The following is a 72,089-nucleotide window of genomic DNA, read 5'->3' on the forward strand; positions in this document are numbered from 1 at the left end:
GAATCACCTTGTGAGTTTCTAGACAGAAGTCTGTTGGGATACTTGTACGGATTTCATCAAATCTGTAGTTCAAATTGTAAAGTACTACAATATTAAATCTTCCAATTCATGGGTGTAAGATGTTTGCTAATTATTTAGATCTTCTTTAAACAATAATTTTTAATTTTCAGAGTAAAATCTTGTATCATGTTTTCCAAATTAATTATTATTTCTTTTTTTGATGCTGTTGTAAATTGAAATGTTTTCTTAATTTCATTTTGGGGTTTTCATTGTAGATGTGTGCAATTGGTTTTTGTATATTTACCTTGTATGCTGTAATATTGCTGAAATAATTTATTTACTAGTTCTATTGTTCAGTGGATTCCCTAAAATTTTCTATATACAAGAATGTTATTTGCAAATAAAGTTTCATTTCTTCCTGTTCAATATATGTGACTCTTATTTCTTTACTTGCCGATTAGCCCTGCATAAAATCTTTAGTACAGTGTTGACTAGAAGAGGTCAAAGTATTTATCTTATTCTTATCTCCGACCATTGCGGAAAAGTATCCTTTCTTTCACCACTAAGTTGAATGTTTGTTGTTGGCTTTTCACAGGTGCCATGTATCTGGTGTAGAAAGTTCTCTATTACTGGTTCATTGAGTTTTTATTTTTATTTGTAATCATTAAAGCATTTGGATTTTCTTAAGTGTCTTTTCTGAATCTATCGAGATGATCACGCAATTCTTGTTTCTTATTCTATGGATAAGATGTATTATCTTAGTGGGTTTTAGGCTGTTAAACCAACCTGGGATGACTAGTATTAATTTCACTTTGTCATAGTGTATAATTCTTTTATATGTTGCTACATTTGATTTGTTAGTATTTTTTAAGGAATTTTGCATTTATACTTATAGTAGTTTTATTTTTCTATGCTATTTGGACTAAATTTCGTATCAAGGTAACACTGGCCCCAAAGAATAAATTGGGAAGTGAATATTTCTCTTTTTAAAAAAAGTTAGTCAAGAATTAATATCAATTAGTCAATACCAACGAATGTGATTAATATTATAATTTATTAATTTCTCTAATTTTTATTTTCTTCCTTCTGCTTGCTTTAGGTTTAGTTTGCTATTTTTTCTAGTGCCTTAATGTGGAAGGTCATCTTATCTCATCCTTTCCTTTGTCTTTTCATTTTCAAAATAGTGTCTTTTTAGCATCAGGTGAGCTCCCCAGGTTGGTAGTACTCCATGTTTATTGCTGTACAACAATGGCAGGTAATATGTCCTGAAGACAATGGAAACTTAACATTCAAAATCCTCCTAGATTCCACCTTATGTGATACGTCTATTCCTTTGATTGGTCCTAATTTCTACCCTTTCTCTATTATAAACTATGAGTACAATGGCATTCAATGAGTTCTGTGAGTCTTTCTAGTAAATTCTTGAAACTGAGGGTGTTCTGGGGAAACCCCTGAACTGGCAGTTGGTGTCAAAAGTGAGAATCGTCTTATATGGCCTCTTCCTTTGAACTTTGCAGCTGGACCCAAACTCTGCACAATTTGGGCCAGAAGTCTCATGTCGACTTTGCAGCTTAAATTATCTTGTAGTTTGTCTGACCGTCAACAAATTTGCTTTCATCAAATATTGTATTTGTTACCCCAAAATTACCATCATGTTTTTTTCTCCAAATAACTAACATTGGGAGAAATAGCCAGCTGAATCTGTAACTCAACAGAAACAAGTGATCCATATACCATATAAGTGGCCATTTCATGTTGCCTCCTTCCACCAAATCTTAGCAACGTCAACCATTACCATGAGCCACTGTAGGCCTACCGGCTACAAACAAACAAGTGTCTTTTAAAAACACTTCACACTCCCATTTGATAAATTTCCCAGCAAAGAGATGCCTACTTAAACTCTATGCAAGCGGGTCATATTCCCAAAGTCTGGAGATATCATTCATGTAGTGTGAGAAAATCATCCCAGCGATGCCAGCACATTCTCCTTCCCATGATCTGCTTAGTTTGCAAACATGTTCAGGCCATAGGCGAGAGATTTGCATTTCACAGTACAACAATTTTATGCAGGGCATTGAAACTTAGATTGAGCATTTTCGTACAGTCACACATCACTGACTGTTAGGGATACGTTCTAGCAGATGCATCCATAGGCAATTTCATCGTTTTGTAAACATCACAGAGAATATTACAAACACCTAGATTTTACAGTCTACCACGTCTAGGTTATATGGTAGAGCCTCTCTCTCCTAGGCTACAAACCTGTGTACTACATTACTGTACTGAATACCGCAGGCAATAAGAACACAGTGATAAGAGTTTATGTATCTAAACATACTTAAACATAGAAAAGTATGTAAAAATATGTATTATAATCTCATGGACCACTTTTGTATATGTAATCCATCTTTGACAGAAATGTTATTATGCATTACATGACTCTATGACAAAAATAAAATAACACATTGTAAAAAATGTACACATGTACCAAACATATTATTATAAAAATAAAAATATTCAGTGTAAGAATTTGTAGTGATCACAAAATATTCACAGCTTATACTTTAGTACATTTGCAAAAGCCTAGTGCAAATACTGTTTATTTCTGTGTGTATATTAAACATGTATATAATAAACATTTTTCAGGTTCAACAATATATATCAATCCTACTGACTCTTATAAATATTAAAATCAATTAGTAAATTAATGTATATATATACACACATGTGTATCAGTGAGTGTGTGTGCATGTATGGTTGTGAATGTAATTGTATGTGTGTGTAAATGTAATTGGATGCATCCTAATATTTATTCTTACCTACAAGATTTCCAAGATTCATTTATTATCTTTAGATGATGTGCATTTAAAGATTTACCAAATAAAACTCTAATCGTGGAAAATATCAAGATGTTATTAAATTCATCTTGTGCACATAATTGTTTCTTTAAATTTATGTTTCTTGCAAAACTTGCATTAACGCTCACGCATAATTTTTTAAATAAAAAATGAAAACATTTTCTCGGTCTTTAATTCTTAATAATGATTTCTCTCCAATAATTAATGTGAATTGATTCTTAATTCTTAACTATAGAATAATGTTGCCCTTCAGAGTTCTGAAACTTTTGCATGTTGTATACATTTCACTAACTAGAACAACTTCTGAAATATTGGCATTAATTAATGTCACTCAGCAATTATTGATTTCAAAGAAATTAAATACCATTCATATTCTGAATCACAAGGGTATTTTGGCATCTAATTTAATCAAGCTCTTTGTATCATCATCTACACGTTAATTACTTAACAAACATTTCTCTGTGTGAGAAAGATTGAGCAGGTTATTGTGCTTTGTTAATATGCAACTTTTGCTTAATCTAGAGATAGGCAATGCTCCCTGTAAGGGACAAAGAGAAAAATGAATGAGCAATAGAGATGTGACAGGCATGGAAAAAGACAATACATTTATAAAACAAATAGGGCCACAGATGATGATAATGGGGATAAATCTTGAGATACTGACTCAGTTTATAACCGCACTGTGTAATAGAGCAAATCATTTGTTAATTTTTTTACAAATGGAATTTAATTAAGATGAATACAGTATTTTAAACAAGGCTAGTCACCTTAAAATAAAATAGTGGAATAAAGTGATAAAACCGATGTAAGAATCGTATTTTATAAAGAATTTTTTCATGTAATTTAATATTAGTTTATTTAAAATCACCCTAATCAAAATAATAGTATCTTAATTAACAATCATCAGAAGCTTAACTAATTTTTACTTTATAATACTAGGTTTAAAAATTCTTAACTATATTTTTAATCATATATGCTTATATATAAAATAGACATAGGATATATATTTACATGTTCACAATATTATATTGTAATTGTTCCTATGGATGTGGCTTTTCCATAGAATTAATAAGTACTTTTAAAAGGTTTCAATTTCAATGATATATATGTTTGATTTTTCTTTGACAAAGCATACATATATTGATAGGTAATAATATGAAAATCTTCTAAAGACATTACAGGAACATGAAAATGTAATTAAATACTCAATAATTTCTAATGTTTTATGTAAGCAGAACACATTTAACTGAAAATTGCTTTTACATAATACTCAAAAGAGACTAAAAACATTTTAACTAGCGGAGTAAGTCTTCAAATTGATAATCTGAACTATATAAGAGTAGAAACTTCAGACACTCAAATATTTGAAATGCTACAAAATATTTATATAAACTAATATTTAAAAATTTCTGTTTGTAGAGTGCTACACAGTAATCAATATAAATGACATCTCAAGTCTTTCTATAGCTTTGACCATATTTACTTCCTAATTTTAATTATTAATATGTTGGAGCAGTACATACTAGATTCCGGTCTTCCTTTTTAATGAGTAAAAATATATCCTTTGAGACAGCATTAAAGAAACAGCACCTTGTATAAATTCAATGCAAAGAGACAAGATATTCTTGATTCTGAAGTCTTGTTCTTTGATACAGCAATGTAATTAATAAGAAGAAGAAAAGCAGGACATAGATGTGGAGTCTATTTTAATCAAAAATTGTCTATAGATTTTGATGATAAAATTTAAAAATCTACTATATTTAGTTAGTTAGAAAAAACTAGGTTGTGGGAACATATTTGGTCAATAAAACACCCTTACCAGATGCTGACAAGAAAAAAGTTAGGTACCACCTTTCTTCTCTGCAGATGGCCTGAGATGGGTTAATTTGAAAGAATGCTTCCAAACCTGAGGTGACCCCTGAGAACAGCATAATCCACTGCTGTCTCCTACATTCAGGTTCTCAGTTTTTGCTCTTTTAATTTTGAGGGGAGAGAAGCCAGTCCTTTAAACCGATCTTCAGCATGATGGCAGAGCCAAGGAGTGTGGACAGGTGGCACGATGTCTGACTTTGTTCCAGCAGCCATTTGGGCTTTCTCTGGGTCTTCTGTGCCCTAGGGATAGCACCACAATTGAAGACATGTCTTTGTGACATTCTCTATGCCAGGAAATCCCAACACATTTTCCTTGCAACTGATGAAAGGAATAAAAATAAACCAAGAGGTGTGCTGTTTGTTTCTGTTTCCTCCTTCCTGCAGCCCTTCTTGATCATCTAATATTTTTAAATACATTGTCGATCACCAAAAGGAGCATAAGGGCTTTATTGGTTTGTAGCAGATGTATTAATAGCCCAGCCCCTATTCCTTACCTGTAGCTGCTGGGAAGAAAACCATTCTTAACACTCTACAAGGTCTCATCTCCAGAATTTGCACCTGTTTCTAGCTGAGGACTTTCTCTAGCTGCACGGGAGCTTGATACTTGGCATGAAGTGGGAAGAAAAGGTGAGGGTAAATAAGAAGAATCTCCCTGGATTCAGTGATGTAATTCTGAGGCATGTTCCACATAGTTTCCCATAGAATTAAGCCCAGATATCTAACACAGGAACTTACCTCTTAACACATGTGGTATTGGCTTTTCTATCTTTCCTGTTTTAGTTTGTTCTCTCTTCCTTGTGTCACTTTTGCTGTGTCCTCACTCCTGCTTTAAGAGTACCCAAACAAATACATTCATTTATTTTTTTAGACTCTCAGAACCCAGTTGATAGTTGAACTTGTAATCTATGATAATCAGCTTGGATGCTATACTGACAGGAAGACGGTGAACTCACAATGTTTAATTAAGATAAAATTTAAAAATATATTGATTCATGTCCAAAGATTTAAAAAACCTAAGCGGCAGTGTCACAATTTTTTCTTTTTAGTTTACATGGTTTCTTAAACGCCTACAATTATTTTAAAGGAAGCCTTGAGTCTAGGAAAAATTGAGACATATGGAATAAATTACTAACCCATTTCTCCTTGAAATCCATTAGATGCTTGATGATTTTTCACATATATTTCTGAATTGAAAAGCTATTTGCGAATTATTTTTATAAGCATATCCTTATGTAATGTTTTGAACAGTGAATTGAAGGTTTAAAAATTAAATTATTCTATCCAGAGAATAAAAAGCAATTATTTCACAAGAACATGTGTATGTTGACACGACATTTTAAAATCTAGATTTTAAAGTAGGTCCCGTATACTTTTGAGTCAATTAGAATATGTGTGTATCAGTCTGTCTACAGTTTTACACCTGTCAAAATGTACTTGAACTACAACAATTTCCTTGAACAATTTTGAAATGTATTATTCCTCTGAAACTGATTAAAAGAATTATGGTCGAGTGAAATTCTGATTGGCATAATTTGGGAGAGAAATTATTCCTTGGACATCAACCTCTGCCAAGATAGTTTTTAATGATATTGAGACTTTTTGATTTACAAAACTTGTTATATAAAAAATACTAAGACGATGGCAGATAATACACAGACTTTAATTAAAATTGTACTAAAATTAAATGTCTAAATAAATTAGAAGGGTACATGGTACATCTAATTGTATGTTTATATATTTTATTTGTGCATTTTATTCTTAGGGTTGCTTTTGCTTTAGTTTGTAAAACGTTCTTATTTTTATGATAATGTAGCATATACCAAATAAAGAAAAATCATGAAATAGAAAATAAAGAAGAAAACATTAGCTATTGTCAACCAAATAAAAATTGTGCAATCTCTAAGCACATGAACTATGTATTATTTGTACAAAATGTACAATGTTTATGCCTCACAGGGTGAGGTAGAGACTGCAAAACATCGAACCTGGGACAAATAAGTAAGAAAATTTTCACAACATATTAATATTATAGAAAATGTTGAACTTAACAGTTAAGATACAAGTAGTGAAAAATGATAGTATTTAATGAGATCTAGAAAATTTAATCTATATCTGTAATGTGTGAGAAGTATTAGAATAATGCTTGTATTTCTGGTTTGGCATCGATTTCTATTGAGACTGGAAACATAGTAGAAGTGAGGGGAAAAGAATTTAAATTGTGGATACTTGAGTTTTATACCTAGGAGTTTGAGAAATACATTTTGTTACTATCAAAGCAGTTGGTACAAGAGTGTACAAAATTCCCTAATTGTCTCTACGTGGAGAAGACACAGACAAACAGAGAATAGCAAAACAGAAATAGCAAAAAAGCACAAAAAAACTTTACCTGTATTTTTAGGTAAAAGGCAATTAGAGTAGGAAAACATGAAATTTGTGTTTTATCAAAATTTTTCTCTTTCCCATAATATAGTTGATTATATTACTGGAAAAAAATTGAAGCACTGGTATGTTCACACAAAAAAGCAAAACATAAGGTCAAAACCATGGGAATGCAGGGAGCAGACAAAATATACCTAAACACCGAAACTGATTTTGCCCTGCGGACATGTACCAAAATGAATGAGTGCAGATTCCTACTGTCATACATCACATAGGACAGTAAAGAAATACATAGTTTTTCCCAAGATAGGGCATCACACAGGAGCTCCTCCCTAAAGCTAGGACCAAAATTTCTATCCTCAGTATAAAGAAGAATCAGAGATAAATTAGTCCCATTTCACATTCCCTGGAAATGGCAAATAAAAATGACTTGAGATTGGACAGATTTAAAGAAACTCAAACGTTAATGATTTACAGCAATTTATTTAAAAATTGTTTAAATGTGCAGTCCAAACATAAGTCCAAACACCTTTAGGCCAAGAATTAACATAATGTGGTCCCAGAATGGTGGTGCCTTTAGTAGACTCACAAAAAAATTCAAATTCTCTTTGGCAAATTTTCTTCTCACTAATCCTCAAAAGTCCACAAAAATAATTTTCAGAGAAAAATAAATATTTGTCATTCAAAGGCATCTAAGTACACAAGGAAATGATATTCCACCATTTGAAAGGAAAGCAGAAAAAGAGTATAAACGGATACACAAAGGTTCATTAGTAGAAATATCACTGTTAGATTATAAAGCACATTTGCTTTCAAAAAATTTTTTTAAAAATGAATATATTTTTAGGAGACTAAAAAATTGATGTAGCAAATTTGAAAAGCAGTTTGTATAAAAATATAGTATTTTAAATTAAAAACTCAAAAATGAACTCATCAGATTAGACGTGGCCATGGTGGGAGTTAATAAATATTTCAGAATGCATTACAGAAAATTTAACAAAATGCAAAATGTGGACAGAATCATGAAGAGACATGGAAGATACAGTGAGAAAGTGTAGCATGTGTTTAGTGAGTGTTCTCATAGACGAAGGAAACTGGAAAGGGACAATACGTGATGGTATTTTGGCTGAAAGTTCTCTAGACTTTTTTAAGACACTAATCCGCATATTCAAAAATTCCATGCATGCTAAGCAAGCTACAGTGGAGATAAACCTACACCTACGTATCTCCTAGAGAAATAGCAAAGAATCAGGAAGGGAAAAATATTTCAATTAACACTAGAAAAATCAAATTACCTTTAATCATATTGAAATCGGAAAGAATGAAAGGTAAAATAAACAATATTGTTTGTTAAGAATAATAATGCCATTCTGAAATTCTCAACCAAGAAAAATATTCATCAGCCTATGGCTAAATAACATATTTAGAGACAAAAAACAAAACGCCACCAGCAGAATTCCACTAAAGAAACTAAAGAGAAACTCTGAAAACATGCTTCAGAAAGGTTGAAGTTCTGAAATCAAAGAATGAACACAGAGCAAAAAATATATTGTAAACATAGATAGATCTAAATAAAAAATTAGGTGTTGAATCAAAAAGATGTTTAAAATTAGATAAGCAGTGCAATATGTATGTTAGCAGCAAATTATTAGGGCTGAAGTATTCAAAGACCCCTTAATTGTCTGACAAGAGCAGAAAGCTGAGTATGACTTTGCAACTCTTTTGTTTGTTTTTGAGGAGTCGTCTCACTCACTCTTTCGCCCAGGCTGGAGTGCAGTGGCGCCATCTCGGCTCACTGCAACCTCTGCCTCCCAGGTTCAAGCAATTCTCCTGCCTCAGCCTCCTGAGTAGCGGGGATTACAGCCGCGTGCCACCATGCCTGGCTAATTTTTGTATTTTTAGTAGAGATGGGGTTTCACCATGTTGATCAGGCTAGTCTCCAACTCCTGACCTCGTGATCCACATGCCTTGGCCTCCCGAAGTGTTGAGGTTACAGGTGTGAGCCACTGCACGCGACCGACTTTGGAACTGTAATAAATTCACTGGACATTATGCATTTCTCTGTTGTATCTATGAAAACAATAAAAATAAAAGTCATAATTTAAAAACAAGAAGACAGAAACTGATAGGAGAAAATGAGACATTATATATATATACAACATATTAATAAAACGAATTAGTATAAATGATCAAAGATTAACTTAAACCTAAGTAGACAATGTTTTTGTTAAAATACGAAGATTGGCAAAATTTAAAAATTCCGTCACTATCATAGTTACAAGAGAGGCAACTAATACATAAATTTTCAGAAACTTTGAAGTTCAAACAATACAGATAGTGTGTATATATGATATACATACAAACATACATGAATATAAATTTTTAAAAAGTTGCTATGTAGACAAAATAGAACGTAAGTTAGAAAAATTTATTAAAATAAGTTAGCCTAACAGTGTGATAAAAGTTTTGTTATTAAGATATGATGACTTAAATGTGCATTAGCCTGATACATATATACATATATACACACACCACACACTCTCTCACACACACACACACGTATTTAGAGAGTCAAATTATATAAAGCTAAAATATCAGAAAGTAAGTAGAAATGGATAAGCCCCCAAATCATTATAGACATTTCAAACACACATCTTTCAGTAACAGATAAAAGAAAAAATTAAGAGAGTAAGTTTTAAAAGATGCTAGTGGATTTTAAAAGGGCAAATGTTATATAAGGAACATGAATATTATAATTCATGTCATTTTCATGTTCATACAGAATACTTACAAAAATTAACATTTTCTAGAGCATACCACAAATTCAAACAATTTTCACGGAAATAACGTGGCACAGAATATATTTCCTAAACAAACAGCAATGAAGGTAGATATCAATACAGAAAAGAAAGCTAGAAACATAAGTCTAATATTATTGGTTGGAAGCTATTTCAATGAATATTGAAATGTTTTAAAGGTGAATAGTCAATACAAATGAACCAAACACTTTTGTAAGGCCACTAAGATGCATGTGTAATGTGTAATGCCTCCTTTTATAAGGAGTCCATCTGTAACATCACCTGGGCTATTTGACAACTGCAAAGTGAATGTGAGGAGGAGAGAAACAGTGAGAGAGAGATAAAACCAGTAAAATAAACATAAAGAATGAAGGAAATATCCAGCTGCCATGGTTCACGCCTGTAATCCCAGCACTTTGGGAGGCCGAGGCAGGTGGATCACCTGAGGTCAGGAGTTCGAGACCAGCCTGGTCCAACAGGGTGAAACCCACTCTCTACTAAATATACAAAAATTAGCCAGGCATGGTGGCATGCCCCTGTAATCTCAGCTACTCGGGAGGCTGAGGTGGGAGAATTGCTTGAACGTGGGGGCTGGAGGTTGCAGTGAGTAGAGATTACACCACTACACTCCAGCCTGTGCAACAGAGCAAGACTCCATCTCAAAAAAAAAAAAAAAAAAAAAAAAGAGGAAATAGTACATGAAAAAGCAGAAGTAAAGCAACTGAGTATATATTTAAAAATGCAAAAGCTCACTTTTTCAGAAAAATATTAAAATATTAAATCTAAGAAATATCTTGGTAGACAGAGAAAAATACAGAAAATGCACAAAAAAACAATTACCTGGAATGCAAAGGATACAAAACGTCAGCAGTTGTAGATTTTAAATAAGCAATGACTTTGAGTTCAACCATGATGGGGTATATTGAAAAGAATCTCTCAGAAAAAAAGGAAAAGAAAACTGTTATAAAGCTATGTATAGAATGTTAAGCACTATTGAAGTCTTCCAAATCTACCAGTTATGGAGTTATTGGTCTTGGACTAACTCTCCTGAAAAGAAAAAAACAAAACAAAACAAAACCTAAAAACCTGGATAAAATAGCCTACCGTGGGCACTGGCAATGCAACCAAGCAGGTAGGACCTGGGTGCTACATTCTGTTTGTCAGAACACGAAGCATTCATAGTCTTCTCACCCTCACTCTCACCTTTTAATCTTAGATCTGCTATTAAATGTATTCAACATCAATCCTTTGGTCAAAATTTCTTTACTCACATTGTGCTTGATGTACTTGGAGAGACTGTTCAAGAAAGTGTGAGTAGTGAATTCCTCAAACTCTTGCATATTTAAAATTATATTTTTGAGCTTTGATGCTTGAAGTGTAGCTTGGGTAACGGGTGGGCTTTAAGCCAATTTTGGCATGCAAGGGGTTGAGTTTATTAGGCATCAGCACCGCTGAAAATCGTGAGGATGCAGGCTTAATTTCAACACTATTCTAAATACTTGAAAGATATTATATAATTATTTAATAAACTCCTGTGTCTACAAATGGTTCGCATTAACTCAATATCCATGTGAAACATCTATAAAATCAAGGCACTGTTATTTAGTGGAGACTTGCTGGCTACTCTATGAGAGGAGGTATTGTTATTGTGATCTCATCCTCTCATAAATGTGTATCATATTACTCATAACCAGCCCTTCATATTCTATTCTTATTTTGGCATTTTAAAATAAGATATCTTTGAAACACTTGAATTCAAAGAGGGAATCTGAATAGTTTTCAGAATGTCAATGAAATGCTATTTATTCATGCTTCAACAAATAAAAATTGACTAAAGTGCTTCCGTCAAACTTTCTGGAACATTTTTTATCTAAATTCTAAGAACAATCGCAATAGGTTTTAACTACAAATGTGAGAATAGTCTAAATGTTACGGTGGAAAAATATTTTAAATAATTTTATAGTAATTTTTTTCATCATAGTGACAGTGTGCTAAATTTTTTAAGTCAAATATTACTGTGGACATTTAAGTCAAGATTCTAAGAAGCTGTTCTAAAGTCCAAAATTTAGATTCATATACAATGATATTATATATATTTGCATATAAAATTAATGTGAGCCATGTTTCAAATAGTTGAGAGCTTATTATATCAAAGATTCTTGATTATATAAAATGTCAATTACTTATAGGCACACATGCTTTAAATAATTACAAAGGCAGTTGTGGTTGATTCTACTCTTGCTACTGGCATTTCTATGGACATAATATTATGGTCTGAAGAATATTTAGTCAAATTTATCCCTCATATGATCAGAAGAACAATGCAAGATAGTTTATATTTGAAAGGAAAAAATCTTTATATGGTTCTGAAAGCCTAAATCATTAACAACTTGGATAATAATTAGCATAAAAATACACAAACATGCCCTCTTCTTAGCAGTAAGTACATAGTGACAACAGAATCGAAGCATGTGGCTCCTCTTCTCTGCCCTTTCTAGATGGCACAATTCCTCATGAATCTAAGTGCAGTCATAGGGTGGATTAGGGTGACCTGCCATTTGTATGCAACTGATCTCTATTTTGGAAGTAGTTAATGTAAAAATATGTTTTTAAAAGATAATTTCAAATTTCAGGACAAACTGGCATGGCTTCACCCCTTTTCTTTGTAACATTTTTTCTAAGGTTGGAAAAGTAAGGTAGGCTTTAGTACGATTTTTAATAATCAGTTTTCAAAGTGAGACGCAAAATGGTGGCGCCAACACATTTCAAGTCTGCTACATTTTGAATACACTTATTGGAGAAAAGACCTTCTCATCATTTTTCTCTTACAGGAAAGGAAAGAACATGTACAGTTGACCCTTAAGCAACACGGAGTTGGGGGTGCTGGCCGCCCTGCACAGTAGAAAATCCACTATTACTTTGACTCCCCCAAAACTTAACTACTAATAGCCTACTGTAAGCCTTACAAATAACACAGTCAATTAACACATATTTAATATATGTCTCATATACTGTATTCTTAACATGCCAGAGAAAAGAAAAAGACAATCATAAGGAAAATATATTTACTAGTTATTAAATGGAAGTAGATGATCCAACAGGTCTTCATCCTCATCCTTTTCATGGGCAGGGTGTGGAGAAGGATGTAGAATTGTTGGTTTTTCTAAGTGGACGTGCACAGTTCAAACCCCTGTGGTGCAAAGGCCAACTGTATAGCCATTGAATAGCAATTTATTTTTAGAAATTAATCCCACTAAAATACTCTTAGAAGGATGCCAAGAAAAAATATGAATATTTTTGGTTCATCTATTTCATCATTTCATTTCCTCATTTCACTTCCTTTCATTTCATTTCATCCTTTCATCATTTCATTATTTCATCTCAACATTTCATTTCATTATTTCACTTCATTTCATTATTTCATCTCAACATTTCATTTGATTTCATCATTTCAGTTCATCTCATCATTTCATCTCATGACTTCATTTCATCTCATGATTTCATCTCATGATTTCATCTTTTCATCTCATCATTTCATTTCAAATTTTCATCTCATTTCATCTCATCATTTCAATTCATTTCAATTATTTCATCATTTCATTTCATCATTTCAACATTTGACTTCATTTCATCATTTCATTTCATCATTACATATCATTTCATCATTTCATCTTTTCATTTCATCATTACATTTCATCATTTCATCATTTCATTTCCTCATTTCATCCTTTCATTTCATCCTTTCATTTCATCTCATCATTGCATTTCGTCATTTCATCATTTCACTTCATCTCATCATTTCATCATTTCATCTCATGATTTCATCTCATGATTTCATTTCATCTCATTTCATCTTTTCATCTCGTCATTTCATTTCATTTGATCATTTCATCATCATTTCATTATTTCAGCATTTCATCATTTCATTTCATCATTACATTTCCTCGTTTCATTTCACCATTTCATCAGTTCATCATCACATTTCATCATTTCATCTCACCATTTCATCCTTTCATCTCATTATTTCATCATTTCATCTCATTTCATCATTTCATTTCATCATTTCGTCTTATCATTTCATCTCATCATTTCATCATTTCATCTCAACATTTCATCGTTTCACTTCATCTCATGATTTCATCTCATTTCATCTTTTCATCTCATTTCATCATTTCATCTTTTCATCTCATTTCATTTCATATTTCAGCAATTCATCATTTCATTTCATTTATTTCATCATTTCATCATTTATTTCATAATTTCATCATTTGACTTCATTTCATTTCAATTCATATCATTTCATCATTTCATCTTTTCATTTTTTCATTTCACTTCATCATTTCATTTCATTTCATCTCATCGTTTGCATTTCATCATTTCATTTCATCTCATGATTTCATCTCATCATTTCATCTTTTCATCTTATTTCATCTCGTCATTTCATTTGATCATTTCATCTATTCACCATTTCATCATTTCATTATTTCATCATTTAATCATTTCACTTCATCATTTGATTTCATCATTTCATGTCATTTCTTCATCATTTTATCTTTTCATCATTTCATTTCATTTCATCATTACACTTCATTTCATTTCATCATTTCATTTCCTCATTTCATCATTCCATCTCATCATTTCATTTCATCTCATCATTTCATCATTTCCTTATTTCATTTCATCATTTCACTTCATCTCATCATTTCATCTCATGATTTCATTTCATCTCATCATTTCTTCTCATGATTTCATATTATCTCATCGATTCATTTCATCTTTTCATCTAATCATTTCATTACTTCATTTCATCTTTTCATCTCGTCATTCATTTAATCATTTCATCAATTCATCATTTCATTACATTTCCTCATTTCATCATTTCAATTCATTTCATTCCATCATTTCATATCATTTCTTCATTTCACCATTTCATTTCATCATTTCATCATTTCACTTCATTTCATTTCATCATTTCATTTTATTTCATTTCACCATTTCATCATTTCGTCGTTTCATTTTTTCATTTCATCATTTCGTTTCATCATTTCATCATTTCATTTCATTTCAGTGATACTTGTATTTAAGTGCTAATGCGATGCCCAGGAGACACTCTATTTCCCTTTGTAAAACACCTCCTTCAACAAAAGGCAACCTCTCATGGCTGGCTAAGTCTACAAGGATAACAGCCTCTCTTCAACCACCCAATCTGATTTAGAACCTCAAACAGCACCTCAGTTTCATAAAAACCTAAAACATAAACACAACACTTGGTTGTAAGTGAGACAACAGTTTCTTGTCTCTTTCTCTGCTCAAGGCTTAAGGCCGTGTCTCCCCAACTACGTTCAGTGGAAGAAAAGATCCCCTGGACAAATAAGTTTGAGAACTGTTGGTGCAGGACTTCTGAGAACCTTTAAAACACAAATCCTCATCCGCAGGGATCTTCAGGAGGGAGATGGCTGATGCAGCACAACTTTCTTTCACAGGAGCATCCTGCAGAATACAGTATGAGATACAGAAATGCTGCATTGTGTCTTTTTAAGGGCCCGGGCCTTGGTGGCAGTGGGGTAGGAGCTCTCCAGATAGCATCTAATGAGTAGAAACATTCAGGTGGCTTTTTTTTTTCCTTATTGGCAAAACTGTGTGTGCACCATGAATGAAGCTGGTCTCCCTTATCCATATCAAAACTAAACCCAAATTAATTGGCTAAATTGGGACTCAACCCCTCCAGGAGCCACGCGGAAGAAAGCCCCACCACACTTTAAAGTAGCTTACCTCATCATATTTGAGGAAAGAAAAACGCTTATGACCAGTATGCTGCTAATACAAGTCTACAGATAATGCTGTAGGAAAAACTAGTTTTCCCAATCAAAGCTGGCATAGTCCACATTTTGCATTACACTTTCCCCCCTTTTTTAAAATTTTAAACACAGGTCTTTTTCTCTTCTTCTTTTAAATTTTAATTTACTTATACAAGACGGAGTCTCAGTATGTCGCCCAGGCTGGTCTTCAACTCCTGAGCTCAAGCGATACATCCGTCTCCGCCTCCCAAAGTGCTGAGATTACAGGCCTGAGACACTGTGCCCGGCCTTAAACACAAATCTTAATTCATTCTTACAATTATCCTCAGGTTAGAAAAATAGAAGGGGAAGAAAAATGGCAAGCAGGTAGGCTGACTTTGGCTTCATTATTTGGAAGGACAGTTTGCTCAGTTAAAACACACTACTGCCTACAAAGGCCAAGACAACAGAAAAATACAGACATATAAATACATTTTATATGTGACAGCGTTTGAATGGAGACATTTTCAATGCAAATGACAAACAGCTGTGCTTGGGAATAAATGACAATGAATTTTTTTAATTCAACAGCTGTCCTGAGAGCACGTCTCTACATCTCTACCTGCATTCTGGAATCAGGGAGAAAGCCAAAACGGACGACAATACACTAGATCAGCCGTGTCCAACCCTTTGACTACAAGGACTTTTCCACCTATTTGTGGTGGTGGGTATCATGAAAATTATGCACAAATCATTTTTTTCTTTTTTAAGCTCATCAGCTGTTGTTAGCATTAGTGTATTTTATGAGTGGCCCAGGAGCATTCTTCTTCCAATGTGGCCCTGAGAAGCCAAAAGACTGGACACCGTGCACTAGATCGAAAGGCTACTCCTTCTGGAAGCAACTGTAAAAAATTTATGACATTATCTTGACATGAAAACCAATGGATAGTGGGACAGAATGCAAAATCTTCAATAATTTTTCTTATTGGTTTTTTTTTTTTTTTTTGAGTCAAGGTGTTGCTCTGTGGCCCAGGCTGGAGTACACTGGTGAGATCACAGCTCAGTGCAGGCTCAAGTGCTCCTCCCGCCTCAGCCACAGTAGTAGCTGGGACTACAGATGTGCACAACCACCCCCGGCTGATATTTTATTTTTTGTAGAGATGAGGTCTCACTACATTGTCCAGGTTGGTCTCAAACTCCTTGACTCAAGGGATCCAGAACAGGATAACAGATGTGAGCCACCACACCTGGCCATGTGCATGAACTTTTAAGACAAACACAAGGCCCCACAAAAGTTAAGGTTTTCCCACCTAATTTCCAGGGTATCTTTTGGTGCAAGGATGAGAAGCCCTTAAAAGTACAGAGACAACTCCAAAGATTCAAGAGAGTTCATTCGGGCTGAGCCAGCTTACTGGGCAGACTGATCTTCAAAAAAGGCCCACCCATGACATACGCCAGATGGCTCTACAAGAATCTCTTCAGTCCTCAGGGTCCCTAAGATACTGGACAGAGCTAGGAAAGCAAACCCATTTGCTTCTTCCTGCAGGAAACCCCTTGAGATCAAGACCCCACAATCAGAAGAGGATGGAGTGACTCACCCTCAGTCAACAGGCCAGACTCAAGATCGTACAATGTCTTAACCAAGGGTGTGGGCCTCCAGGTCTGACTCCCATCTCAGTTCTCCTTTAATAAGCACACTTTGTTACTTCTCCTTAACAGGGGTTCCTGGCAAGTCATTTCTTCCTCAGGCCTTTGGTTTCCTCACCTACAAGATGAGAGAGCCTTACCAAATGGAAATTCTGGGTGGAAGGGGATGTCTACACGCAGCCCACTCCCCACCCACAGGACCCTGGAGCCTCCATCCCAGTTCCCACCATGCACCCGCCCCACAAATTGTGCTCAAGGTGAGGGCTGGTCCCGGGTCCTCCTGCTGTCGCATCAGCGAATGCAGGAGGGAGGGGAAGACTCCAAGGGCGCGACGTGGGCTCAAGGATGCAACTCGGCCAGGAGCGAACTGGGGCCCCGAGGGAGGTGTCCAGGCCCCTCCTGGAACCCAACCCGGGTCCCCGAACCCCTTACCTCCAGGGTCGGTATCTTCTGCTGGGTGAGGTCGTTGGACACAGTGCACTTGGCGCCCAGCCCGCGAAGACTGCCAATGAAGATGCCGATGAGCTTCTGGAGCTGCCCGCGGCCCCTGCGCCACCTTCGGTGAACGCCGCATCACCCCCGCCACCGCCCTCCTTCTTCTCTCCCATCGCCTCCGCGCGCAGTGCCGCTCTATGCAGGCCACAGATGCCGAGGCAGGGAGCCCGGGGTGCCGACGCCTAGGCAAAGAACCCCCGAGCCGGGGGACTGGACCAGGAGCGCCCCTTGGCGCTGCCCTTGCCACGACGCCAGTGGAGCTAGCAGCCGAGTCTGCGGCTCCCGCCCTCAGAGCCACGGCAGCGGGTGGAAAAATCCTCCAAGGCGGGGGTAAAAATCCGCAGCGGTGGCAAAAAGCCGCGGCGCCGGGGGCAAAAAGCAGCGGGAGTGCGGGCAAAAGAACCACAAAAAGCCGCGATGGTGGGGGGAAAAAGCCACGGCAGCAAAAAGCCTCAGCGGCAGAGACAAAAAACCGCGGACGCGCGGGCAAAACGCCACGGCGCCACGGGGGAAAAAGCCACGGCGGCAGGGGCAAAAAGCTCCGGCGGCAAAAACCCGCGGCGGTGGGGGAAAAAGCCGCGGCGGCAGGGGCAAAAGGCCGCAAAAAGTAGTGGCGGCGGGGGCAAAAAGCCTCGGCGGCTGGGGCAGAAAACCGCGGCGGTGTGGGCGAAAACCCGCGACCAGGGGAAAAGGCAGCGGGGAGCAAAAAGCCGCGGCTGCAGGGACAAAAACGGGCGGCGGGGAGCAAAAAGCCGCGTCGGCAAAACCCGCGGCGGCGGGGGGCAAAAAACTGCGGCGGCGGGGGAAAAAGCTGCAAAAAGCAGTGGCGACAGGTGCAAAAAGCAGTGGCGACAGGTGCAAAAAGCCACGGCGGCGGGGGTAAAAAGCCGCGGCGGCGAGGGAAAAAAGCCGCGGCGAAGGAGTCAAAAAGCCTCGGCGGCCGGGAGCAAAAAGCAGCGGCAGCGGGGACAAAAAGGAGCGGCGGTGGGGAGCAAAAAGCCGCATCGGCAAAACCCGCGGCGGCGGGTAAAAAAGCTGCAAAAAGCAGCGGCGACGGGGGCAAAAAGCCTCGGCGGCAAAAAACCGCGGCGGCGGGGGCAAAAAGACGCGGTGGCCAAAACCCACGGAGGCGCGGGCAAAAAGCCGCGGCGGCGGGGGGTAAAAAGCCGTGTCGACAAAAGCCACCGCGATGGGGGTAAAAAGCCGCGTTGGCAAAAACCGCGGCGGCGCGGAGCAAAAAGCCGCCGCGGTGGGCGCAAAAAGTCATGGCGGCCAAAAGCCGCCGTGGCGGGGGCAAAAAGCCGTGACGGCGGCGGCGGCGGCGGCGGCGGCGGCGGCAAAAAGCCACAAAAGCCGCGGCGGCGGGGGCAAAAAGCCGCGGCGAAGGGAACAAAAAACCGCAGCAGTGGGGTAAAAAATCACGTCGGCAAAAGCCGTGATGGCGAGAGCAAAAAGCCGCGGCGGTGGGCGCAAAAAGCCGCCTCGGCAAAGGCCGTGGCGGCGGGGGCAAAAAGACGCGGCGGCCGGGGGCAAAAAGCCGCGGTGGCGGGGAGCAAAAAGCCGCGGCGGTGGGGGTAAAAAGCCGCGTTGGCAAAAACCGTGGCGGCGGGTCGCAAAAAGCCGCGTCAACTAAAGCCGCGGCGGCCAAAGCCGCGGAGGCGCGGGCAAAAAGCCGTGACGGCGGCGACGGCAAAAAGCCGCGAGACGGTGGGGGCAAAATACCGCGGCGGAGAAAAGCCGTGGCGGCGCGGGCCAAAAACAGCGGGGGCAAAAAAACATAAAAAGCCGCGGCGGCGGGGGAAAAAAGCCGCAAAAAGCCTCGTCGGCGTGGTGGGGGGGGGGGGCGCAAAAAGCCGTGGCAGCGGGAGTAAAAAGCCGCGTCAGCAAAAGCCGCGGCGGTGGGCGCAAAAAGCCGCGGCGGCAAAAGCCGCGGCGGCGGGGAGCAAAAAGCCACGGCGGTGGGGTAAAAAAGCCGCAAAAGCCGTGGCGGCAGGGGCAAAATACAGCGGCGGCAAAAAGCCGCGGCGGCGAGAGCAGAAAGCCCCGGTGGCGCGGGCAAAAAGCTGCGGTGGTGGGGGCAAATAAACAGCTGGACCGGGGGCAAAAAAAGCCGCGAGGGCGGCGGCGGCAAAAAGCCGCAAAAAGCAGCGGCGGCGGGGGGAAAAAGCCGCAAAAAGCAGCGGCGGCTGGGGTAAAAAGCCTCGGCGGCGGGGGCAAAAAACCGCGGTGGCGAGGGCAATAAGCCGCGGCGGCGGGGTAAAAAGCCGCGGCAGCGGGGGCAAAAAGACCCAGCGACAAAAAGCTGCGGCGGCGGGGAGCAGAAAGCCGCGGCGGTGGGGGTAAAAAACCGCGTCGTAAAAGCGTGGCGGCTGGGGCCGAAAGCCGCGGCGGCGGGGGCAAAATACCACGGCGGCAAAAAGCCGGGGCAGCGAGGGCAAAAAGCCGTGGCGGGTACAAAAAGCCGCAAAAAGAGCCTTTTTAGAGAGAAGTGCAATTACTAACATCTAAATAATATATTAAGGATGCTAATCTAAAATTTGCTAATAGCATCATATTTACAAAATAATAACTATTAACATGACAAGGAATGTAATATTTAATAATTAGCATTATATTACAATTACAATTCTGGGAATTCTGATCAATGCAATAAAATATCAAGAAGAAATAACTAATTCGAAAGAGGTGATAACATATTATTTACAAATATTACAAGTATAAGGAACCTTAAAATGATCATTTTCTATAATTATAGTAAACGGTTAAAGTCTACCTTAGGAAAGTAACACTAAGAGAAAATGTTGATAAAAATATCTTTGGAGTTATTTATGTTAACAAAATTTGGAAAAGCCTAAATATTTAGCTAGAAGGAAACGGTACATTGATATAGACTGGCATTAAACTTAGTTTCTTGATTTGATTAAACTTAGTTTCTATGAGACATTTGTATCATTCAAAGTTGTATGTATAGACACTGACTGAAACACAAAGTGGGTCATAATATTGAATATGTGATATAATGGCAACCATGAAGGAAATATCAGAGAACCAAATGGAAGGAAAAGAGCAGAACCTGAATAATGATTACCTTTGGACAGTGGGATCTTAGTTCCTTTTACTCTTCCTACAAATTTAAAATTTGCAAATTTATTATCTTGAGAATATGAGAATACGTTATATTTATAATTAGAAAACATAAAATGAGTGCTAAATAAACAAATATACCAAATTCTGTTTAGAATTCACTTCCCCAAGAAACTCTCTTTGATTAATCCCACTGGCATTGATCATTATTTTATATGGCACCCCCATACTTATGTATTCAGTTTCTACCAAATTAATTTGCATGTTTTAAAAAATCAATTTATAAGCATAATTATGGCATTTCTACATTTATATAGTGTAGTCTCCAAACTGAATTATAAGCTTGAGGATATGAGGAACCACAGTGTATTTCCAATTATATTTATACAATAAATCATGTGGTACTTTTCACAGAGTGAATGTTGTTAACTTACTGAAGACCTGACGAAACATGGGAAAGGTGGCAATGTCTGACAAGAGGAACAGACGTGAAATAAAATCCAACATGCTGTGTAATTCTTATTGTCTCTTAACCCTACTTGTTGAATTACAAAAACTTCATATACAAAAATTCGAGCATTATACTCTTTAGCTGTACATTATCATTTCAAAACAAACTTATACATGGCTCTCACTATTACAATAGTCTTCCCACTGTAAAAACTTTTAAGCTGTAACTTTCTGCCATTACTACATTACCTTCATATTAGTTTATGCCATACTTCTTTCTGAGTTTCTGTCAATATTCATCTGAGGTATTTTTGTGTAAAAATTAGATAGTAACAGGAAAATAGATAACTGCTTCCAATAGGTAGAAGTCATTACTACAGCTTTGCCTATTAACACATACACTCTATTTCTTCATGTCCTAGATGTTCAGGTATATGGGAATGAAACAATGAGTTGGAACCTCTTGATTCAGTTATTCTGTTGACAAACAATGTGTATAGCTCATTGACGATTGTTTAACCCTTGACAAAGTGGCTGCAATTGTTACTTGCAGATGTAGCCACACTTAATTTCTTTTCTCCACTCCCCACTGCATTGTATTTGTTATTCTTGATATCAGAAATGTGTTAAGAAATACGCCACTAACTGGGTGTGCTCCCTATACAATTAGCTACAGAAAGAGGTGATAACTCATATTATTTACAAAGATTACAAGTATAAAGAACCTTAAAATAATCATTTTCTATAATTTGTTATCAATTGTTAAGTTTATTTTAACAATTAACAATTAGCTACAGAACACGAGTAGTGTTTCTTACTTTAGCCTGATGTAAACGTGATGCGGTAATATAGTGAAGAATATTACTCACTTCAGGGGATAGGGCTTTGGTCAAGAATTTTGAGAAACTCTTGAAAAAGGAAAAGAAAACCCCCCGTGATAGTAATACAATTCCAAAAGCAAAAGGAGAAAAAATGTAAATGTATTAAATCAAAAAATATTTTAAGGTAAGGCAAAAGTAGGTATAGAATGGTGAGTCACATACAAATTGTGAAAGTGAGTAATGGCCCAGAAATCAAAGGAGAGGGAAAAATATGGCAGGTGAATATGGTTGCAATGCTAATTAAAAAAATGTTATTAGCAGCTAGCTCAATTCAAGCTTTGAATAAATAGAGTGTTTATAACGGTACGCTTAATCTACTGGTGATAATATTAAGATAATTGTTGAAATATACTTAAAAGAAGTTAGTGAAAGCAGAGAATGAAAGACTATTGAACTTTTCTGGTTTATTGTGTAAAAATTTGCCTGTATCCAACATACAGGCACAAAAATAAAATACTGGAAAAAGAGAGCAAATCTTGGCCATTCAAATGAGAGTCAGCTATTAATTCTTTGGCCATAGGCTCCTACAAGCAAACTACGGCTAAAATATGCGATTCAATACAGATACTCATTTTTCAAGTGTTTACAACCTGTTTGAGTCCATTTGGACTGCTATAACAAATTACCTTAGACTGGGTAATTTATAAACCAAATTTATTATTCTCAGTTCTGGGGGTTGGGAAGTCCAAGATCTAGGTGCCAGCAGAGTTGTTACCTGGTGAGGTTTGTTTCTCAAACTTAATGCTGCATCTTCACATGGCATAAGGGCAAAAGGGGCAAAGTAGCTCCCTATGGGTTCTTTTATAAGGGGACTAACCCATTCATGACGGCTCCCCAACTCCCTTAACCTACTCACATCCCAAAGACCGCCCTTATTTATTTATTTATTTATTTATTTATTGAGATGGAGTCTTGCTCTGTTGCCCAGGCTGGAGTGCAGTGGCACAATCTCAGCTCACTGCAACCTCTGGTTCCCAGGTTCAAGCAATTCTCCTGCCTCAGCCTCCCGAGTAGCTGGGATTACAGGCGTGTGCCACCACACCTGGCTAATTTTTGTATTTTTAGTAAAGATGGGGTTTTACCATGTTGGCCAGGCTGGTCTTGAACTCCTGACCTCGTGATCTGTCCACTTCGGCCTCCCAAAGTGCTGGGATTACAGGTGTGAGCCACTGTGTCCAGCCTGGCCTCACATCTTAACACCAACATATTGGGAATTAGATTTCAATATATGGATTTTGGAGAGATATAAACTTTAGGCCCACAGCACAAACCAAGGATGAATGTATGAGGCACCTGTCAAAATACACATTTGAAAAGATCAGAACGTCTGCAATGCCAAATGAATTACATTTGTAGAGGCAAATTCTAACAATGAAATGAGAAGAACTGCAAACAGAAGGAATCACAGAGAGAACCATTTAATTTTAACATTGAGGAAAAACTTTGAATGTGGGTTCCATTCAATTGTACAATTACTCAATGTATACAGCATCAACACTTTTAAAACATTGAGATAAAATATTTTTGGGTTTTCTCAAATTTGATGCAATGCTAGAAGAAGAATTCATACTTCGAAGGGACTGTGATAAATTAAAGGATTTATTTAGTTCTGTTTGCACTTGCTACATGCTGTTTCCAATATGAATATTTTCACAAGATTTACATGTCTAATACATGAGTTGGCTCCTGACCTTGAAGCAATTGTTAGCAATAGATACACTGGTAAAAAAAAGTTATCTTCTGCTTTCCTGCATGACCATGGACATGGACATCTTAGTATTTATGCATAATAAAAACTTTCAGTTCAGCTTAGTAAATATTTATTGACAATGTGCTAATCATGAGGAGGACTGTGGATAAAGGTGGATGATAAAGATAAATTTAAGTTGGGAAAACTACCACCACTACATCTACAAGGGCTGAAAGTATATACAAGTCAGAAGCACACAGAAATCACTGAACCACAAAGTAAATGGCCGTAAGTGCCGTTATATACCCAAAGCATGTCCTACTTATATAGTCCTTTAAATGGATAAATAATACATTAATTCTGACTGGGAAGGGAGAAAGTTTCTAGGAATAGTTCTTTAAAAAGTTGCATCAGTTTTGATTAATACATAGAAAGAGACTGTTACAGAAGAAGAGCTAGCTAACAGAAGTCCTAGCATCATTTTATTCTTGCACAATATCAGGGAACCCAACAGTTTTGTCAGCAGTAGCTACTTTTAATTTCCTTGGATACTTGAGATCATCTGGGAAGATTGTGGTAAGTAAGGCTGCTGATGAAGACTTTGATTAAGAAAGGATTTATCAGGAGCTGGGCACAGTCGCTCATGCCTGTAATCCCAGCCATGTAGGAGGATGAGGCAGGAAGACTGATTAAATCCAGGAATTAGAGATTAACCTGGGCAATATAGCCAGACCACCTTCTCTAGAAAAAATAAAAAACAATTAGATGGGCATTGTGGCACATGCCTGTGGCCCCAGCTATTGGGGAGACTGAGGTAAAAAGATCACTTGGGCCCAAGAGTTTGAGGCTACAATAGGCTGTGATTGTGATGGCAGTGGCTGCTGCCATCATGCCAGCTGCAGGGGAGAGGTGTGGCCGGGATTGTATGCTCCCTGGAGTTGGCAGGATGGGGACAAGTGGGAGCCCTGCCCTTCCGAGTTGGAATGGGAGCTCCCTGGGTGCTGCTGCAGCTGCCCAAACTGCAGCTGTAGCTGTAGACCTGGACCTCCCACTCCATGGAGCAGACGGGAGTTTATCCAACTCCCCTACTCTGTCCCCACCCCAGCCCACCACCCAGCCACCCAAACCAATGCTGCAGACTCAGGCATCCCTGCACTCTTGGGGAGACTGGGAACGGCCCCCTTGCCCCTTGCAGGCTTGGAGGCACCTCCTCCTGCTGCCTGGTCTCTCCCACCTCCTGGCTCTGTGCTCTGATCTCAGAGTGGGGTTGGGACCCAGCAGGGTGCTGTCACTGCCCAGCCAGGCGTGCACACATTGGAAGCAGTGCTGACATGCCAGTTCCCTGCCACCTCAGCCCCCTCTGGACTTTGGACACCGAGGAGCAGGAGCATGGGAGGGGAAGATGAGGGGGTCTGAGGGTGGTTTGGCACTGGCCTGCAAGTGCCCCTTGATGCCAGCAGCCTGGGTGCCATGGATGGCTGTGGGAGGCAGACAGGCTCCTGGGTGGAAGGTGATGGGTCCCCAGTGAAGCCCCACCTGCAGGCTAGGCTGCCAGTCCTGCAGACTGGAGGCAAAACTCATGGTGCTTTTTCCTGGGCCCGCCCATGGCTGCCCATGGACCAATGGGCATACACTTCCTCCCCTCTGACATCCATAAAAGCCCAGGACTCAGCCAGAACAGGGCAGAAGACAGAGGAGGGAAGACTAGAGGCAGGAAGGAGCTATCCTTTCTGCTGATAGCTGGAGACGATGGGAAGGCCAGCTATTTTCTCTGCTGAATGCTTCAGAGACCAGCAGAGATGTCTGGGAACTACCAGCTGCAGACAGGAGCAACCCTCTCCAGGGTTTCCCTTTCTGCTGAGAGCTGAACACTTGACAGAACAACCTAGAGAGGAGCTACCCACTATGGGTCTCCTCTGAGCTGTTCTAACACTTAATAAAGCTCCTCTCCTTTAACCCTTCACTTGTCTACCTGCACCATTCTTCCTGGATGCAGGACAAGAACTCGGGCAAAGATGCCACCAACCACAGTTTTCCAACCAGAAAATCGACACCCCAAAGATTCCGTAACAATTGCACAACTGCACTCCAGCCTAGGTGACAGAGTGAGACACTGACTCTTAAAAAAAGAAAAAAAAAAAAGGAATTATCCACAATTTATTAGATAAGACTGTTAATAGCTTCTAATTGTGATACCTTCCCGTTTGAAATGGAAGAGATGGAAGTTAACACCAGGTCAGTTTTCCCAAAGTTATAACCCTGCTTTTGGCCTCTTTCAGCTCCAGTCAGACATTAGCAATGCTCAGTTACCTTCAATATTAAGCCGGTCCTGACATGAAACTGGCAGCATTTGAGAACACTGACCCAGACTTGAAGGTAGATCTGGAATTAGGATTGCTGCTTTAAGCCCAGTATCAAGGTATACAATGAACCATGAATTTCTCATAAACCAAATTTAGTGGATTTTTTCCTATAATTCTGAGGATAACTTTGCCTTGATTATATATTAAAACAATTCATTTGCTGTATCTTCCTTACTGTCCCAAATGTTTTGGGTTGACATACTGATGTTAGCTAGTGGTTTTGGTCTCAAGTTTCAGTAGCTGCTCCAATGTAAAATGATCACACATAAATCTTAGGTTTTTACTCATATGATACCTTGTCTGATACTATCTTTATGTATCAAATAAAGGGTTTAGTACTTTCTTAGTCAATGTGGGCTGCTATAACGGAAAACACAGATTGAGTGAGTAAAACAATAAACATTTGTTTTTCACAGATCCGTAGGCTGTAAATCTGAAATCAGGGAGTCAGCATGGTTGGGTTCTTGGTGAAGGCTGTCTTCCTGGTTTACAGATGGCTGTCTTATTTTATCCTCCCATGGAGGAGAGAAAAAGCTCTCTTGTATCTCTTCCTAGAAGAGCACTACTTTCCTTTGATGAGGGTTTCATCTTCATGACCTAATTACCTCCCAAAGGTTTACCTCCTAATACCAATACATTGAGAGTTAGGATTTCAACATATGAATTTGAGGGATTTGCAGTTCTAATAACTACCAATGTCAACTCAGTTCAAGCTTGAATTTGTTTTGCTTTGGGTGACAAATCTCTAACTAATTTGAATTCATCTTTCCCCAGTCTGGTTCAGTGTTGTCTTCTTTCTCTTCACCACCAACAGTTAGCAAGATGTCAGTTTTACTTGAGGCTAAGTATGTTTTAGTTATCACAATAGAGAACCCTGTAAGCTCTATCTTAGTTTCCCCTTTCATAATATTTTTCATTACGGAAAAAATACATTCTAAACATTGTTCCTATAGAGACGGGGTTTCATCATGTTGGCCAGGCTAGTCTCCAACTCCTGACCTCAAGTGATCCGCCCACTTCGACCTCCCAAAGTGCTGGGATTACAGGCATAAGCCACCACGCCCGGCCTGGAGCATTTTGATATAATGAATTACTGATGAAACCTTTTAATATAATGTTAGACAGCCCATTTAAAAATAATCCAGTATAATTATTATATTCTTTATATGACTACATTTCACAGTGAAGTAACTTGGCACTCTGTATTTATAATGCTTTGAAAATACATATTAGTTGCTGATTTTATATTCCAAACAGAAATTATAGGACACCTTATTATATAAACACAAGAATTCAATATCAATTTTCACACTTTAAAACAATAGTCTTGGCCCTGCGCGGTGGCTTGCGCCTGTATTCTCAGCACTTTGGGAGGTCGAAGCAGGCGGATCACGAGGTCAGAAGATTGAGACCATCCTGGCTAACAAGGTGAAACCCCGTCTCTAATAAAAATAAAAAAAAAAATAGCCTGGGGTGGTGGCGGGCGCCTGTAGTCCCGCTACTCGAGAGGCTGAGGCAGGAGAATGGCATGAAGCCAGGAGGCTGAGATCGCAGTGAGCCGAGGTGGCGCCACTGCACTCCAGCCTGGATGACACAGCGAGACTCCGTCTCAAAAAAAAAAAAAAACTTTTCAATTTTTAAAGTTTTTCTCAAACTACCCATCAGAGAAGTTTAACATCTCCATTTACATTTCTATGATGTTATACAGAAATATTTTATTTCTCTCCCCAGAATAATATAGGCAAAATCTCTCCCTCTGACTATACACACCTGGTATTGTTATTTTAATTGTTTAAGGATTTCTATCTCTTCCTATTCTGAATGATTACTCTCTTTTTGAGCTTTCTTGCAGTAACCATTTTAAATAGTCTCTAGACAACTTTCTAGATTCTAGGATCCATATTAAGCTTCCTGCCGTTGCACTTTCTGTCCTCTCCAAGAGTCTAGCTTTTATGAGAACAAAATAGTCATATCTTCTTTAAAGAAGAGTTTCCAGTGTAAAGACTAAAAGTTTAAGTTAAGTGTAAATGAAAGACTCCAGTTAGAGGAGAAAATATTTCATTTTCAGATGACTGTTTCAGAACACAATTACTATATTGAAGACGACTCTCACTATAGCCACATTAATTACGTCTATTTCAATTTAAGGAGACACAGCAACAAATCTTACCTCTCTGAAAAGAAATCAAATCTGAAACATGGTGGAGAAGTATGAGTCCTGACCAAGAGATTTTCTTGGAAGACATAGATTGACTTGCAGCAAATGTTATCTGAAGTAGTAAAATCTTACACTTTATTTTTATACAAAACAGACAATAAAAATCTTTCTAAATTAATGCATAGGTACTTTTGTAAAAATAACATAAAAATATCTGATTAACTTAGATACATAAGTTCTTTAAGTTCCAAAATAAAGAATGAGAGAAGTCTATAGTTTGTCTGACTTGTATTCTTTTTGATCCACAATTAATTCCATAGATAGAATAATTTATAATGTAACTTTAATCATTACAACCTTTGATCAAAAATATACAGATATTCTTAATTTTTCTTCTCATATTTACTTAAATTATTTTTCATCGCTTTAATATTTCTTTATTCACTGGTCCCACAATAGTTCACTAAGTTTGGTATTTCTTGGTTTTGTAAAAAAATTCCCAATTCAGCTCCTGAGCACAATTAGTACTCTTCTCTCCTCTTCCTTTGTATTCTTTTTAGGTCCAACCCCATGGCTTTCCTTTTGTACTCTCTAGGCCAAGAATGTTCTTTCTTCTTCCTACCATTTAACCGTTATTCATTTCTCATGGCTGTATTAGTCCGCCTTCACACTGTCATAAAAGACTTTCCTGAGACTGGGTAATTTATAAAGGAAAAAAGGTTTAATTGACTCACAGTTCTGCATGCTGGAGAGGCCTCAGGAAACTTACCATGATGGTGGGAGGAGAAGCAGACACATCTTCTATGGTGGCAGGCAAGGGAGAAAGTAAGCATGTGAAGGAGGAGCTGTCAAACACTTATAAACCCATCAGATCTCTTGAGAACTTAACTCATTATCATGAGAACAGCATGGGGGAAGCTGCTGCCATGATCCAATCACCTCCCACCAGGTTCCTTCCTTTATATGTGGGGATTACAATTCAAGATGAGATTTGGGTGGGGACACAGAGCCAAACCATATCAATGGCCAAAATAATATATATTTTTCTTTTCTCATCTATTCCTGACTATGTCCTTTCTGAATTTCTTCCATACTTTCAACCTGACCCACAAAAGGCAGAGCTTACTCATATTTCTTATCCTGTTATTTAAAAATTAATTTTGATTGAGTTTGAGAATAATAGTCAATAGGCAAGGGACAAGCAGGCCATCAACAGCATCCTTTATTTTGGCAGAAATTATTCTGAATCAAACTTACCTTGTCATGGGTATAATTACATGATCTCAAAAAGAATTAAAAATCTCTATCACTTGAACCACAGTTTCCCTTAGCATATTTAATATACATCATTTTTGTCAGCTAACAAATGTTAGCTAATATTTTTACCATCAAGAAGAATATCCTTTGGCAAAAGTATCTCTGTTTCCTTAGTACATATTGAGAGAGTTGGACCCCATGGCCTCCCAACTTGCTCAGGAATGGAGAAGCTAGGGTACCCAGATAGGTAATCTTCTGTTATGATACTTATATACTGACTGTACACGGTGTCAAATCTGGGTCTTGACCTAGCAGGCACACATTAACACAACATGAAGGAAGGAAAAAGTCATTTATGAAACTACAATGGCTGTGGTAGTTTTTTGGTAGTCCTCTTTTTAAAAATTTCCTTTTAATTGAAATGAAAGTTTATAAGTGATCATACTGTAAATGATATGACATTTTATAATGTTTTATTACAAAAACTCAAACACTCCAGGAGTGAATTAAATGTAAATTGAAATCTTCCTCTCTCTACAATTCCACTTGCCTCATCATTTCCTCTATTCCTTAGAAATCCACCGACAACAATTTAATTAGAACTCAAATACTCTCACTCATAAAACGCATATGTGTACTTTTTTAAAAATGAGATTATGCTAATTATGATTTGTAGTGAACTGATATTTCATTTGAAAATACATTGGATACCTTGCCGTCATTTAAAATGACTGTAAAATGTTAATTTTTACCAGTATTTTTATAAAACATATCTATTGAAAATTCAAGTCATTACCATCTTTGCATTTTTTTTAAACTTGTATAATGAACAGCTTTGCAAATATTAGTTAGCACACTGGTTCAATTATTTAATAGAGATCTAATCTGAGGAGTTCAGAATTTTCAACTCTTTCTCAGGACCATTCCTTTGGAGTGATTTTGGAAATGTAGGTTATTTTTGGTTGTATCAATGATGGAGACATGACAAGCACTTACAAGTAAAGGGTAGAGATCACATGCAGCATACATTGGGCCAAACAGTGCATTGAGACAAACAGTCCTATATAAGGAAGAATTGCTTCTTATGAAGGCCCAATAGTACCTCTCGGAGAAACATGGCAACATGAAGTATTTCACTGTCTACTTTCAGAAATGTTGCACTATTTGTGCATTTTACAATAAATATCTATTGATCTTATAATCTGCAAAATTATAATATACTATTATTTAAAGTTGTTTTTTGTTTTGTTTTGTTTTTGTTTGTTTGTTTGTTTTTTTGAGACAGAGTGTTGCTCTGTCACCCAGGCTGGAGTGCAGTGGCACAATCTTGGCTCAATACAACCTCCACCTCCCGGGTTTGAGTGATTTCTTGTGCCTCAGTTTTGCAAGTAGCTGAGACTACAGGCACATGCCACCATGCCCGGCTAATTTTTGTATTTTTGTGTTTTTAGTAGAGAAGGGGTTTCACCATATCGGCCAGGCTGGCCTTGAACCCCTGTCCTCAAGTGATCCACACACTTCGACCTCCCAAAGTGCTGGGATTACAGGTGTGAGCCATCATGCCTGGCCTATTATTCTAAGGATTTAATCTTCTCCCATCCCAACAGCAATGGAATTTTTCAATGAATCCAAAAAATTATTTCTTTGAAAGGACAAACAAATTAGATGACAAAAAAGAGAGAGCCTATTAAAATATAACAAGAAAAATGGAAAACTGGATAACTGAAAATTTCAAAAGAATGTAATATGTACCTTTTGGTCATTATATTTGAAAATATATATGAAGAGGTTAATTTTTTAGGGAAAATTTAACTATAAAAATAAATCTAGAGAAATGAGATCATTTGAAGATACCAACAATAGAAAAAAATGAAACTGGTGTAAAGTTATAGCACCTTTAAAAGCTCAAGGCCCAGCTGTGTCTCAAGCAGGTCCTCTTAAACTTAATGGAAATGTTAATTCCTGCATTCTTCAAACTATTCTTTTGGTTAATGGGAGCAAAGGAAGCATATCTCTCCCTCCATTTATTTCTTAAAACAACTGAAAACCAAAAGAAAAATCAATATACAAAGAAAAAAAAAAACTCCACCAATTTTGTTAAAAATAAACACCATTAAAAATTATAAACCAAACTTTGAAGACTAGTTGTTAGTGCCATTACAATTCAGCCTTTCTTCAAAAAATGATGAGAGTAGACGCAGGCACCTGAGCAAATATGGCATGTTAAACACATAGAGAGACTTATTTTCCCACTTGAAACTATAAGGTGATGACAAATGGCTTATTCAAGTGATATAAAAAGAAAACAGCAACATTTTTGAAAATAGGAAGTCCATAAATGGCTGGTAACTGACTTAGCTTACCAAAAAGTGTAAAATTGTAAGTAGCGGGGAAATCTGATTCTACAAAATGTTCATAAATTGGTTGCACGGGATACCTCTGAAAGTAGAAGTAAAGGTAGGGCTAAAACCCAGGAAGACTGGTTGAAAGACTGTTTCCAATGTCCACTCCATCAAGCCGCATGAATGCCTCTAGGTTCTGCTGGTGGAAAAGTAGACATTTGCTGTCTAGAGAGGTAACAAGAAATCTTAGTACTGGCAATATCATCTTCAATGTTCATACATAAATTAGGGGCGCAAAATGAACAGTAACTACTGAAAGCTAGATCTCCCTAATTTTCACCTCTATCTAGATTCAAAACATAACAGTCTATTAGTCTTATATCCTCAGAGAAGACTGGAAGACTCTAGTTGGAAGATCATGATCAGCCCAAAGGAATAGACCAGTGGATATGTCATGAGGAGCTTTTCTGGGAAAACTTCTCGACCTGATTGCCCTGTCTGGAAGCCACAGTTGACAATTATTACCTAAGAACCTGAAGCTTACCATAAACGTTTATTGTATTGCTCTTGAACACAAACAGATAACAAACAATCATGAGATTCTAGGTACAGCCAATAACAAACACAGAAACAAAAAATAAACAAAACAACTGAAAGTAAACAGAGTCTATACAGTGTGGGAAAAAAGTAATTATTAATTTCCTCAGAGAGGGAAGATAAGATAATACAACAAGAACAAGGTGTGATATAAAATGGATATTCAAAAAAATAGAATTCTTAAAAATTAAGAAATTTATTGCAGAAATATATAACTTAATGGGAGATTTGGAAGGTAAAGCTGACTGCATCTGCAGAAAAGTTAGTGTAAACAGAGTTTGGAATGAGAAAGGGAAAGTTTAATGAATTAAATAATTGGTCCTATAGGGCCAGCAACAAAATACAGGCATTTGGGAAAAGAAAAAAGTACAATGAAGTATAATATATGTAAATAATTTTTTGAAATGGGTAAGAGTTAAAGTGTATGAATTTCAGATTGAATGTATCCACCAGAATTCAAGCCAGTGGTGAAAATAGACCTAGACCAACGTACACACACACACACACACACACACACACACACACACCAGCACACTCAGGAAAAAAAAAAAAAAAAGACACTTAAAATTTCCAGAGAAGAGAAATATAAATGGTCACTAGAAAACAAGCAAAGCCTTATAAATTGCAAAACAAATTATTTCTAATGCAGAATAATGTCTCCAACCAAACTAAATCAGATAGGAGGAAACAATAATAAGCATTTACAGCATGGCAAGATTCTAAAACTCTACATCCAATACATCCTATCTCAGGAATTTACTGGAGAAGAGTTTCACTAAAATGAGGAAGTAAATGAAGAAAGAGTAGGGTATAAAGTACAGGGAATCTCCTGATTATTAGATGTACAGTATGTGTACACAGCAACCTGTGTAAATTAGAGCTATTTAGAAAAAAATCTTCAAAAAGATAAATCTCATAAAATGTCTAATGCTTCTGAATGCATTATGAGACTCATTAGAAAACTGGAGTAGAGTTTGGAGTTGGTACTTTGATACATACATAGAAAAACGAAAAAAACAAAAATTTTAAAAAATTGTCAGTTTAACGGAAAAAATGTTGTGTAGACATGAAATTCAATCATTTATGCTCCATGTTTCAGGTGTGAGTAACATTTACCTAATTATAACAGTACTAGTGTTACTGGAAAAAGAGGTCCTGATCCACACTTCAAGAGAGGGTTCTTGGGCCTCACACAGGAAAGAATTCAAGGTGAGTCACAGAGAACAATGAGAAGAAGACGTAGTTTATTGACACCTACTGCCTTTTTGAGTAGGGCGTCCTCAGAAAGCAAGCGAAGGAATGCATCCTCTTTGTTTTCAGTTTTTCTGCTATAGGAGTTTTGTCTAGGTAAAGACTAAATTGGAAACAAAATAACAAGAAGAAGGAATTTATGCATAATCTTCAAATCATGAGGAGTAAAATTCACACAGGACCTACCGCTTAAAGAGTTTCACAGTGGTTACCAGTAGTCATTTTGTGATGTTTATCGATGTGATTCTTGAATGTAAAAAGGACTACATATAAGATTTCATATTCTGAATTAATGTGCAGCATATTATGTTAAATTGTTAACCAATTTAAAAAATTTTTGAGTTTAAATTAGAAATCTTGTTGTTCTATTTATAAATCTAGTACATTAAAAATTATTTTTAAGGGGGACTTTGATTAATGTTTGGTCCATTTACAACTTAGTTAATTAAACTCCCTTAAAGATTTTAAACTACATTTACAAATTTAATATGTTGAATTATCTTTATGAACATTTTAATTATCGGACTAACAAATAAAGCCTTCAGAGTACTTAAACAACCCTTATAGAGCTAATGAATTAAACTCACAAAATCATGAATCTTAAATTATCTTCAATGTTAAACCACTACTGGCAACTCGGTAAAACCGCTTATAATTTCAACTAAAAAAGAACCCCAATATCTAAAATATTCTGTTACACATTGAAAATTGGAATGTAAAATGCTAATCTATATTTAAATACTAATACAATTATAAATAAATATCACATCTCTAAAGTATAAATATTATAGTTTTCATATACTTCATCATCTCTAAACTTTTTTTCAATGTTTTCCTGGGATAAAAAAAAATCATAAAATCAATTACATTCTCTTAAGCAAATGAGGTTATCACCTCAGTGAGTTGTGGCTACTTTTTCAGGTTGTTTGCCTATCAGAGATTTTGACTGGAAAATGAGATTTGGAGCTTCAGATACTCAGGGTAATTGTTTGTTTTTCCCTCATTAATATGGGAACAAATTCTAACATTGTAAAAGTTATGTTAATAGAGATTCCAAGCCCATGAACTCTAAGTGAAATGGCCATGCAATCCATGTTTTCTAGATCCATGTTGCCTACATCTTTAGCCTGATTTTAATATCTAACCTCCCTACTCTGGTTGTTTAGGTACTAGATTAAATTCAAAAATCTATTTACTGTATGATTCTTGACAGAGTTCTTTTTATATTCTTCATACCTGGTGAAGTCATAACTTTTCTAGATATTTAAATGACATACACATGTATTATTTAATCTCATGTATATATCTGATTCTGTGGTCACATTTCCCAAAGCCAGATAAATGACTGTAGCCAGGCAGATGTAGGGCTAGGTGTAAAAAGAGATATTCCCACAGATTATATAGCTGCTGTGTAGAGAAAACTGTCTCTGTTTTTCCTCTAGTCTCACACCACAAAGATCAATCAGCAACACAGAAGACATCTGTGACCAAATGTGTGAATTTTTTCCTTCATACATACACCAAGGAGCAGACACCAGCTGAGTGTCCTCTAATTCAGTTCTGACACTACACTGTCTACCTGGAGATAGTGTCAGATCTCACAGGTCAGTCCCCCAGACTGCCCACCCTCAAACTACCAGCCAGAAGTCCAGGCCTCTGAACTTCTGACCTGCTGGCTTTGAGTTGGGTTCTCAGGACCCCCTCTTTGGGTTTGATTAATTTGTTGGAGTGGCTCACAGAACTCAGGGAAACACTTACATTTCCTGGTGTTTTATAAAGGACATTGCAAAGGATATAGATGAAGGACACTTAGAGCAATTCATAGGGGAAGGGAGCGGAGCTTCCATGCCATCCCTGGGTGGGCCACCCTCCAGGAACATCCATGTGTTCAACTGCCCAGAAGCTCACTGAACCCTGTCCTCCTGGATTTTCATGGAAGTTTCATGATATCAGCATTCCTCCCTCCAGGGTATAGGGTGGGACTCTCTCCTGAGATGGTCTTAAGACCCACAACCAGAAAGGCAGGAACATAAAAATGAAAAAAGGCCATGAGAAGGTGAGAGGCCTGCTCCTGAGGCCTAATACACCCAATATTATAACAAAAGACTGTAACAAGTGCTAGGGGAGTTATAAGCCAGGAACTGTGGATGAAAACCAATATATATCATAACACCACAGTTGCTGAGAAAATATTCATGGAAAATAGACCTAAATTGATACTGCCTATTGACATAATTTACTTTACTGATCTTTTCCTTCACCATTTTAATAAATAGCTCAGAAAATAATGAGTCCCATTCAAAGATAATAATAGAAAAGATACCAGCACTGTGCCTGTGTAACATATATTTCATGTTAGAGAAAAGCAACAAAGACAATATAATATTAAAAGACAGAAAAAAATTACATGCCACATTGACTATCATTGAATCACAAAGTGAATACAAACTTTTAATGCATTGTTTCATTAAATCAAACTCCCTTTCCCGCACCAATACAACTCCTCTGATGTAAGTGACCTAAAAAGACATAAATAGGTTTTAAAGCAGATATAAGATAAATGCAATATATGTAGTGTGAGCTTAGGGAAAGATAAAAGGGAAAATATATTTTATCTGAGAAATATATACCACACGAGAAACAGCAAAAATGAAGAATAGATATATTCAAAATTTACTCAAATAAATGGTGTATAACAGTTTACACCATTGTAAATTGTAGAACAATTTACAATGTAGAACAATATTTATATTGTTCTAGGTATTACAAAATTTATAGTTGTTTGGGTAGAACAATATTTATAGTTGTTTGAAGACAGACAAAGATGACCTAACATGTTGCCGTATATATTTTTTCCAGTTTTCCAAATTTGTTTTTATTGCTGGAAGGTTAATTTGGTCAGAGTTATTTCACCATAACAGCAAGTATAATTTTCCAAACTCACACCCCTTACTTTTTGTATTTTTTTATCCTTTTATTACATATTTTATAATATTATATATTCAATACTGAATTATACAGTAAATAAAAAATAAAATATGAACACAACAATTTCATACAAACGGTGAGGTTTTTTTTTTAATTGAAGCAGAAGTTCATGACTTGAAAATAGAATGATGCAGTAAAGAAATAAACTCTAGAACTCATTTTATGGAAAAAGTGAAAACAATTTGCAGCATTAAAATAATTAATCAGAACTTCAATCCAGATTAAGAAGGAATAGAGAACAAATATTAAAATTGGAAGGCAATGAAAATATAATCACAGATATTGATCAAGTTATTAGATAAGATCATTTTCTTAATTTTACACAAATATATTGGAAACCCTGGATTATACGATATTTCCATATGAAAATACAAGTGACCAAAATGACAAGAGTTATAAAATCTCAGTATCTTATTAATGCAGAAAAAGATGTTGAAGATATAAAATTCTGAACATTCTCCTCTCAACAAACAGACAAATCAGCAAGCATGAACATTTTCAAGAAGAAATGTATCAAGACATGAAAGTACTGATAACTCAATGCTATTTAAAGTTTTCCTCTTCTAATTCTAGCTATGACAAGTTAATTTGTATCATGCCATCCCACCTGGCAAGAACAATTATGAAAGCTGGGTAAAATTAATTAAAAATAAGTAGCTATTTAACGGCTTCTGATAGCAATCAAAGCATCCAGAACTTGAGTGTGTAAGCTCCCAGAAAGAAGAGAAACACATTGAAGTGATTTCAACATTCTCCACAGCCTTTCATTTGGATACATTTGCTGAGCAGACAGCTAAGAAGAAAACTGTAGCTCAGAGATTTTAGAAATCTGGTAGGCCTGCATAGACAACAATTGGAATTCATGACTATCATGGTGGCCAGGGCTTGATAAAGGGCCAGTAGAAACAGTGCAGTTTCATTTTGTTTTTCCTTCACAGCATTTTCTGATTCTTTAGTTGCAGAAGGTAAGCAACTAAGAAGCTTAGCATAAAATGGAGCTACCTGACTAAAAGGAAGTTAAGCAGACCTCTCAGCAAAAGGATAGACAAAATTGGAGGTCAGCAAGGAACAGAGGACCTAGAAATCTCCCTAGGCATTGAGACCCCTAAAAAGCTAATCCCTAGCTGAAAAGGCAAACTAGAAATTCACCAGCTGCCACAAAGACTGAAATCTAGCCTCAAGGCATTTCAGTCTGATTGGACCAAGAGGATCTACCTCTAAGCCAGAAGAAAACTACAATTTCTTTGGAGGGAGATCCCATCTAAAGACTTTTTCTCTTAGGTCAATGTCTGGCTTTTGATCATAAATAGCCAGGCATATCAGTCAGCAGGGCTAAATGTTGCATGCACACACATGCGTGTGCACACACAAACAGAGCGAGAGTGACAGTGAGAGGGAGAGGAGAAATCTATAGCATTAAATGTTCCCATTTACACAAAATAAAAATACTTCCAAATATATTTATGAATAAATATTGTATTTATACTAAACTTGACCAAAGCTGAACATACGTGTTCTCTTCCCATCCCTTTCCCTTCGTCTCTCTCATATACACTACACACAATAAAATACAGGCCTATTCCACTAATAAATATTACTGCAAATATTCTAAAGCTGTACTTTACAATTAAAAGTTGCAATCCCATTAAAATCATACTTCATAATCAAGTAGTGTTCATGTTAGTAAGCAACAATGGATGACTATTAGGAAATAGTTTACTATAATTTATCATGTTAATAGAAAAAACAATAATCTCCAGAAACTTCAACATATATTACCAATTAAATAATGTGAATAGAATAGTATTATAATGAGATCGACGTAATTTAACCCAAAATTCAGAATTTATGTGATGGTGTTTGGGTACAGGGCCTTTGGGAAGTAACAAGGTTTAGATGTCGTCATGAGGGCAGGGTTCTCATGATGGAATTAGTTCCCTTATAACGTAGACACCAGAGAGCTTGCTCTCTTTCCCTGCAATGTGAGGACAGAGTGAGAGAACTTGACTGTCTGGAAGAGAACGCTCACCAGATAGCAAACATTCACAGATCCTGATCTTGGACTTTCCAGCCTCCAGATGTGTAAGAAAATACATTTCTGTTTAAACCACTCAGTCTGTGGTATTTTGTGATGGCAGTTCGAGCAGACTAAGACAAATAATGACACCATTCATGATTGTTCCCATCTACCAGTCACCAAAACAACTTCTAACAAGAATAAAGAATAAATTCCCCCAAAAAGTAAACTTAAAGCCTAAAAATTAGAATAAATTGTAAATAAAGATTAAAAATATAACTGGAGGCAATCAAAAAAATATATATCCTAAGGAGATTGTTAAAGCTATATGAAAAATGTATGCTACAAATCTCATTGGAGCACTATTCATAAATCTAAATAATTGTAAATAATAACTGGGCTATGGTTATGTTGATTATGGTAAATCCATATATGTTAACATAATGTGGTAATTCGTAAATGTTTATAAAGCATTCTTGTATATTAGCAAAACAATTTGAAGTGTCAAATTAAAAATCCTGAATACAAAATTACATGTAAGTTATAATTCCAAGTATGTTTGAAAAATTGCATACCTAAATAATGGAAGTAAATGCAACAAACTATTCATAGTAGAATTTTATTTTACAGCAACTCAAAATAATGAAACAAATCCTCTGGCTTACGACTTTCAACTAGGTATTGTGATTTTCTTACTATTCCATTCAGCAGGATATAGGTAGCATGGTCGTATTCTCAGTTTGTCAGTGTTCTCCTGGCATGATTATTAATAGTGTCCCTATCACTTTCACAAGTTTCCTAGTTTGCAGAATAAATTATATGGTTATCTGAGATATGGGAAACCTAATTTTCTTCCTTCTTCCCCAGTAATAATCTATACAATTCTGGACAACTCACCTATCCATAAAACAATTTGATCCGTACCTTAAAATAGATATATTTCTGCTAGTTAACTTCATAGAAATATTGTAAGGATTAATGAGGAGATGCTTGGAAAACACTTTGAGCTCATCAGAGAAAAGTGCTATGATATTGCCACTAATAAATTTATTTACTAGCTTGCTGAGTAGAAAGTCAAGGGAAATCAAGATTTTGTGGGTATCAGCGACAAAACCAAATCAATCATCCATGTTCTGGCAGCCCATTTTATATAAGTTTCCCAGAGTACAGTAGCTAGTGAACATAGAAATTCTCCAAAAAAAAATATATATATATATATGAACATAAAACTTCTCCATATATATATATAAAATTAGAAAAATTAGAGACACATAGGCTAAATTTTGACCCTATATAGGCTATTCAGTTAGCAGTTATGAGTAAATGTATTGAACTTCTCTTTCTTAGTGAAAATATTATGTTAGTTCAAGCACTGACCATATGGAATGTTTGGAAGTTGAACAAAGACTGTTCATTAAGCTTGAAAGGGACGGATCTGAGCCAGCCAGCACTTTGTAACCTGATAGCCAGGCCTCAAAATCAAGCCTATTATTTTAGTAGGCCAATTAAGTTTTTTAGAAACTTAATTGGAAGTGGAATTAAGTGGAAAGGTGGCTTCTTCACACATTTTCAGCACCTTATAAATTCGGTACTTTTGCCTGGTACTAAAATATCCTTCTTGAACTAAAAAATCAAAATCAATAAATCAATCTACTTCTCAGGCAACAAAGAAGCAGATGAAAGGCAACAACGGGGCAGATTAAACTTCTAGCAATGAATCCAAAATACACAGGAGCCTTAGTTTGATTAAGATGACAAAAAACACCTGGAGGAAGGGCACTCAATCTGGCTCATGGTCTCTTTGTTCTTCCTAAAATCTACATCCCTTGCATCAACTACAGTACTATAGTCGATAATCTGAAGTTGAAGCATAATATCTTATTTTTTTCTGACATTGCAAGTATATAACAGATCACAAAGTTTTTTTTTTTTTTCCTTTTTTTGAGACGGAGTCTCGATCTGTCACCCAGGCTGGAGTGCAGTGGCACGATCATCACTGCAAGCTCTGCCTCCCGGCTTCACACCATTCTCCTGCCTCAGCCTCCCGAGTAGCTGGGACTACAGGCGCCCGACACCACGCCCGGCTAATTTTTTCTATTTTTCAGTACAGACGGGGTTTCACCGTGTTAGCCAGGATGGTCGCGATCTCCTGACCTCCATCACAAAGTTGATTTTCTTTTCACTTGTCAAGTTCTTACACTGTCTATCTAAAATTCATATCTTGACCTTTCATGTCTGTCTTCAATAACAAATCATCTCTCTTCCCAGTCTCTATCAATTTGATCTGTTTCTCTTTGCTTTGTTCTCGAGGAGAGAAAGGTGTATCTGTATTATTTTCTTCTTTGTCCGAATTAAACAGCTGTTCTTGGAGAGTGGTGATCAGTTCTTTATGCAAAGGAGAACTAGTTACTTAGTTTTGTACCATTTACAAAAAAAGTAAGAAAAGGCTGAAAACCAGTATCTTAAAATATTCATTTTATTCAACTTTATTTTAATTGGGGCACAGATATAAGGGAATATTTTTAGTTGAATAAGGAATAAAAATATTTGGTTATAAATCCTCAGGAATATTTATATCTTAAAATCGTTTTTATATTTCTGTTTCTATGACATTCAAATGGGAAAAATTTTTTCTAGAATTTAGAGAGATTTACAAATAATTGCATAAATATGTCTAGAAATAGAAAAATTAAAAGAAAAATACAACAATGAGAAAGTGTATTGAACTTGAAGAATACCCTAATTGTGAAAACCAAACTTTCATAATATTATTTTAATGTTTTCTGATTTGCATTTTGGGAATTCTTGCCTTCACTGTATTTTTTTCCTTAGATTTTCTCTACATATTGTTCACAAAATTCAGTTAAAAACTATTTTAGAGATTGTCTAGGGAAAAGGCTGCATGCTCAGTCATTGACTGTTACTTACATTGGTACAATTAGGGGTATTAAATTTGAGTTCATTGGATTTATGCTTCTCCCCACACAGGCTGACTATTGGTAGCTGTTGCTGCTTGGAATACATATTGGCTTAATTAATCAGTACTATTTAGAATTCTGTGAGAATGCAAACTAATTATGAACTTTCCCTGATAAGAGACAATTTTGGCTCCTGATTATTTGCTTTTCCCTACATTTATATAACAGCAATCTCATGAAATCGAGCATTAGACCAGCATGTTATTGATTTGCACATTAGGCAATTTGCACCTCTGAATTGCTTTCCTTTCTGATATCCTCAGATGCAAAATCTTGAAAAAGAGCATGTAGTCAGACCTTTATTTGATTGTTTGATAATTGTTTTTCCTCTCTGTTTCCATTAGCATTATTTGTGGAAGATCATAGCAGTGGGAGTTTTTGTCACAGAAATCTTGTGACCTCTGTGTTTGGTAGCTATAGACTGCAATGAGTTTATCTCTTCATAGAGGAAATTGAGAAGAGATTACTGCTACCCACTACCCATGCTCTGGTTTTCTTTATGAAGCTTCTGCATAAATCACAACTACATAGCTTCAATGACGGACCTAACTCTTGCTTGGAAGTGTGGCAGCAGAGTTGATGGTCATGGATTTAAGCTACAGTCTCATCACTAGTTTATTTATAGTAAACACTCTGGGCGTGACTTTTAGTGCTAGGTTCTGTGCAAGACTCTGGTGTTGAAATATGTGTCAGCTATGGCCTCAGCTCTCAAGGCATTAGTTGTGTTTGTGTGTATTGTGTGTTTTGAGGGAGGTGTTAGGTTTTGGTTGAAAGAACAAGGAAGGGGAGCAAGATTTGAGGAGAAAAAAACATGCACACGTACATGGTTTCATTGAATAATCTGCACTTCTGAATTGTCAATACATCCACCTGATTCAGTCATAATTGAATTAGAATCATCCTGAGCACCGGTGGAAAACATTGAATATTTTTTTTCACACTGAAGCCAGAACTCTTGGGTACCATAATCCAGCAATATTGTTTGCTGGCTGTCACTTAAAGTCCCAAAACACCTCCGTTTTATCATTTATAATAAATACAGGTACAATATTCTGTTTTATATATATGTATATATCTTGCAAAATTATTGTGATGATGAAAAATGAAATGTAATACACACTGAATAATGCATAGTAAATGGTAAGCACTAAATAAATGGCTATGTAAGCAGTGATTCCTGTCTTTGTTATCTTCATTATTAAAATTTCTACATAGGTTTTATTTCAGGGATTTTTAGAGTAATGACTTTGCTTATTTTATGAAAATACTTCATGCCAAAGAGTACAAAGAAAACAAAATAAATCACCCCAAGTTTTTAGAAACAACAAATGTTAACTGTTGGTGGAATTCATTTGGGTGATTTTTTTTGTTTCTTCTTTGCACTTTTTGGTATTTTTCAAGTTTAAAAGGAATAAGTAGATACAATTATTATAATAGCTGTAAAATAGTTATATGTGTTTCAAATTTCATACTCCAAAAAGTTTGGATATAGATGGAAGATACATAACTATATGTATAGTGAGAGAGAGAGCTAGCAGAATAGATAAAACATAATTTTATAATAAAAGAATACTATATCTGCTTTTTTAATTGGAAGTATTAAATTTATCTATGTAACTGCATTATTTCCTAAAAGGTCACATTTTAAAAAAAATTTAAAAAACATTAGAAGATTGAGTCATTATAATTTATTTCTTAAATTTTAATTATATGTATATCTATGAATAATTTATGCATAAACATATATATATGTAATGTCAAACCTTAGGAAAATGTATACACCTTAAGGAATTATCACAAAACAAATACCTCCACAACTACCACTCAGAATAACATGTTTTTTTTGCAAAATAGATTACTACTCCTTCATTTATCTTCAAAGATACCCACTATTTGGAGTTTACTTTTCTTAATGTTTTGATATTTATATACCCACTCTGTTGTAGGCCAATAATGCCTTTGAAATGCATGTCCATGTCTTAATCCATGGAGCCTGACCTTATTTGAAGTAGGGCATTTGCAGATGTATTTAAGACATTTGAGGCCGGGCACAGTGGCTCATGTCTGTAATCCCAGCACTTTGAAAGGCCGAGGCAGGTGGATTCACCTGAGGTCAGAAGTTCGAGACCAGCCTGGCCAACATGGTGAAAAGCCCGTATCTACCAAAAATACAAAAGTTGGCTGGGTGTGGTGGTGGCGGCGCCTGTAATCCCAGCTACTCGACAGCCTGAGGCAGGGAGAATCACTTGAACACAGGAGGCAGAGGTTGCAGTAAGCCAAGATCGCACTATTGCACTCCAGCCTGGGTGGCAGAGCAAGACTCTGTCTCAAACAAACAAAAAAAAAAAAAAAAAAAGAAGAAGAAAGAAAAAAGAAATTTGAGAGGAGATCATCCTGGGTTATCTGAGTAAGCCCTAAATGCCATCACAGGTGTCCTTGTAAAAAGGAGACAGAGGGAGCAGAAGGCAATGGGACAATAGAAACGGAGAAGTTTGAAGATGCTGTGATGCTGGCTTTGAAAATAGAGGAAGGCCCACAGGATGGAAGAGGCCATGAATGAATTATCTTTTGGAGTCTCCATTGAGAATATAGCCCTTCTGCCATCTTGACTTTAGGTCAGTGAAACGAAATGTTGTACTTCTGGTCTCTCTAACTGAGAGAGAATAAATTTATCTTGTTTAAAATCACTAAGTTTGTGATAAGTTGTTACAACAGCCCCAGGAAACAAGTACACACTCATTTATTTTCTTTTATTGCTTAACATTATGCATTGTGAGATTGACCTATGTTGTTACATGTAGTTCCAATTTGCTCATTTTCATTGCTGAATAATAGTCAATAGGCAATTTTAAAAATTCATCTTTTTTTAAACAAATAATGTTGCTATGAACATCCTTGTTTGTATCTTGTGGTATAAATATGTAAGTGGGTAGCTGAATCCATTTACTTTTTCTCCAACAGTCTATGAGAATTTCCCTTGTTCTCTATCTTCATTTGTAATCGGTATTGTTAGTCTTTTAATGTTAGACAAACTAGTATGTGTAGAATGGTATGTCATTACAGTTTTAATTTAAATTTCTCTAACAAATAATGAGCCATTTTCATCAGGACTGAGGCTTGAGTGAAGCAAGAGAGGCATCTAGGGTACACAATTTAAGAATGTGTTTAATCCCTTTCCTTTCTGTCCTTGTTTGTGATGAATTATTTCCACTTTATCAGACAAAAAGTGTAATAGGTATACAATTGATTTTTGCTTTTTGTGCATTTGTTATAAGTCCAGTCACCTTACCAAACTGGCTTTTATTTCTAATTGTTTGTAGATAATTTTTGACATTTGTACATAGCCATGCCATCTCCAAAATAGCATTTACCTTTCCTTTTCAATATTTACAAATTTAACTTCTTTTAATTGCCTTATCACACTAGCTGGGGCCACTATAAATCTTTTATACTTGTTTTGATGTCTATAGAAACTGTAGTGATGTCCTCTCTTTATTAATTTCTCACACTGGTAATTTCTGGTCTCTCTTTCTGGCTCACTGTTTATCTTTCTGTCACTCTTTTCCCCTCTTTCTCCGTGTGTATGTATGTATGTGTGAGTGTGTGTCTGTATAAAAGAATTTAAATATACGGATAGTCCTTGACTTAATGATGGTTTGACTTACAATTTTTCTACTTTACAATACTGCAAAACAATCACAATTTCAACATAATGTACCATATTCAATACATTACATGAGAGATTCAACACTTTCTGATAAAGTAGGCTTTCTGTTAGATAATTTTGCCCAACTGTAGGCTAATGTTAGTGCACTGAGCATGTTTAAGGTAGGCTAGGCTAAGCCATGATGTTTGGCAGGTTGGGTATATTAAATGCATTTCCTACTTATGATATTTTCAATTATATTGGGCTTATCAGGATGTAACCCTATCATAAGTTGAGGAACATCTGTACTACAATTATACAATTATAAAGAGATTCATTTTTTTTCTAGGCAAAACTTTTTTTTGTTGTTGATTTTTCTCTTACATGTCTGCTGTATTAGTCAGTTTTCAAATTACTATAAATATACTACCTGAGACTGGATAATTTATAAATAAAAATGATTTACTTGATTCACAGTTCTGCATGGCTGGGGAGGCCTCAGGAAACATACAACCATGACAGAAGGTAAAGGAGAAGCAAGGCACATCTTACATGACAGCAGGAGAGAGAGCAGGAAAAACTGCCACTTTTTTTTTTTTTTTTTTTTTTTTGAGACAGAGTCTTGCTGTGTAGCCCAGACTGGAGTGCAGTGGTGTGATCTCAGCTCACTTCAACTTCCACCTGCCAGGTTCAAGTGATTCCCCTGTCTCAGCCTCATGAGTAGTTGAGATTACAGGCATGTGCCACTATACCCAGCTAATTTTTTTGTATTTTTAGTAGAGATGGAGTTTTGCCATGTTGGCCAGCTGGTTTTGAATTCCTGATCTGAAGTGATCCGCCCACCTCAGCCTCCCTAAGTGCTGGGATTACTGGTGTGAGCCATTGCACTGGACAAAACTGCTACCTTTAAAACCATCAGATCTCATGACAACTCCCTCACTATCACGGGAATAGCATGGAGGAAACCACCCCCATGATCCAATTACCTCCCACCAAGTCCCTCCTTCAACACATGGAGATTACAATTAGAGATGAGATTTGGGCAGGGACACAGTGCCAAACCATATCATCCTCATCTTTTTTTTCAATAATTTCTTCATCATATCTCATCATGTATTTATTTACATGTATTTTTAAATTGAGTTCTAGGCATTATATATGAAAAACTGAAAGTAATTTGAGGCCCTGGAAATGTTAACATTCTCTACAGAGGAATTACATTTGCTCTCTTTGCAGTAAGCTAAGGACACTAGCAGGTTACTTTAATGCATCCATAAGTGTACAGATAATCAGACACTAGTTTTATGTCCCTGAGTGGGCTGGTCTTTATCGAGTGTAGTCTTTGCCCCCAACTCAAAGCCTGGAGGGTACTGTACTCCAATTCTCCCCACCACATTCCCTTGCACACTGACACAGTTACATGCATTTGGCTGCCAAAAGTATTCCTTAGTTTTGCAATCTATTTTTTAACTTCCTAGTATCAGTAAAAATCTTGAGCTGAAAAGTGATGCTCAATGCCAAGCTCATCTCTTGGATCTGGGCTTTGCAATTTTCCATTGCTTTGTTAACACTTAGTGTCTCGAAGAAAATTTTGTTGTTGTTTTCCATGGGAGAGTTGGTATCAATTACAAATCTGCAGTTACTGGTAGAAGTTCCTGTGGTTTCTATTTTGCCTTCAGATTTTACTTTTAGACTGCTCCAGTCTACATCTTTTCATAAGAGATCATGTGAGGACAGTTTTTTTTTTTTAATTCTCTTCTGCAACCTCTAGAGTTTTGTAACTTGCATTATTCTTGTTTTACCAAAATTTATGCCTTTTATTCTATAGTCAGTTTTCTTTAGTTGCTTAATCTATGTGCTGTATTTATAGGACTTATTTTTCATCTGTCATTTCATAAAATGTCTCTATTTACTTTCTCCTTATTTTGGCTCATTCTTTGGCTAGATTTTTGCAGTGATGTTATCTGAGATCTTTTATGTCTATTTGTTGCTTGAATGCCCCTTCGGGTTTTACATAATTTTTTCAGCCATCATTTTATTTTCTTAAGAATGTCCTGGTAACATGTTTCCCCTCTAAATCTACATCCAAATCCTTCCTTAATTAAAGGAATCACTACATGATAGTGAACTTTTAGTTCTCTTTTATTCCAATTTGAGTTATCAATGTCAGTGCCAATTATTCTTATTCAAGATATCATTGCCTGCACTCTTCGCATATTATCTTGTTTATAATGACTTGAATCATTTTTGTTTTTGAACATACATAGCTACACTCCCCCCAGAGGAATAGGGAACTCACATATGCAAAAGAAAATCCACGGGAACACCTACAACACAATTTATACATCATCCAGAATTACTGAGTAAAGGCTCTTGGAATAAGAGTTTTCAACACAAATAAAATATGAAAAACTATAATATGCATACAAAATGTGAGAGGACTTGGACTTTTAAAAAAAGGACTTCTAGTTGAAAACTAATGTATAGACTGACTAGCAGAAAAGATATAGGTGGAATTGATGAGCATAAAATTATTAAATAAAAACAAAAAATAGGAGTACATGATAAATATTTTCAAAGTATGATATCTGAGATAGCAGAGATCAGAATAACAAAAGCATCACTGAGATGCTGCAATAGGAAACCGTGATACCTTCGTGGGCTGCCAAGGCAGCCTAAGCTATTTGTTGCTGCACTCAGTGTCCCCAGACACCTGTGTGGCTGTCACTGCCTCTGGTGTGTCCATTTTACTTCTCTTCTTCTGCCTGAGCTTCTGCTCCGAACTCTGTCTCTAACTTACATGAAATCAAACTCACTGGATTCTGAGCTCTTCGGGGTCAAGGACTGTGTCAGTAGTTCATGTCTCTTTCTAGAGATCACAGCTGAATATCTGGCACAGAGCAGCCACTCAGCCAATGCCAAATGATTCATTTGCCAGAAAGCTGAATTTCATCCATAAACCTAGTCAATGCAAATACATTCTGCCGGTGGGGTGTGTTTGTCCTCTGAAGGCATTTTCCCAGGCATTGTAAATACATACAGGCCATTTAGAAATTTGAATGTCAAAGAGTAAAGGAGCTTAGAAAGTAAACATTGGAGAAGTGTGGGAGGGTGGTATTATTTGCAAAATATTCCTGGGTCCTTGTGAGTTCTATACACCCTGGATGAGCACAGATTCTGGGCCAGACCAGACACCCAGGTGGACCCAGGAGATACTGAGGTGAGTAAAGCCAAAATGCCTCCCTTCAGCAGGAGTTAGGGAGTCACACCAAAGTGATAAAGGCACAAAACCCAGAGGCAGCAGAGGAGCAAGGACTACCTTGTTCCTGGACTCTGTGACCTCAGGCAGAGCTTTCAGAGGAGGACATCTGTGCAGGGCTTGGAAGGATGAACACAAATTTGCCTAGCAGAAAGGGGAGCCAAGGAAATCCTGATGGAGAACAGCTTGGGTGAGAGTGTGAGCCACAGGATTGAGGGGCACAGGCATGGAACTGGAGGAGCAGAAATAATGAGGGGTGATCAAGTTGGGAGGTCAGCAGAGGTCAGTCACAGAAGGTTTTGAATCCTGGTGAGGGAGAAGTGGGTGCTGCACAAGGGACATGGGCCTGGAGGAGATACAGTTAGCTCTGAGTGAAGATGGAGCATGCTGTCCACTAGGGATCCACAAGATGCAAGAGAAATAAGAACCCCGAGGAGCCTGCACAAAGGATGAGGGGCCCAGGGGTAGCACCAAGAAGGTTCCTGTCAGAGGCCAGCTTTGAATGGAGACAGAAAAGACTCTTGAGGGCCTCAGCTGCTGCAAACCTCCTCAACAAACCATATTTGACCTTCAAATATTTGCTAAAGAGTACTAACTACTGGAAGAGCAATGGTCCATTGATAATAATTATTCCCTCACTGTACATTTTTTACAATTCTCAAAATGCTCTCAGTCCAGTGTCCCATTGGAACCCCCATAAAATCCCATTTTATAAATAGGGAAACGAGGCCCTGTGATGTCACACCGAGGTTTGCAGCAGTTCCAGGATAGAAAATAGGGAGCACTTTCATCTCAGCCTCAAAGTTCCTTTTCTGGGAGGGGGTCCTTGAGGCCATCCAGCAGCCCATAGTCCAAGTCTTCTTCTTCCTCCTTGGGCTTCTCCACACCTGTGTCCAAAGCCTCCTTCTCCTCCTTTGTTCTCAGGTACCACTACCGGTTGCTGGGCAGGGAGCCCTCCTGCTGCTGCCCATCCTAGGGTGCATCCTCCAACATGGGTGCATTGTGGTTCAGCCAGGACCTACACCACCTTCAGCCCAGGGCTCCTGTGGTGGGCTTGAGGTTCCTCCCTATCAAATGGGGATGTGCTGGGGTTGCTGCCTTTGCTGAAGCCCATGTCCAGGTTATCTTGGGGGTGGCCAAGGGTACAGGGCCCTGGGGACAGGCCAGAGGGCTACAGGGGCAAAAACCAAGAGGATGAGGGGATCTCTGAGTCAGACCGCCTGGATCCACATCCCAGAGACTAGCTGCAAGGCCTGGGGAAGACTGGTTCACCTCTCTGGGCATCAGTTTCCTCCTCTGTAAAGTGGAAGGTATAACAGGTTCACTCCTACAGTTGTCTCTGAACTTTACAGCCGGTAATGTGTGCAAAGTACTTCGCACAATGCCTGGCACATGGTAGGTGATAATAAACAGGGTTACTATGATATCATCATCTGAGCTAGGTCACTCATGCACTTCTCCAATGCTTCAGGGTTCCCCTCCATCCCTCACAGGGCAGCAGCAAGTGAAAGGGATACCCCTGGCCTTGAGGAGCTCACATCTTCTCATTTCCCAGGGGTCTCCATCCAGTGCCCACACATGCCTGGCATGCTGTAGGCACCTCATCCACATCTGGTGAAAGAGTGGAAAGCAGGTCATTGTCATGTATTGTTTGGCACAGAATCTGCAGTAGGGGACAGAGAAGTGAGTGACTGTAGTTGTGCCCACCAATTCCTGTCCCTGAACTTACAGGGATCAAGAGGCCTTAGCAAGTCTAGTGCCAGGGAGAGGGCACTGTGTGGTGGAGCAGGAGGCAGGTCTTAAGAAAGGCAGTGGGGTGACGAGAGGAGCTCTGCATTTGAGGTCTGGGAGATCCTCCACCAGGACTTCACCAAAGGCCCCGGGCTGGTCATCCCTCTTCCCAGAATCTCTCTATGCTCTTCTGTATAATGGGGCTAGCCTGGAAGAGATACTTGCACAACCATGTTCAGAGCAGCATCATCCACAGTAACCAAAAGGTGGAAGCAACCCAAGTGTCCATGGATGGATGGACGGAACAACAAAATGCTGTCTATGCATACAGTGGAATAGTGTTCAGCCTTGAAAAGGAAGGAGAGTCTGACACCTGCTACATCAAGAATGAACCTTGAGGACATTAGGCTGAGCAAAATAAGCCAGACCAAAAAGACAAATGCTGTATTATTCCACTTTTCCAAGGCACCTAGAGTAGTCAAATCCACAGAGACAGACAGGAGAATGGTGGCTACCAGGTCCTGGGGAGGGTGGTGATTGAGGAGTTGTTTTTAAATGAGTTACAGAACTGTAGTTTTACAAGATGAAAAGCATTCTGGAAATTGGTTGCACAACATTGCGAATGTATTCAATGCTATTGAAATGTAAACTTAAACATAGTTAGACACTAAATTTTAGTATATTTTACAATTCTTATAATGGGGTAGTTATGCCTGTCTCCTTGTGTTGCTGTAGGATTTCATGAGATAACATATAAGGAACCACCCAGCATGTTGCCTGGCACATAGTAACTGCTCAATAAATCACAACTGGATGCTATTGAAGATAAAGTTACCTGAGTTCTCTGAGGCTTGCTCTCTTCAGCTGAAAATTCTCCCAAAATATATGAGATGAGACCCTACTGTATTATACAGGGTTCATAAATAGCACTCCCCCTTTTCCCTTCCCACAGAGTGCAGTGAATAGAAGACACTTCTCTGCACCCCAAAAGCTCCATGCTGATTGCGAGAAGGAAATGCTGGATGGAGGGGTTGCTGGAACTACTGTGAGGGGTGAGCTTTCCCCAGATGTCTAGAAATGAGGCAGGGGCCGGACATCTTCCACCCCCACTAAGGTTACCTTGCAGTTCCTAGCTGGCTCTATACTTCCTAGAAACTGCCACTTTTCTGCCTCCATTACCTCATAGCCCAGTCAGCACTATCATCATCATCACCATGATCACCATCACCATCCTTACAATCACCAACACTATCATCATGGCCATCACCATTCTTACCCTCGCCATTCTCACCATCATCAACACCATCATCTTCACCATAACTATCACTATCGTTATCACCACCTTCACCATCACCATCCTCACCATAATAATTATTGTCACCCTCCCCATCCTCATAATCGTCATCATTATCATCATTACCATCACTATCATCATCACTATCACCATTCTCACCATCATCATCCTCATCATCATCACCATTATCCTCACCATAAATATCACTATTATCATCACCACCTTTGCCATCACCATCCTTATCATCACCATCACAATCACTGCCATCACCATTCTCACCTTTACCACTCTCACCATCATCATCACCTTCATCATCCTCAACATAACTATCACTTCATTATCACCTCCACCTTCACCATCACCATCCTCACCATCATCATCACCACCATCACAATGATCCTTGCTACATGGAACCATGAATTCTGGGTATGAGGGCTTTTGGGTCAGGGCATCTAACACATCTTGTAGGATAGAAACCCAGCCCCTCAGGGTCTCACAGGTGGTGAAGTAACTGATTCTTGTGAGGTCATGTCCCTCTGAGTGATGTGGGATGTCACAAGACCAATAAATATGGGCTGAAGCCCATGGCATCACTTCTTTTTTGGAAAATAAGCTCCAGCATCAGTAGCAATTGCATGATAGCAGAGAATAAGAACTCAGCAAATGTAAATAATTTGATGCTATGAGAAGCATATGAAGTGGAGTCCATATTCCGATATGCATCTATTCCAGTGAGGGCAATTCTTTACCACTTCCATGAAGGAAGGGAAAAAATATTATTACAACATTACCAGAAATCTATCTGGTCTAGGCAAGGTAGTTCCTCTTTCCAGGGTCTCAGCATTGATCATTGCTGGCAGTCAGGGCACTCATCTGGGCAGCAGGCAGCACTGCTGCAGGGAAGTTCACGTTATTGGAAACATGTACCATCTTCGCCTGCTACCATCGCCACATTGTCCATGAACCCACTGGGCAAACGATGAGGAATCTGGGAAAAGTTCTCATAACCAGAATATAATCATCCACATCAGGATATCAGCATTCACCCAACACTACGGTCCAATCAACAGATGCTATAATCTCATCCAAATTTTCTCAGGTGTGCCCTAAATACATTTTTTTGAAATTTGTAATCCAGGATCCAATCCAAGATTTCCCATTGCATTAACTGTCATGTCTCTTAAGCTCCTTCAACTTCAAAGAGTTCCTCTGTTTTGCCCTATTTTTCATAAACTTAAGAGTTTTAAAGAGCATACGCACTTATGAAGGATGTGTTCACCTTTTTCCATCTGATGTGTTTCCAACATCCAGACTTAGGTCATGTATCTTTCACAAGAAAACCGCAGAAATAATGCTGTGGTCTTCCTAGGACATTACAGCAGGAGGCACATGATCAAGTTTGTGCCAGATTTCTCCACCACAAAGTCATCATTCTTCCAATTGTAATTGATAAGTATTTCATATGAAGATATTAATTACACATACACATGAGTGTATATTTATATGTAAAATACATACAAAATATTATTTCAATGTCTAACCAACATAAAAGTTATTAATTAGATATGTTTAATTTTATTTCCTACTAAGTTTTCAAAATCTGGTGTGTGTTTTACCCTGACAGCACATCTCGGTCCAGCCTAGCCACATTTCAAATGCTTAATATTCATATGGCTGTGGCTACCATATTTGTCAGGGCAGCACTAAAGCATTAAGGAACTTCTTCCTTGGAGAAGTTCTAAGCTTTCAAAATGTTTGGCAAATACATTTTATAAAATTCTTCAGAATCCATAAATAGGCAGTTACACATTTAGTAAGCGATAGAATCCAACATGACATTAAAAATGAATCCCTCAAAAAAAAGAAGGTAGGCAAAATGTTCTTCAGACCAAATGGACAAATCAATTATGATTACCTAACATGCCCATTATTATTTATTAACATCCTTCATTAATACCCCCAAACCCCATCAACAGGTAAATGAATAAATGCATTGAGGCCTATCTGAACAATGTCCCAATTCCTTACCATTCTTAACTTCTTTTGCAAGCAGAAAGACTCAGTATTGGCAAAGACTATTCAGATAGTTTGTTCTTATGCCAGTAGTTGTAATTTCCTGGAGGTCTATGTGATATCAATTATGTACTTCAATACTTCTCACAAGTACTTTTCCTGTTTGGCCATTTTCTGCAGTATATCCATGCTCCCATTTTCTCTATTCTTTTATTTCTATCCTAGACTTTTCTTTCATCCTATAATTCTTTATCCTAAAAATATTAATTTAAGGATAACATCACAAAATAGTGTATTTCTTCAGATGATACTCCAAACTGATACTTAATATACGGAAATGACTATCATGGACATAACCCACAACATGTGAAATGTATGGCTCATTCTACTGACATTATAAAGGAAAGTTAATGACAACTGAATTTCTAGTCATTTTCCACCCAACCAGTTGCTTATAAAATGGCAAGGAGTTGTAGATATGTACACAGTGGCTATTTTTTGGTGGGGTGTTCAGCAATTGTCCTCTTGAGAGCCCCCCATTTCTTTGAGGACCATTTCAATGAGCACCAACTGGGCCTGACCCAACCTTCCAGCCCCAGCCCTAGAGGTGATCATGATGTCCAGCTCTGGCAAAATACTCTACCCTTGGATCATAGCAACTGTTCCAGTACTTTTTTTTTGGAATCATCAGGAAGGACTCTTGCTTTTTCTACCACTGTGGTCTGTGAGGACAAAGTAAAGTGGGTTATCTGTAGCACTATCTCTTGCTACAAAGAGAGAAGAGAGTCATCTTCAGAAGGAAAAAATGAGGCTAAAACAAAAGGAAAAGTGTCAAGAGAAAGAAGGAGAACAATTTCTTGATGATTTTATGTAAGCCTCTGGGTCCAGCTATGCATGACAGAGACTTGGGTTAAAGCTCTGTCACTTATAGGATCATTGACTTAAATATAAAATAAAGTATTAAAAGCTATGAACTTTTAGATGAAAATACAGAAAAAAAATCTTTGTAATATTCAATTAATCAAAAATGTCTTAGATGAAGCCCCAAAAACCAAATGCACAAGAACAATTAATAAATTGGACCCCATCGAATTAAGAGCATCTGCTATTTGAAAGATAGTGTTATGAGAGCAAAAAAGAAAACTCAAGGGGAAAATACTGGCAAGTCTCATATCTAATAAGGGATTTGAATCCAGAGTATGTAAAGAAACTATTAAATTTAATAATGAGAAAATAAGCAAAGAAAAAAACAAAAAAGGAAGAAGCAAAAAAAATGTGAACATACACTCTACCAAATATATACAGATGGCATGTAAGTACATAGATACTACATATTATTAGGCATTATGGAACCACAATAAAATACTATTGTACACACATGAAAATGTCTAAAATTTTAAAAGAAGGCCCATACAAAATGTTGGCAAGAGTGTGGAATTCTTATATACTGCTGATAAAAATATAAAATGGTACAACCATTTTGGCAAACATTTTGACAGTCTCTTAAAACTAAACCTAAACCTATTAGCTATTACACTCCTAATATTTACTCAAAGTTAGAAGAACTTATGTACATGAATGTTCATTGCAAATGTATTTGTATAAGTCCAAAACCGGAAGCAATGCAAAAACCTATCAACAGGCAAATGGATATATAAATTGTGACCGATCTGCACAATAGAATACTACTCAGTCATAAAATTAATGACCTATTGATGCCTGCAATATAGCTGAATCTCAAAATAATTATGCTGTGTGAAAGATGCCAGACCCCTCCAAAAAAGGGTCCATACTACACTTCATTTATATAAATGTCTACACAAGGCAAACTATTTTATAGTGAAAGATTGGTGATTGCCAGGGAGAGTGGTAAGGTAGGGAGATACAGAAAGTTTGGGATTATAAAAGGGCAAGGGAAAACTTTTATGAGTGCTGGATATGTTCATTATTTTTATTTTGGTGATGGATTTGCAAGTACGTATAAAAAATAACACACAATGGAAGTAGAAACAGTATTTTTGTTTCTTTCTTTAAAAAGCACAATTTACTTACTATTGGGATGTGTGTGCCTGTTGGGCACATGGCACAAATTTTCAAATCTTAAAATCGGAGTGGATCTCAACCACTGGACCTTATTCCTATTCCACACTGACTTTAGCACCATACCCCCTTTCATCGCGGTAATTAACAACACCCACCCTAAAGGTAAAGAAATGCACTTCTCACTAACTACTTTTGAAACTATGAACTGCCTCAGGCTAGTAGTTCTTAAGCTCTCCAGCAAAGGTTACTTTGTTTCCCTCAAAAATATACAGCCTGGGCAACATGGCAAAACCACGTCTCTACTAAAATTACAAAACTTAGCCAGGCATGGTGGTGCATGCCTGTTGTCCCAGCTACTCAGGGAGGCAGAGGCTGCAGGGAGCCTAGACCTCACCACTCCACTCCAGCCTGGGGGACAGAGTGAGACCCCCATCTCAGATACACACACACACATACACAGACTCACACACTATCCGCTGGTGCCCCTGTCAGTTAAACACAGCATCTCAGGGCACCTTAGCACACAGTGTGAGAGCCGTGGTTCTAAACACTTCAATTAGAAGTGAAACATCTCTGGCTGGATTTTTAGAATATTTACTTTTTAATGTTTTATATTATATTTATTTTGTATGTTTTAATTAATTTATCTGAATACAAGAATCCAGACATTTGGAAGTAAAACAATGGAAAACATGCCTGCAAACACTAATCAGCACAAAGTTCATGTTGCTATGTTATTATTGACAGTTTAGACATAAGCAAAGAAATATTGCTAAGATAAAAAAGATTTTACGATGTCAGTCACTAGAAAAGTATGCCAATTTTAAATATGTATAAATATAAAATATCCCTTCAAATTATTTACTAAAGAAACTGATGTAACTAAAAGAAAAATGGACTAATCTGCAATACAGATTTTAACATACCTTTCAATTACTGATGGAACCAACAGAAAAAAATCCATAAGAGAAAGGGAGATTTGATGAACACAATGAACAAACTTGACATAAACTGACATATACAGAACGCGACACTCAACAACTACTGATACACATCCTTTTCCAGTGCACGTATCATATTTACCAACATAGATTATATGTTGGAATTTAAAGGGACTCATCACAGAGTATTCAGTCGTGGGATTTTGCCTAAATTTGTCTGGCCTTCAACAGGGTTCAAATACAGTTAAATTCTTATTTCATCTAAAGAGTCCTATCCTTTTTTTTTTTTGGAAATTTTACCGCAACAATCTAAATTTGCATAACAACTGAACCCAGCCCTTGGAACTTGAAGTTTATTCTAGCCAAAGGCAGATTAAACTGTCTAAGTAGTAATGTCCTTCAAATTGTTGTCCCCTGCTCCAGTAAAAGAGTATAGCTCCAAGAAGCTAACAGACTATTTGTCCTTCATAGTATACATTCTATGTTACATCAAAACACGTTATAAAGCCTTGAAATCAGCAGCAGAGAGAAAATGAGATCAACAACCATCTAGCTGTGACCTCACTACTTAGTAATTACGCTTTTAGCTGACTCCTTTACTTGATTCCTAACTGCTTATTTCTGACAAGGTAGCACTAATCCCCGACCAAGTTGACCTTTTAAGAAGTGAGTGGAATGAAAAGGCTCTACCACCAGTGATCAGTTTAACAGCTGCAACACTAGTCACTGGCTGCAACTCTAGTCACTGGCTGCAACTCATATTGTGGGTTTTAAGAGCTCAGAATTAACATGGAAGTACTGTTGACTCCAAAAGAAACCCAGAAATCTCTGGGAATCCAGCAAAGATAGAAAGGGTCTTCTCAATAGTCACCACTCACACTTTGCTTTGTCTTGGTAACTATTTTTATTACATACGGAGAATATCAAAAAAGTATGCCTTTTCCTCATTGTTAATGCTAACCCTAAAATGGTAAGGCTCTTGCAGGTTGAAACCCCCAGGCTCTCACTGGCTCTTCAACAGAAGGCAGTGAATTCACCTGCAAGAGAGATCACCCAAAAAGCTTCCAGGCTGGACAAGTTGGGACTCAGTTCTTGCAGTTCCCAAATTCACAGTTCTCTTGGGACACGGTTATTTTTGGAGCTCCTGAAGATGAGAAATTCCACCCACGAAATTCTGTTTATAAAAATTATTCACATCTAATTATCTCAGGAGACATTAACACAGCAATGTTGAAAATTTTCCATTAATTGTTAATCCACAGAGAAAAACTGGACAATTATTTTTTAAAATATGAAAAGCTTCATATAATACAAATTATACTCCCACATGTGATTCAATTTCTACTCATTAATGCCAGAGAAGTTAACAATTATGAATTGCCAGGGGTTAAAAAAAATAAATCATTCATCATTGGAAAAGTACAGAAGGTTTAAAAGAGATAAGAATTAGTTTTTGGCTTTGAGGCATTTTACGCTTTCCAGAAGGTTTTGCTCTTTTTTTTGCTCATGGCTTTCTCTCTCTCTCTCTCTTTCTTTCTGATTTCAGTTTCTTTTGATTTCTCCTGCTTAGAAATGGTGAGAGAACTTTGGATGTGGAACGTGGAGTAGGAGTAACACGAAGTGAGGGTCTGCACTTGGGGTGGTCAGCACTGCAGATGCCCAGCAAAGGCACTGCCTGGTCCATATCCCGGAGGGGTTTCTGCGCCCCAGTCGGCATCGCAGCTGATGGTGAAACTTTTGGTGTGGCACAAGAGTGTCCACAAACTTTGGAAGGTATCCGCTGCATCCTCCATGGCCGTGTATGCCTGCCGAGGGCGATCTTCTCGGGGAGCGGAAAGTCCTGTTCATGGGCCAGGGCTGGCTGGCTGGAGCCACTTGCGCGGCACAGCCCTGGCGGAGGTTCAGGCGGCCCCGGTGTCGCAAGCGGCTGTGAATAATGCCTCCTTGGGGCCGGAGTGGTACCAGGAAGGCTGCAGACCAGGGCTGACCAGCGGGCAGCATGGTGGCCGTGATGGAAGATGACGGGGTTCGCAGCGCCAGGGGGCCCAGCAGACCCCGAGCCCTGGCATCCCGCATCGCCAGCAGCACCGCGGGGAGGCCTGGCGCTGGTGTCGTGGCGGCCACTGCATGAGGCCCATGACCCAGTCCCAGAGGCCAGCCCATCATCAGCTAACATCAGGAACTCCAGGCCAGCTGAGGCCCAGGCCCCAGGGGCAAGACAAAGGGCAGAGGGTCCGCAGGCAGGGCCAAGAGCCGGCAGCGCAGGCCTGGCTCCACCGCCATGGAGCTCGCAGGGCGCAGCAGGCACCGGGCAGCGACCAGGGCTTCCAGAGGAGGCTGCGCACCCCCGCAAAGGCTTCTGCTGGGCGTCCAGCCTATCCGCGGAGACTCCACGTGCACCCCCTCCTCATTGTCCTTGTCTAGGGCCACGGCAAGGTCCTCGCTCCCATGGCGCGACTCCAGGGGTGTAGGAGCCTGGGCTGAGCAGGTGGAGTAGGGTGAGCACCGCCAAGAACTCAGCGAGAGTGGCGCCCCTGGGCGGCACAGGAGGCTGCATTTAACGTGTCAATCATCTCAAAGATTTTATGACATCTTCTTTTTTTTTGACATCTTATAATATCTATAACGTTTATTATATCTTGTGATATAATTATTAACTGCACTTCATTGTGATTATTATGATTATTTTTATACCAACACATCTTCAATTATTAATATTCCCAGTTGCTAGAGAAAAATGAAGACGACTAGTTTTGAAAGCCTTACTTCTGCCAATGGAAGCACATTCCAGCATGTCGCCAACGCAATCCACTTTCCACCACTTTCACAAGAAACGTTACTGCACAATTTTACTATCCTACCCTTATATACTTTGTGTGTGTGTACTTGTGTGTATGTATACATGTTATATATGTAATAAATATATATAATATATATAATAAATAATATATATGTAATAAATAAATATATAAAGTATGCCACAGATGAACAAGTATTAGAAAATTAAATGCACACAGGTCATGTCAGTGCTATGTATAATGTGGTGTACTAAGTATAGATGTTCAACAGTGTGGGATCTAGGCTGGAACAAGACTCCTAGTCTTAAGCAATTCTTTCTAGGTTCAGTCTCTGGAAATAATGCTTTGTATCAAATGTGTGACAAAATTAATGGGTTTTAAAGACTATTCTATGTCAACTATAACATTTCATTTGGGAATTTCTGTCCCTTATAATATCTACCTCGGTTTGGATGGATTCCTTGAGGCCTGGTTTTTCTTTTCCTTTCTATATATCGCTGCTCAGAGTGATGAATGGAGTTGTATTTTGAATAAAATATCTAAGCATCCTTTTGTAAGCAAGGAGCATGATGGTATTTAGGCCTACCATTTCTTGTTACGGTGGTTACGGTTATGGTGGGGCTGGGGTATTTACCTGGAGCCTGGATGTCCACTGGGACATGATACCCACTGGGATTTTTTTGTGTCAACCTTTTCTCTGATGTCCTCCTGGGGACTGGGTATCCACCTAAGGCCTGATGTTTACCTGGAGCCAGATGTGCACCTGAGGCCTGATGTCTATGTGTGGCCTTATGTTCACCTGGGGACCGATGCACATCTGAAGCATAGTTATTCACCTGGGGCCTGATATCCACCTGTAGTATGGGTGTCAACCTTGGGGCTGATGTTCAGCTGGCGTCCACTGTCTACTTGGGGCCTGGTGTACACATGGGGCCTGGGCATCCACCGGACACTTGATGTTTAATATGGTCTGGAGTTCTCTTGGGGCCTGTTGTACCCTGGAGCCTGGGTGTACACCTGGAGCCTGATGTCCCAGGTGGACACCTGGGTCCCAGGTGATCTTCAGGCCATAGGTGAAAACTCCAGGCTCTAAGTGGACAACAAGGCCCCACGCTGATGTTTACTGGGGCCAGATGTCTACCAGGCCCCAGCTGAAAACTCCAGGCTCCAAGTGGACAACATGGCCCCAGGTTCCAGGTAGACACTGGAATCCAAATCAACACCAGGCCCCAGATGGACACCCAGGCCTGTGGTGGACATCAGACTCCGGAAGGTCATCTGGCTTGAGGTGGACATCAAGCCCCAGGTGGATACCTAGTCCCCAGGTGGATATCAGGCCCCACTTTGACACCAGTCCCTGGGTAGATACCTAGGCCTCAGGTGGATATCCAGTCTCTAGCTAAGCATCAGGCTCCAGGTGGACCCAGGCCCTAGCTGACTGGGGACTGGTGTTCATATGGGGCCGCATGTCCATCTGGGCCCTAGGTGTCAACTTGTAGCCTGATGTCAACCTGGGAGCTGGTGTTCACCAGAGGACTAAAGTCCTCCTGGTGGCTGATGTCCAACTCGGGACTTTGTGTCCACCTGGAGACTGATGTCCACTTGGGACCAGATGTCCAACTGGAGCAAGATGTCCACCTGTAGCCTAGAACTTCACCTAAGGCCTGATGTTCCCCAGGGCCTACAGGGCCTGTGTATCTACCTAGGGACTTGTGTCCAGGTGGGACCTGAGTTCCATCTGGGACCTGGAATTAACCTGGGACCTGATGTCCACCCGAGGCCTGGGTGTTCCTCTGGAGTCTGATATCTATCTGGGGCCTGGGTGTCCTCCTGTGGTCTGATGTCCACTTGAAGTCTGGTGTCCACCTGGGGCCTGGGTGTCCACCTAGGAACCTGATGTATACCTGAAGTCCAGTATCTACCTGGGTACTGATGTCTACCAGGAAAGTGATATAAACCTGGGGACTGAAAGCCACCTGGGCCCCGAGTGTCCACATATGTTCTGATTTCCACTTTTGGCCTGAGTGTAGGGCCTGAGTGCCACCTGGGTCCTGATGTTCACCAGGAACCTAGGTATGCACTTGGGGCTTGATGTTCACCTGGGGCCTAATGTCCACGTGAGACCTGGTATTCAGCTAGAGCCTGGGCATCCACCTGTGGCCTGATGTTCAGTTGGTGACTAGGAATTCCACTAAGGCTTGATGTCCACCTGGGGCATAGGTAACCACTTGTGGCCTAGTGTTGCCCTGAAGTCTAGGTGTCAACCCAGGGCATAATGTCTTCTTGGGGCCTGCTGTCCACCTGCAGAATGGTGTCTGCATAGAGCCTGGTATCCACCTGGGGTCTGGTGTCTGCCTGGGGCCTAGTGTCCACCTGAAGACTGAGTATAGACCTCAGACCTGATGTATGCCTGGGGCCTATTTATCCACCTGGGGACAAGCACTCATCTGGGGCCTCATGTCCACTTAAGCCCTAGGTGTCAACCAGGTGCCTAATGGCCACCAGGGATCTATGTACTCACTTGGGGCCTGGTGCTCCCATAGGGCCTAGGTATACACCTGGGGAATGATGTGCAGGTGGAGGTGGATGTCTTCCTGGATGCTGGTGTTCACCTGGGGACAAGGGTCTCCCTGGGGACCGGTGTTTATCGGGAGCCTCATATGCACCTTGAACCTGCTGTCTAGCTGGGGCCTGATGTCCATTGTAAGGCTGGGTGTCCACCTGGGACCTGGTTGTCCACTTGGGGCCTAATGTCCACCTAAGACCTAGTGTTCACCTAGGGCCTGGGTGTCCACCTGGAGCCTGATGTTCAGCTGGAGATGCTTCCACCTGAGACCTAGGTGTCCACCCAGGGTCTGGTGTCGAACTGGGGTCTTGTGTCCAGCTGGGGACTAGATATCTACCCGAGGCTTGATGTCCACCTGGAGCCCGATATCCACCTCAGAGCTGGGTGTCCACCCAGGTTCTGGTATCCACCCGGAGCCTGGTGTTCATCTGGGGCCCAGTGCCCACCTGGAACCTGGGTATCACCATGGGGCCTGGGTGTCCACTTGGAGTGTGATGTGCACCTGGGACCTGAGTTTCCACCTAGGGCCTGATGACCACCTGAGACCCAGGTGTCCACCTGGGGTCTGATGTCTACCTGAAGCCTAGGTAACCACCTAGGGCATGGTGTTACCTGTGCCTTGATTTCCACCTGAGCCTGGTGTACACCTGGGGCCTGGGTGTCCATCTGAGGCCTGATGTACACCTCAAGTCCAGTGTCCACTTGTGGCCTGATGTCAACTTGGAAGCTGATATCCACCTGGGGACTGATGTTCTCCTGGGGCCTGATATCCAACTGGGATCAGATGTTCACCTAAGGCCTGCAGTTAATCTGGGGCCTGATGGTCACCAGGGTCCCATTTGTCCATCTAGGGCCTAGTGTCCAACTAGGGCCTGATGTCCACCTGGAGTCTAGTATCCGCCTTGGCCCTGATGCTACTTGAGGCCTGGGTGTCTTCCTAGAACCTGAGTCCCCAACTGGGCCCTAATGTCCACCTGAGACCTGGTGTCCTTATAGGGCCTGATATCTACATATGGCCTGGGTATCCTCCTGCAGCCTGATGCTCACCTGTAGGCTGGTGTCCATATGGGGCTTACGTGTCCACCTGTGATCCTGATGTACACCTGGAGTCCAGTGTCCCCTTGGTTACTAATACGTACCAGGAAAATGGTATATACCTGGGGCCTGATATACACCTGGAGCCTGTATGTCCACTTGAGCCCTGATGTCCACCTGGGGCCTGGTGTTTACCTGGGGCCTATATCCACCCACTACCCAAAGTCAAGTTGGGAAAAGGGCCCAGGATAGGTGAGGAGTACAGAAGAGGGACCTCATTCATAAGAAATCCTGCTGTAGAATGGGTGCTCTAAGCTCTTAAAACAGCCTCGGCCTCAGGAAAGTCTGTCCAGGGCATAGGAAGCCCACGCACAGGGTGGGATGACAAGTTTGCATCTGGCCCTGCTGGGAGACCTGGGGGCCTCTGCCCTTTTGGCCGCGTTGTCTCCTGCCTCTTAGGGTGGTGGGATTCTGGGCCCTGATTGCAGCAGTTGGATTCATTTAGCTCTCCTCCCCTTTTAGCATTACTGTCTTCTGTAATAAACCTCTCACTTTGATCTGCCAGGCTGTCAAATGCTTTGATTACCCTCTCTGTTTTATTCCAATGGTTCATCAATTCAAATATCCACAATAGAAGGACAGATTTTAGTCTCTTCATACAGTGGGATATTTCACAGCTATTAAAAAAAATAAAATAAATGCTTGTATATTGATATGCAAAGTTGTCCCACATCAATAACTTTTATCAAACACATTTTATGATCCCACATCTATATCTATACATAATGTTTGCCACTGCTTAAACGAAACAAAATCTAAGCTTTAGACTCCAAATGGAATTACAGGGGAGTCTTGATGTCTGTGTTCTGCAGTTCTGTCAAGTTTGAAATTGTGAAATAAACATGGTGCCTTTCTGGTAGCCACTCAGAATTCCTCCTCTCTTTCCACAAAGCATTGTCACCCTCCCTGTCCCATTTGCCCCAGCCCCGTGGAGCTTGCTGAGCTGGCACCATCATCTCTTGTAATAGACAAAGACATTGAGAACCAGAGAGGGGAAGCACCTTGTTGACATCCCACAGCTCTGAGTCAAAGTGGACTTGGACTCCCTTACTAGCTGTTTCCTAAAGTTCAGGGAGCCCTGGAGGTCCAGGAATGTAAGGGCCAGAGCCTGGGGCTTTCTGTCCAGAAGTAGGGGAGGTGGGGCTACAGCTCACGGCTTGAGTGCATTTCCTCTCAAGTACAATAAGGGCTGCTTTGTAGATGAAAAATATAAATGGCTGCCTGCAAATTTGTCAGGTAATGTGTTTGTCTCCCCTATGATACTATAAACTTGGTATAAGCAGGGACCCATCTGAATCACCCTAGTGTCCCCAGCACCAGGGCAGAGCCTGACATAGAAAATGAATGATTTCATTAAATACCAACACCTTCTAGATGCCAGGTACTGCTCTAGATGCTGGAATCTGCAGTGAATAAGATACCCAGAATCCCTGCCCCTGTGTAGCCCTCACTGTAGTAGAGCAGAACAGATGATGAATAAGTAAGCATGCAGGGTGTGAGATGGGCGGGAGAGCTCCATTTTGGAACCGGGCAGTGTGCAAAGCAGACACTCAGGAAAGAACCTGAGGGTTGAGCTGTGGATATGATGGAGAAAAGTCGCCCCTAACATGAGTGCAGACACTACAGCTACAATAACAAGTGAAGATGGAGAAGGAAGCACAGAGGCAAGCAGCTGGGGAGATGTGGGGGTGGGATCTAGGGAAGGGTCTCTCTTTATTGCATCTATTTTCAAATTGAAATAGGAAGCAAGGCAGCAGGAGTAAGGAAGCCTGGGGAAGGTTTTAGAGGTTTAAAGAGGAAGGAGAAGGCACGATACTGTTGCTTGGGGACAAGGCAGCACTTCCAGAGCTGGGTGCCTGGGCTCCAGGGCAAGTAACTTCATCTCTTCCTGTGCCAGCATCTCCTCAGCTGTGAAATGGTGATTATTATAGAACAGACTCATAGAGTTTTATGATAATTAAATCAGTTGGTATTCATAACATGCTTAGATTATATATATTTTTATTAAGATAACAAATAAAGAAGTCTGGCAGACTTATGGACTCAGGAAATGAGTGAGTTTGTAGGACATCATCCAGGGCCCACTGGAGGTTTGGGCTTGATGATTAAATGAGAGCAAAAGGCACGTGTGTTTCTTTCTGGCTGTGCTCAGCCACCTGACTGCAGGAGCAGAGGGAGTGGGTGGCTGGTTTTCAGCCGAGTGCAGTTTTGCCCTGGGAGTACAATCAATTGTGGGGCAAGAGAGTAGAGAGTGTTAGAGAGGATGGATGAAAAGCTGGACCATATAGTCTCAGCTGGGAGGAGGGGAAATTTGCAAGAAAGTGGGTGAGACACAAAAGTGAAAATTTGGAGTCATTGAAGTCATTTGGGAGGCAGCTGGAAAAAGGAAAGTGGTGGTCAAAAAAAGCGTGTTTGAAATTGAGGGTCTGGAGTAGCTACAGTTTCTGCAGTGACAAGGACAAGAATATACAGGTAGGAGTGGGTGACTCAGGGAGGGTGGAGACAAGGTCTCTAGTGGTGGAGGGACCAAGAGCCAGAGCATGAGGAGGACTCTCTATGTGCATGTTGGCATCACCTCAGCAGGAGAAAGTGCCCATGAACTGGGAGCCAAGTCTTCAATGCATAGGAATGTGGCCCTGGGTGCAATCTGAGGGCAAGAGCTTCAATATTGATTCCCTTTGTGTGTCACCGTGTCCTTGGGTAATTTTTCTTTGTGAGAACATCACAAAGTGTGGTTACAGACACCTCAATATTGTACCTACTGTACACCTAGGCTCTATGGCACAGCCTACTGCTCTCAGGCTGCACACCTGGGCACAGATTACTACAGTGAATACTATTGGCAGTTGTAGTACAATGGTCAGTACTTGTGCATCTAAACATATCATGAAAAGTACAGTAAAAGCATAGTATTGCACTATATACAAATATACTATGGTACCTAGACATGGTGCACTGGTCTAGGACACTTACCATGAATGGAATGTGCAGGGCTGGAAGCTTCTCTGGGTGAGTCAGTGAGTGGTGAGTGAAGGTGAAGTCCTAGGGCATGACTGTGCACTACTGTAGATTTTATAAACACTGGACACTTAGGCTACACTACGAGATATATATTTCTTTTTCTATAGAATTATAAATCTTTTTTAATAAATATATTTTTAAAGTAACTCTGCCATAACGTTACAATTGTTATGTCACGGGGCTAGGCAGTAGGTGTCTTTCGGCTCCATTATAGTTTCATGGGTCCACCACTGCACACGCAGTCTGGGTTGATGGAAACATTATTTCGTGGCACATGAATGTATTTTTATGGGAGAGAAGGATGATGAGCTGAAAGAGAGAGACAATGAGAAGCAAGGAGGACCTATCCTGCTCAGGCCCAGGGAAGGGCTGCAGCAGAGGACAGCAAGACAGCAGTGTCCTTGGGGGATCAGGCCTCTTACTCACAGGAAGGAAGAAAAGGAAGAGTTCCCTGGGGCTGCTGGAAACCTGGGGGCTGCTCGTGCTGGAGCAGGATTTTGAGGACATGCAAAAGGGTTTCAGCAAGGGAGGGAGGGAGGAAGGAACTGGGGAGTGAGGGTCAGCCCAAGATAACCAGGCCTCTCCCAGGAATCTTCTGGCCACTCAGAAGCAGTGGTCATGCCCAGTTGAGCCCACAAAGGGCACCCAGTGCCCAGCGTGAGAACCTGGTCTGCCTATTGCCCAGCCCTGAGGCAGCCCAGCCATTGCTGGTACCTGCTGTAGCCCCTAAGATGGATCAGCCTGGCCCGGTCCTCAACAGCCCTCACTGAGGCAGGTAAAAACACAGGCACCTGTAATAAGAGGCAGGCAGAGGCAAGTCACATGGCAGTGGCAGACTAGGTCTGCAGGAGCCCAGTCAGATGGGCACTGAATCCAGGCAGGCTTTCTAGAGGCAGTGACTCAGGATTTGTGTTCCGGTTGTGATGGTGGCACATCCAGGAAGCAGCGCATGGTCCAGCTGGGCACATTGGGACTGGAGGCTGTTTTTTGTTTTCGTTTTTGAGACGGAGTCTCACTCTGTCTCCAGGCTGGAGTGCAGTGGCATGATCTAAGCTCACTGGAGGAGGCTGGTTTTTAATGAGTTCTGAGGCCAAGGCAAGGGTCATAACCAGGGTCCAGCCTCAGTAATGCATTCACCCCTTCACCCTGGGGCACTGCTGCAGACCCACCATCACCAGCTTACATTTGCTTCCCTCCTGCCCTCTCTTCCCAGGAAGACCCTCACCTGTCACTTCATGAAGAATATGGAAGCCAAGGAGGTCTTCTTCAGGCATTCCTCTCCACCCATGCCCTTCCTCCCTCCATGCCAGCTTCAAAGGAATTGATGTCCAGAGAGACCCTCCCCAGTTGCCCCACCTTTCCCTCAGCCTCTTACAGGAACTGTCCTCTGACATCTCTCTGTCTAGGTCTCCCTGTCACTCTTGTGCACACCAGGACTGTTCTCCCCTTTCCTGTCAGCCACTGAGTCCACTCAGATATCTTCTGCTTCCCAAAATTAAAATTACAAACCAAAACAGAAACAGCTTCCATGACCTTACACATTGTAGACACTTGGCTACAGCAGTGAAAGACATAGACAAAGTCCCTTTCCTCATGTAGCCCTCATGCTAGTAGAGTGAAACCGATAATAAATAAACAAGTCAAATGTTCAGCATGTGAGTTGGTGATGAGAGCATGGTGCTTCATGCCTGTAATCCTAGTGCTTTGGGAGGCCGAGATGTGAGGATGGTTGAGGTCAGGAATTTGAGACCAGTCTGGATAACATAGTGAGACCCTGTATCTACAAAAACTAAAATAAAATAAAATAAAGGAAAAGTGAAGGAGGATAGAATGTATCAGTGGGAAAGGGGGATGGGAGAGCCACATTTTAGACAGGGTGGTCCAGGAGGGTATAGCTCCAATCACTATTCCTCCGGCCCATTCCACATCTATCCCCATCCCACTCCCTGCACAGTGCTTGGGTCAAAGCCTCTCAGTCCTGCTTGTATTTCTCCAAGAGTGATCCAGGGACCAACTGCATCAGAACAGTGGGGTGAGGTCACAGCCCCTGCCTGTGAGAAGTGCAGATTCCTCTTCCTGGACCAGAATCCCTGGGAACTGGACCCAGGAATTTCCCAAGATCTCTGGGGGACTTTGAGACAGCCCAAGGTATGGGAGCTGCAGATTTCCTCCTGAAAAGGGAGCACTGTCTCAAGGGGTGCAGGTCACTCAGCTCTACCTTGTAGCCACCAGACCAGTCTGAGCCTTGGAGAATGCTGCTCTTTCCTCCTGGACTGCCCTTCCCAGCGTTCCTTGCCGGGTAACTCTTACACATCCCTCAAGACCCAACTCAAGGGCCACTTCCTCCTGACGTCACTCCCTGAACTTTCTCCTGGGTTTCCACTCTCCTCTTCACCAAGTGATGTTGACATTTCTATGGGACCATCTCTCTCTCTCTAGACCAGAAATGCCTACAGTTGCGGCCCCCTGTAGAGCAATTTGTGTCAGTCTGGGGAGAGTGGATTTGGAGCCCAACCACCACTGAGGAAAATCTGTCTGATGGACATGGTGGGTTCCAGCCCAGACGCAGGGGTCAGCGAGGTGTGGTGTGACAGTGAGCACAGACCTTGGGTGGTGGTGACAGTGGCTGTCATGGGGAGGAAAGGAATGGAAAACGGACCTCATGGGAGCAGAAAGAAAGGCCTTAGCTGCAGATGGGCAGGACCCCACCAAGAATCCAGAACCCGCATCCTAATCCCAGCTCCGCTGTAAGTCCACAGTGGAACCTGGCAACGACTTTCCCCTTTCTGAGCCTCATTTTACTCATCAGTAAAATGGTGACTATAACTCCAACTTCACCAAGGAGATGCAAGGCTCAATGAGATAATGGATCTGAAAATGCCTTATGTTTCATGGCACAAAGGAGAGGGATTCCTGACATGCGACAAGCACAGGAAGGGAGGAAGGATGGGGCCTGTAAATGTCCAGGTGGCAGCCCCACCCCTCCACACACACAAACACTCACCGTATCACCCACGCTGGTGATTTTCCCAGGAGGGCCCCCAGCCTGCAATTAGCACTGCCAGGTGGGCAGGGAGGACTGCAGTCCCATTACAGGGGTGAGGAAACAGGCTGCGGATGGTCCCACAGGGAATAAGGAGCAGAGTCTAGCTCCCCATGGCAGGCAGGGAAGATTGAAGTTGCTCCCTGGGAAGAGGAAGGGAGGCATTGACTGGCATTCCGTGATTTAGGTGAGAAGCCCAGGCTCAGCCTGGTGACTTGAGCTTCCTGATGTAGAAGGTGAAGGATGCAGAGGAGACAGAGGGCAGGAGGAAGAAGATAAGGAAGAGAACAGCAAACTGGAGTCACTACAGGACACTAGCTGCTCCAGGCTGCTCTGTCTCATTCTAAGAGAAAAGGAAAAGTGGGAGAGGGGATCACAGATCATGTCCAGATTCCTCACTGGCATGGATGCTGCTATGGAAACAAAGATGGTCCAGGTTTGTGGACCTGGAAATCTGTGTTTACAGCCAACACAGTTGCTGCCCGAGACAGCCCCACCTGAAGACCCCAGAGCTGCTCCAGCTTGCCAGGCTTCCCGTCCTCCTGTCCTCCTGTTATCACCCCATGCTGCTGAGAACCTGCCTGGCAGGCTGCCCAGCCAAGGCAGGGGCCTAATCTCAAGTGAAACTGACATGTCCTTGTGAGGGCTGAGGAACATCCTCTCTCCCCACAGAGCCTCACTCAGGTTCTCATCTACTTCCTTGGGGTCTGCCCCACCTCTCTCAGGAGTTTGGAACCACATACCGTTCTGGAGAGGACCTCTCACTGCTGCAGAACCTGTCCTCCAGGACACCCACAAGTGTTCATCTCGGTCGTGGCTAATTAACTTATCATATGGTAGTGAACTACCTTCTGGGGCCCCAATATTTTGTTTATTTTTTAAAAATAAAATTATTACCATTGTTTATTTTCTGAATGTGCAGAAATATTTGTCTGATTAATATTTACATGCCCTTTGGGAAAACTTTACAAAATAAAAAATATGAAGGAGAATCCTACCACACAGAGATAATCACTTTAATTATTTTTCTATTCATATTTGCACATACAGGTATATATGGGATCATGCTCTGTATCTGTTGGGAGTGCATTAATCTGAAAGTTCAGCCACTTAAACAAAGACAGGTTCATTTTTCTTACATAGTTAGAGTATCTTTGGTTCCTGGCTATGGTTCACTGGTTCAACAATATTAGGCCCAGCATCTTTGTGAGTCTATTGCAATTTAGCTTATGGCTGTAAGACGGCTACTGCAGCTCCAACCACTACATGAGTTTACAAGGCCAGCAAAAGCAGTCACTTCTGTATTCTTATTAGAAAAGCAAGAACTTCAGAGGTGACCCCCAAAGGATTTCTCTTTAGGTCTGGAAATCTGTGTTTAGATTGGCCAGAACCTGATCTCATGACCATCCCTAACACTAGAGAATAGCATTGTCATGATTGACTTTGGATCAATCATAATTTATTGACTGAGAGTGCACATGTGGTTCCCCCCAAAGAAGATCAGGAAAGGAAGGAATTTACAGTGTGTACTACAGCATGTATGCTGTTTTATAAACTGCTCTTTCTCTTAATGGCATATTTCAAACATCTTTCCATACTAAGAAATATAAATTCAGTCATTCATTTAACAACAAATTATTGAGAGAGTACTGTGTTCCAGGAACTTAACTTGGCATGGAGGACACAATAATGAACATAGTATACTCCTTGCCTCCATGGAGCTTAGGATCTAATGAGGGATACAGAAATTCATCAAAGAGGTTCACAAAGAAATGTAAAATTACGATTGTAATTTGTGCTGAAAAGGAGGGAGGTGTGTGGTGCGTGAGAGCAGTGACAGGAGATTTGACTCAATCAGGAGGGTCTGTGTTCTGAATGGCCATAAGCCAGCCCCTTGCCTAGCTGTAGCACAATTATTTAGCCAATTTCTTATTGCTGGACATTCACATTCTTCCCACATCTTACTTTCTATCATCAATGAAACAATAAATACCCTTCTCTAAGTACTGCTTGGCACACTTGTCTGATTACTTCCTCAGGATAAATTCCTAGGGTAAAGCCAGGCACCATGGTTCATGCCTGTAATCACAGCTACTCAGGAGGCCAAAGTGGGAGGATCACTCGTGGCCAGTAGTTCATGGCCAACCTGGGCAACATAGGGAAGTCATGACTAAAAAAAAAAAAAAATCCTGGAAGAAATGAACATTTCTAGATGTTGAATTGCCAAATCAAGGGGTGCACCATCACCATCCCCATACTCACCATCACCATCCTCATTATCATCATCAGTCTCACCCTCACCATTCTCACCAGCATCAGCAGCAGCATCCCCACCATAACTATCAGTATCATCACCACCTTCACTATCACCATCCTCACCATCACCATCATCATCACTATCACCACCACCATTTTCACCATCACCATCCTGACCATCACCATCATTATCACCTCATCATCACCATCCTTACCATCACCATCACCATGCTCACCTTCACCATTCTCACCATTCTCATCATCATCCTCCTCAGCATAACTGTCACTATCATCAGCACCTTCACCATCACCTTCCTCACCATCACCAATATTATCACCATCACTATCCTCACCATCATCCTCAACATAACTATCACTATCATTATCACCACCTTCATCATCACCATCCTCACCGTTATCATCATCATCACAACAACAATTATGAAAATCTTGGAGGAAAAGGAGAGGAGGTAGCATATTAAAATATAGGTACTTTGATGA

The 72,089-nt window shown here is 39.7% G+C and overlaps 1 protein-coding gene across 1 annotated transcript; it reads right to left on the reverse strand.

Moving 5' to 3' along the window:
• Positions 1 to 7,576: 7,576 nt before the first annotated feature.
• LOC112207511 (uncharacterized) lies at positions 7,577 to 25,512 on the reverse strand. Its single transcript, XM_063793955.1, has 4 exons — positions 25,307 to 25,512; positions 17,764 to 20,300; positions 17,283 to 17,449; positions 7,577 to 9,179 (listed from the first exon to the last, which is right to left on the reverse strand). The coding sequence occupies exons 1-3, from the start codon at positions 25,510 to 25,512 to the stop codon at positions 17,418 to 17,420; spliced, it is 2,775 nt and encodes a 924-aa protein (XP_063650025.1). The 3' UTR covers positions 7,577 to 9,179; positions 17,283 to 17,417.
• Positions 25,513 to 72,089: the final 46,577 nt, after the last annotated feature.

The sequence above is a fragment of the Pan troglodytes genome, chromosome 15 (assembly GCF_028858775.2).
Source record: "Pan troglodytes isolate AG18354 chromosome 15, NHGRI_mPanTro3-v2.0_pri, whole genome shotgun sequence".
NCBI lineage: Eukaryota > Metazoa > Chordata > Mammalia > Primates > Hominidae > Pan > Pan troglodytes.

Coding starts and splice junctions, on each gene's coding strand:
- LOC112207511 (XM_063793955.1), bottom strand. CDS start 25,512: ATGAGTTTTGCCTCCAGTCTGCAGGACTGGCAGCCTAGCCTGCAGGTG. Junction 20,301..25,306: donor TCCCATGCTCCTGCTCCTCG/GTGTCCAAAGTC, acceptor CTCTCTAAAAAG/GCTCTTTTTGCGGCTTTTTG. Junction 17,450..17,763: donor AGAAGATACCGACCCTGGAG/GTAAGGGGTTCG, acceptor CTCATCTTGTAG/GTGAGGAAACCAAAGGCCTG.